We start from the raw sequence: 72,089 nt of genomic DNA on the forward strand, positions 1-72,089 counted from the left end.
GGCAAGAGTGGAACAAAACACTAGGCAAAAGGCCAAGTCTTCCACCCTTTACCAAGTATATAGATGCATTAATAATATAAGAGATATTGTGATATCCCAACCAAAATCCTGTCCACCATGGAGAAATCTTCAACTTCACCTGCAACTAGCAACGCTATAAGAGGGGCTGAGCAAAAGCGGTAACATAGCCAAGCAATGGTTTGCATAGGAAAGGTGTCAAAGGTTAGAGGTTCATGGCAATTTGGGATGGCTTGATAAACAGGTGATAGGTAGCGCAGCAAAGCGATAGGACGAAGCAACTAGCATAGCAAAGATAGTAGTGAGATCCAGGGTAGCGGTCATCTTGCCTGAAATCCCGCTAGGAAGAAGAACGAGTCCATGAAGAAGACGAGCGGGAGTAGTCGAACGAATCCTCACAATCGCAACATTACCGGAACTAAGAAGCAACACTGGAAAGAAACAAACACCATGGTAAACACACAAGCATAATTATGGCATGATGCACAATCGAGTATGATGCATGTCCGTTTTAAAGAGGCATGGCATGGCAAACTGCAACACACAATACTACAAATTAAATGGAGCTCAATATGCAACGAGTTGCATATTGACAAAACACCACATGCAATTATTTAGTTTGATCTCGGTTATGTACCCAACAATATTAAATGTTATTAGCATGGCAAGGGGGTGAAACATAATGAAACTACCTATCTAGGCAAGTTTAAATGAGGCCGGAAACAACAAACAATAATTCCGGAAAATCCCCATGTGCATATTTTAGATTCGGTACTGTTCTGCCCTAAACACAATTTTAATGTTGTTAAACAGCAACATAAAGTGCACCATGTTAATCTAGGCATTTTTCCACCCCATTTACATATAAAGTTTATTAAAATTGGAGCTACGGTTATTTAGTTATGAAATAAATCATTTTAGCATGGCAATTAAGCAAATTAATGCAAACAGCATTTTAAACATTCCAAACATGGATGAAAGTGGCATAATGTGAAACTAGATGAAATTCTAAGCATTTTACATATTAAAATCATTTTAATCCGATGCACGGTTCTAAAGTTATTAAATGCATGATGCTTAGGGGTTTTCTGCAATTCTGCCAATTCCTTGGAAAATAGGAAATTCACAGAACAGAAAAAAAACATAACGGGCCGAATCTGGAGGGCTGGGGGCCTCACCCATGGGCTCGGCCCAATCGGTGTAGGAGGCCTGGCAGGCCGGCTTGGTGGTGAGGCTGGGCTGCAGGGGCACGCTGGACCGAAGTCGAGGCCGGCCCAGGCGCGGGGCAGCTCACATCGGGCCTTGGCCCAGGTCGGTGTAGGAGGTGAGGCCGAAAGGGGCGCTGGGCCTGGGGGCGCGGTCAACGCGAGCGCTCCCCTCGCTCGCTCGATGGAGACGAGGCAGAGGCCGCGGCAGGGGACGACCGGAGTTGCGGGGACGGGGATCTCCAGCGCGGAGGTGAAGGACGGAGGGCGGAGATGGCGAGATCCGGCGGCGTCGAGCTCCATGGCGGCGAGGTCCCTGGGCGGCGGCGGCGGTCGCGGCATCCTGCGGGAAGAGAGAGGGACGGGGTCAGAGAGAGAGGAGGAAACCGGACGGGGGCGGCGCGCAGCTCACCGACGGTGGAGATCCGGCAGTGCTCCAGCGGCCTCGGGCTCGCGGGACGCAGGGCCGGCGACGCGCTCCTCATCCCATCGGGATCGAGCGGGAGGGGCGAGGCGAGCACCAGGTGCGCGGGCGCTGGCTGCAAGCGGGATGCGGGCTCGGGCGGGCCTCCCAGGGCCCGATCTGGGTCCTGGCGGCCTTGGCGGCGCTGACCGGTGGGGGGAGCGAGGCAGGGATGTGTGGCGCAAGGGGATTGGAGGGGAGTTGCGGTTGGCTGAGGTGGCGCCCTAGGAGTGGCTGGAAAGACATGGCGACGGCGGCGCCAAGTGGCGGAGGCGGGATGGGCCGGCACGGAAAACGAGGAGAAGGTGGGAGGTGGCGGCTGCGGGAGGTTAGGGGAGGCTAGGGGCTAGGGTTGCCCAATTTAGGAAGGAGGGGTGTTTATATAGGGGTAAGGCTAGGGTTAGGGGGGTTTGGAAGGGGTTTCAGACCCTCGGATCTCGATCTGGCGGCTCTAGACGCGAGGGGGGGGTATGTTGGATCTAGGGGGCTGTGTAGAATGCCTTGGGCTGAGAAGAGAGGGATGAAGTGCGGCCCGGCACGGTTTCCGGATACCGAAAACGTCCGACGTATATACCGACTATATCGCGGTTATATATTTAACGGTTGGGCAGTCAAACGAACTCCGAATGCGATGAAACTTGGCAGGCGCTCCGTCTACACTATAATAAGACCGCACAACAAGTTGCAACCCATTCCAAGAACATTTTTATGCCACTTATAAAATAATATTTCGGAGGTGCCGCGGGCGCGTGCGAGTGTGGTCGGGCTCAGAACGGACAACGGAGAGAACCAGCGGAACCCGAACGGATGCAAGTTTTTGAAAAACATGCAGATGAGTTGCAGATGAAGTGCAGATGATGACATGAGACGAGATGCATAACAAGAACAAAATGCAAAACAACAGACAAAAACCCAACCACGGAGGAAATAATAAATCACACAGCCGGAAATGGCAAGAGTCGGAGTTACGAATATGGAAAGTTGTATCCGGGGCGTTACAACACTCCACCACTACGAGAGGATCTCGTCCCGAGATCTAGGATGGCACTGGAGAGAAACGGAAGAGGAAGAGAAGAGGTAAAACTAAGTTGCTTCTTTGACGAATGAGTGAAACCACAAACCTTGAGAGGTTGAGGATTATGAAAGAAAGAAAACAACGAAGATGAACAAGATTGCAAACAATCTGTTAGAAAAAAGGAACAAGGAACATTACGAGAACGTGAAGGTTGCAAAGACATGAATCAAGAGTTTAATGGACAAGATAGAATTCGAATCCACTCCAGTTAAAACAAGATGCGAGAGGAAGAATTTGGGCAGCACTCCGGTTGAACAAGGAAGGAATATGATTTGAACTTGGCAAAATGAAAGCACTTGGATGAGACTCCGGTTAAAAGAGGAATGATAGACACAACACTCCGGTTAAGTGGATAAGCATGGAAAAGAACATGATCTTGACAAAACAAGATGATGAGTGAAAAGAGCAACATCACAATGCCTCCGGAAGAAAGAATAGAAGATAGATCATTGGAATAACAGAATGGAGGAGAAAATGCCAACTTCTGCCACAATTGAGCTTGGAAAGCATCCTTGCAAAGAAGATTACAATGGGGTTGTTGGAAAATCAACAACGAGAAGGGCAAGTTTGTAGTGGGCTTATGGAAAACATCTCAAGACTATGAGGTGACATTCTGCCACTAACGAAAACAATTGCTTGCTTGAGAACAACGAAGAGATGAAAAACCTCTTTCACAGAGAAGGATATGGAGAAAGCTTGGATCATTGATAAGCACCACAATAGCAACATCCCTTAGGGAAGGCTTTAGGTGAAATATGACACAAGATAACTCCAACGAAGAGATTAATGGATTTAAAATACCTCATGATCGAAGAGAAAAATGATGGTTTTTAACATATCTCATTCTTGACAACATGTGAATCATGAAACATGAACTCAAATTGTCAAGAATGACATAACACCACCTCAAGAGATAAGGTAGAAGGAATTGCACTTCGAAATGCAAAAGAAGAATACTTGAACTCCTCAAAACAAGACATGTGTTGAGCACCATGTTTATTTTTTTTGAGTATAGCTTGGCGGATCTTAGCTCCGAGAGAAATCTTGAAGAACAAAATGAGAATGAAAGAAATCCTTGATGAACCATCATGTAGAGCCTCCATGAAGAACTCCGGTAATAAAAGGATGATAAAAAGAAAGAGAAGTTGAAAACACAAGGTGAAGCCTTGCGATGATTTAGATGGAGCGTTGCGATGATATAATGCGGAAAACTTGGAACTCCGGAAAAGAAAAGATGAAACATCTCGAACCGGGAAATGTGACATGATGAACAACTCCGGAAAGAAGAAACTAGATTACTTGGATGAAACAATAATAAGAATTACGTTATGCCTATTCTTCACCAATTTAAATTGATGACAAGCAACGGATTTGGCACACTACTTATTCTCGTAGAAAGGATTAAGAGGGATATAGCGTAAACTTGAGAAGGTATTGATGGAACCACCGGTGGGATTTGTTAACAATGAATGAATTGATAAATTGATACGATAACGAAGAAAGTGAAATCTTGAACAAACCATCAAAAGAATTGAAAACGAACGAAGTAAAGGGGTGAATCACCGGTAAGAATTAGACAACGAATGAAGATACTTGAGGGAATTTGATACAAGAGAACGAAGAGATCATGAGCTGATTAGAGAATACTTGAGCAGTGTACCTGTAAGATTTGGATAACGAGAGCTGAAGGTTGAGAATGAGGAATTATGACATGATGGCCTTCGGAGGAAAGAAATGGAAACAACTCATGAAATGCTCCGGATGGGTGAAAAGAATTCTCACAATCAAAAACAATTATGAGAGGATGGCATCAAGCTAGAACCATGAATCTTGAAGAGAATGGAGCAAGATTTACGAGAAACTCTTCTTCAGTCTTCACATGTTGAGAATGATGATGAGAACCACCGATGAATTGTTGAGATACTCCGGAACAAAGAAGAATAGAAATGATGAACCAACGATGAAAATATTCTGAAAGCAATCTAGGATAAGGAATATGACTGATGAAAATTTATTCTTACGTCAAACTCTGAAAAGTATTTGGAATAGCTCCGGAATAATTAGAAGAGTCAGGTAAGATCCTGGGAAAAGACCTGTGGGTTAGGGCCCACTAAAAAGAAAACACCGTTGGAAATGATTTTAAAGAGAGATTGCACCGGTTGAATTAAATAGCTTGAAGGAGATAATGATCTCCAAATAGATTCAACGGATTAAGAATGGAAACACAAATCTTCTGAGATATCTTCAACACTCTGGAACACATGAATAGCAAGAGGTGAGTGATTGAGAGGTGCACCGGCATGAGAAAGCATTTGACACGAGGAAAGGAATATGATCAACACTGAAAGCTTGAATTGGATCCACCAGAGAAGAAACAACAATGAAGGATGATGAACTTAAAACTGTTGAGCATCTTCTTGGGAGATCACCGGATAAGAATATTGATTGAAAAGAGTGAAGAGACTTCACATCCATAAGATGGATACTTGATTAAGATATCTGAGTCCTTGAAGAAAAAGGGTGGGAGGGTGGGAAAACAAAGGCATCTTGGGGAAAATGGAACAAACACCGTTGAGAAAAATTAGAATTGATCTTGCGGATGTTGAAAATGATCGGCTCCACTTGAAGAGAAGCACACCGGTTGGAGAAGAATTAACATGACGATCTCGATGATCAAGAAGGATTAGTACTCACATAGCAATATGAGAACACCGTTTAGGAAAGGTATGGATTCAACATTTGACTTTGAAGCAACTCGAATACCACAAATAAAACAAAACAAAGGATTTGGCTTGCAGAATAAGCCGGAACAAACATATGATAGAGATTCCGTCCGAAGTTTTCGTGGTGGGGCCCACACGGGCTCGAGTGTACAGCACCATCATGTACAAGGCAGTGCACATGACATACGAAGTGTCCCCGAACCAGCATAGCCAAGGGTTCTTTAAGACACAACGAGACCACTGTAAAAACGACCGTGGAAAGGCGGACCACTAGACGTCGAACCCCAATCTCATATCATGCATCTGTCGAAAAGATATTCTAGGAGCTACTTGAATTCCCACCTATAAACTCCCGAAACTTTCTGGTTATGCAATCTGGTGTTGGGGATACAGGGGAAGCAATATATCTCACCCAAACTAACAATTCCTACATCCAGCTGTATCCATCCGTCAACACATAACCAAGAAAACTCCGGAAATCGTGTACCTCAACCTTCGAAAAGCATCCGTTATACGAGTTATGGCAATACTCCCGAACTCCCCAGTACTGGGTGACGTCAAGGTTATCTCACCAACAACTGCATAAAAGAGATTTTCGATGTCGGCAAAACTCAGGTATTCCAGAACTGCAACGATAAAATTGTGACGACAACACCTCGGAGCTCAACTCCCCGGGTCAAAGCCACATAATAGACAGGAGGCACCAAGAACAATGTTCTCGTCACAAAACCATCGGAACGATTCCAAGATACCCGCGTGATCCTAAAAAAATTTAGTGAAATTTGAGGAGAGGAAAGACAAAACATCTACGTCAGGAGACCTCACCAGAGCGACGAAGGGGCTGAGGAGTAAAAAGAATCCTACTCTCCGATATATATAATCCTAAGACTCAAAATAGTTTTCTTCTAGACTCAACAACGGCCAACAATCAAGGGGGCTCCTATGGTCGGTCGAGGCTCTGATACCAACTTGTCACGCCCAATATGCGACCCTATCCAAAAGGAACTCGAAGGTCCCACCAAGGATAGACCCGCATATTGAAACGCTTTTGCAAGGTGGATATCATTACATCAACATTACATAATAGATGGGGATACATACATAAGGCATACAATGCCACATGAATACAACATCACAATACATAAGAGCATCATCCGACTACGGATGAATCACAAACAGAAACTCAAACGACATCCACCCTGCTAGCCCAGGCTGCCGACCTGGAACCTATCCCCTGATCGAAAGAAGCAGAAGAAGAACTCAACGCAAGCAAGCATCGCTCTCGCGTCATGATCATCGCATAACCTGTACCTGCAATTGTTGTTGTAGTAATCTGTGAGCCACGAGGACTTAGCAATCCCATTACCATGGGTATCAAGACTAGCAAAGCTTAAAGGGAAAGGAAGGGGTAAAGTGGTGAGGCTGCAGCAACGGCTAAGCATGATATGGTGGCTAACATACGCAAATAAGAGCGAGAAGAGAGCAAGCGGAACGGTCGTCAACTAGTAATGACAAGAAGTGATCCTGAACTCCTACTTACGTCAAACATAACCCAGAAACCGTGTTCACTTCCCGGACTCCGCCGAGAAGAGACCATCACGGCTACACACGCGGTTGATGCGTTTTAATTCGGATCTGGTGTCAAGTTATCTACAATCGGACATTAACAAATTCCCATCTGCCTATAACTGCATGCACGACTTTCGAAAGATTATACCCTGCAGGGGTGTCCCAACTTAGCCCATGACAAGCTCTCGCGATCAACGAAGGAATATACCTTCTCCCAGGAAGACCCGATCAGACTCGGAATCCCGGTTTACAAGACATTTCGACAATGGTAAAACAAGACCAGCAAGACCGCCCGATGCGCCGACAATCCCGATAGGAGCTGCACATATCTCGTTCTCAGGGCAACACCGGATGAGACAGGCTACGAGTAAAACCAGACTTCGAGTTTCCCCGAGGTGGCCCCGCAGGCGTCTCGGTTCGGACCAACACTTAGACAAGCACCAGCCCGGGGGGGCTAAAATAAAGATGACCCTCGGGATGCGCGACTCCCAAGGGAAAAAGGGCTAGGTGAGGCAAATGGTAAAACCAAGGTTGGGCCTTGCTGGAGGAGTTTTATTCAAAGCGAACTGTCAAGGGGGTCCCATAAATCACCCGACCGCGTAAGGAACGCAAAATCCGGGAACATAACACCGGTATGACGGAAACTAGGGCGGCAAGAGTGGAACAAAACACCAGGCAAAAGGCCAAGTCTTCCACCCTTTACCAAGTATATAGATGCATTAATAATATAAGAGATATTGTGATATCCCAACCAAAATCCTGTCCACCATGGAGAAATCTTCAACTTCACCTGCAACTAGCAACGCTATAAGAGGGGCTGAGCAAAAGCGGTAACATAGCCAAGCAATGGTTTGCATAGGAAAGGTGTCAAAGGTTAGAGGTTCATGGCAATTTGGGATGGCTTGATAAACAGGTGATAGGTAGCGCAGCATAGCGATAGAACGAAGCAACTAGCATAGCAACGATAGTATTGAGATCCAGGGTAGCGGTCATCTTGCCTGAAATCCCGCTAGGAAGAAGAACGAGTCCATGAAGAAGACGAACGGGAGTAGTCGAACGAATCCTCACAATCGCAACATTACCGGAACTAAGAAGCAACACCGGAAAGAAACAAACAACATGGTAAACACACAAGCATAATCATGGCATGATGCACAATCAAGTATGATGCATGTCCGGTTTAAAGAGGCATGGCATGGCAAACTGCAACACACAATACTACAAATTAAATGGAGCTCAATATGCAACGAGTTGCATATTGACAAAACACCACATGCAATTATTTAGTTTGATCTCGGTTATGTACCCAACAATATTAAATGTTATTAGCATGGCAAGGGGGTGAAACATAATGAAACTACCTATCTAGGCAAGTTTAAATGAGGCCGGAAACAACAAACAATAATTCCGGAAAATCCCCATGTGCATATTTTAGATTCGGTACTGTTCTGCCCTAAACACAATTTTAATGTTGTTAAACAGCAACATAAAGTGCACCATGTTAATCTAGGCATTTTTCCACCCCATTTACATATAAAGTTTATTAAAATTGGAGCTACGGTTATTTAGTTATGAAATAAATCATTTTAGCATGGCAATTAAGCAAATTAATGCAAACAGCATTTTAAACATTCCAAACATGGATGAAAGTGGCATAATGTGAAACTAGATGAAATTCTAAGCATTTTACATATTAAAATCATTTTAATCCGATGCACGGTTCTAAAGTTATTAAATGCATGATGCTTAGGGGTTTTCTGCAATTCTGCCAATTCCTTGGAAAATAGGAAATTCACAGAACAGAAAAAAAACATAACAGGCCGAATCTGGAGGGCTGGGGGGCCTCACCCATGGGCTCGGCCCAGTCGGTGTAGGAGGCCTGGCAGGCCGGCTTGGTGGTGAGGCTGGGCTGCAGGGGCACGCTGGACCGAAGTCGAGGCCGGCCCAGGTGCGGGGCAGCTCACATCGGGCCTTGGCCCAGGTCGGTGTAGGAGGTGAGGCCGAAAGGGGCGCTGGGCCTGCGGGCGTGGTCAACGCGTGCGCTCCCCTCGCTCGCTCGATGCAGACGAGGCAGAGGCCGCGGCAGGGGACGACCGGAGTTGCGGGGACGGGGATCTCCGGCGCGGAGGTGAAGGACGGAGGGCGGAGACGGCGAGATCCGGCGGTGTCGAGCTCCATGACGGCGAGGTCCCTGGGCGGCGGCGGCGGCCGCGGCATCCTGCGGGAGAGAGAGAGGGACGGGGTCAGAGAGAGAGAGGAGGAAACCGGACGGGGGCGGCGCGCAGCTCACCGACGGCGGAGATCCGGCAGTGCTCCGGCGGCCTCGGGCTCGCGGGACGCAGGGCCGGTGACGCGCTCCTGATCCCATCGGGATCGAGCGGGAGGGGCGAGGCGAGCGCTGGCTGCGAGCGGGATGCGGGCTCGGGCGGGCCTCCCAGGGCCCGATCTGGGTCCTGGCGGCCTTGGCGGCGCTGACCGGTGGGGGAGCGAGGCAGGGACGTGTGGCGCGAGGGGATTGGAGGGGAGCTGCGGCTGGCTGAGGTGGCGCCCTAGGAGTGGCTGGAAAGACGTGGCGATCGGCGGCGCCAAGTGGCGGAGGCGGGATGGGCCGGCGCAGAAAACGAGAAGAAGGTGGGAGGTGGCGGCTGCAGGAGGTTAGGGGAGGCTAGGGGCTAGGGTTGCCCAATTTAGGAAGGAGGGGTGTTTATATAGGGGTAAGGCTAGGGTTAGGGGGGGTTTGGAGGGGTTTCGGACCCTCGGATCTCGATCTGGCGGCTCCAGACGCGAGGGGGGAGTATGTTGGACCTAGGGGGCTGTGTAGAATGCCTTGGGCTGAGAAGAGAGGGATGAAGTGCGGCCCGGCATGGTTTCCGGATACCGAAAACGTCTGACGTATATACCGACTATATCGCGGTTATATATTTAACGGTTGGGCAGTCAAACGAACTCCGAATGCGATGAAACTTGGCAGGCGCTCCGTCTACACTATAATAAGACCGCACAACAAGTTGCAACCCATTCCAAGAACATTTTTATGCCACTTATAAAATAATATTTCGGAGGTGCCGCGGGCGCGTGCGAGTGTGGTCGGGCTCAGAACGGACAACGGAGAGAACCAGCGGAACCCGAACGGATGCAAGTTTTTGAAAAACATGCAGATGAGTTGCAGATGAAGTGCAGATGATGACATGAGACGAGATGCATAACAAGAACAAAATGCAAAACAACAGACAAAAACCCAACCACGGAGGAAATAATAAATCACACAGCCGGAAATGGCAAGAGTCGGAGTTACGAATATGGAAAGTTGTATCCGGGGCGTTACACAGGCATGGCTTCTCTAGGCCACAGCCGAACTATGAGGCCCTTCATGGCCTGTTCGGCCACCTTGTGGAGCTCGACCAGCTGCTTCAGCTGGTCGCTCAGGGGCACCGGATGTTCAGCCTCAGCATACTGAGACCAGAACACCTTTTCCGTCGAGCTCCCCTCCTCAACTCGGTAGAATGCGGCAGCATCAGACACACTACAGGGGAGATCGGCGAACGCTCCTGGAGAGCTCCGGATTTGGGTAAGTAACAGATAATTTACTTTTATGTTCTTGCTTTACATAAAGAATGCCTTACCCGCTGCTATCTTCTTCATCGCCTCGATCTCCTGGAGGGCCTTCTGGGCTTCGGCCTTAGCGGTTTTGGCACTCTCAAGAGCCAAGGCGAGCTCGGACTCCCGATTCTTCGAGTCACGCTCCAAACTCTCGTGTTTTTCCACGAGAGCCTGGAGCTCTTGCCGCACCTCCGCCACCCGCGCCTCCTGCTTCTCTCACTTGGTGCGCTCCAGGGCCACACTGTTTTCGGCCTTGGAGACCGCCTCCTTCAGGGTTGCCACCTCGGCCGTGGCCCCTGCAACATTTATGTTGGTCCTATCATTATTTGCAACCAAGTATTTCTATATACATTTACATGCGGTACTACGTGCCCTATTTATCCTCGAGCTGCTTCTTGGCACGACCGAGCTCGCTCTCAGACCGCTCGAGGCTTTCCTTCAATGCATTGACCTCCGCAGTCAGTGCGGCAGAGGTCAGCAGCGCAGCCTGCATTCCCATATTGACATATTTTTATTAGACTCCTGCGTATATCTTTTTAGATCCTCAGCTCGGCTTTTCTTTCCGAACACCGAACTGAGCATCAGGGGCTACTATCTATGCGGTAACATTTTTTATGTGTTTTGAACACGTACCTCAAAGCCTGTTAACAGACTTGTATAGGCTTCTGTCAGCCCGCTCTTGGCGGACTGAACCTTCTGAATCACCGCACTCATAACAGTGTGGTGTTCTTCATCGATGGAGGCGCCGTTAAGCACCTCCAGCAAATTGTCCGGCGCCTCCGGATGGACGGGGGTCGCCGGTGTCGTAGGCTTGCCCTTCTTATGAAGGCGCCGCCTGTCGGACTCTGGAACTGTTGATGGTTCCGGAGCCGTGTCCGGCCCGGGGCCGGACTTAGATCCCCCTGGGGCTTTACTCCCTTTGGGCCTGGAGTCCGGGAGGTCGCCTTTAGGCGCCTCCAGGACCACCTCCTCCTGGTTCGGTCCCTTTTGGGACTCCACCTCGGCGTCGTCCGCAGGGAGCGGGGAGGAGGCCGTCGGAAGTGAAGCGCTATTCACATCCGACGAATTCAGGGAGCCGCTCGACGAATCACCGAGCTAAGCTCTGGGCGGACTGCATAATTAAATTCGGCGTCAGAAGCTATCGAATAATAGAGGAGCGCCATAAGTCATTCGGGTAGCCGGACACTTACGATTTTGCCAGGGGCTTGACCCTGGCTGGCCATTCCTCCCCGCCGTCTTTGGCATCGGAGGCGTAGTCCGGCAGAAGGGTCTTCCCCTTCTTGGACCCTCCGGCCTTTCTTTTCTTTCCTTCCCCTGTTGGAGGGGGAGAGGCTTCTTCTTATTCCTCCTCCTCCTCGTCTTCAGAGGCGGAGGGTGCGTGGGGGTTGTCGGGCGATGAATCCGACACCACCAGGCGCCGGGAGCTCTTTCGAGTCCCCGTGGCCTTCTTCTTGGCCTTCTTCTCCGACACCACGTGAGGTGCCGGAACCAGCAGCCCCGTCAATCGGGCGTCCGCTGGGTCTTCTGGTAGGGGAGCCGGACAGATAACCTGCCCCGACTTTTTCAGTCAGTCCTGTCAAAGGTAGGGGACTTTAGATCCCGCATAGAGTCAAACTATGAAAGACAAGAGTCCCGTAAAGGGTAGAATAGCTTACCTCATTGGCCTGGCGCCGCGAGCTGAATCCGCGATCCTCGGTAGCGGATGCGGGGGCCTCGGCACCCTTGAACAGCACCTTCCAGGCATCTTTGTACGTGGTGTCGAAGAGCCCGCTCAAGGTTGGGTGCTATGCCGGATCGAACTCCCACAATTTGAAGGCCCGTTGTTGGCATGGGAGGACCCGGCGGATAAGCATGACCTGGACTATGTTGACGAGCTTGAGGTTCTTGCTCACCAGCTTTTTGATGCAGGTTTGGAGTCCGGTCAGCTCTTCCGAATCTCCCCACGTTAGGCCCGTCTCTTTCCAGGAGGTGAGCCGTGTGGGAAAGCCAGACCGGAATTCGGGGGCCGCTTCCCATTTGGGGTCGCGCGGCTCGGTGATGTAGAACCACCCCGATTGCCATCCTTTGATGGTATCTACGAAGGCGCCCTCGAGCCATGTAACGTTGGCTATTTTTCCCACCATGGCGCCTCCGCACTCTGCTTGGCGGCCGCCCACGACTTTCTGCTTGACATTAAAAGTCTTCAGCCATAAGCCGAAGTGAGGCTGGATGCAGAGGAAGGCCTCGCACACGACGATGAACGCCGAGATGTTGAGGATAAAGTTCGGGGCCAGATCGTGGAAGTCCAGGCCGTAGTAGAACATGAGCCCCGAACGAACGGGTGAAGAGGAAAACCCAGTCCACGGAGGAAATGAGGGGGGAAAAACAACCCTCTCATGGGGCCTGGGGGTGGGGATGAGTTGCCCCGCATCTGGAAGCCGGTGCGCGATGTCGTCAGACAAGTATCCGGCCGTCCTCAACTTTTTGATTTGCTCCTCTGTGACGGAGGAGGCCACCCATCTACCTCCCGCTCCAGACATAATTGGAGAAGGTTGAGGTGGGAAGTGCGGGCTTGGGCGTTGGAGCTCGAGCGCGCAGGGACGGATAAGCAAAGGAGGAAGAAGGCGTAAATGGAAAGGGTAGATCCTTATCCCCTTATATGGGCGGCCGAAACTGCGAGCCCCCACCAGCCTAATAAAACTCGCTTATCTCCCAAGCGCCGCGGTTAATGGCGCGGTTGGGTTACCCACGCCCGTATTGATGAGAATCCCAGAATAAGGGGACACGATCTCTGCTTTGACAAGACGTGCCAAGGAAACTGCCTCACTAAACGCGCTGAGGTGGAACAGTAAAACGATTCGAATAAAAGCCTGGCCGTGGCGTGATGTCATGTTGTGGAATACGTCAGCAGATTAGATTGGTGCAAATATTATTCTCTCTACAGCGGTATGTGGAACTTATTTTTGCAGAGCCGGACACTATCCTTGTGTTCAACATCTTCTATGGAGTATTCGGAGGAGGAACCCTCCTTGCAATGCCGAAGACAACTTGCGTGCCGGACTCGTCGTCATTGAAGCCTGGTTCAGGGGCTACTGAGGGAGTCCTGGATTAGGGGGTGTCTGGATGGCCGGACTATGACCTTTGGTCGGACTCCCGGACTATGAAGATACAAGATTGAAGACCTCGTCCCGTGTCCGGATGGGACTTTCCTTGGCGTGGAAGGCAAGCTTGGCGATACGATATGAAGATCTCCTCCCAATGTAACCGACTCTGTGTAACCCTAGCCCTCTCCGGTGTCTATATAAACCGGAGAGTTTTAGTCCATAGGACGAACAACAATCATACCATAGGCTAGCTTCTAGGGTTTAGCCTCTCTGATCTCGTGGTAGATCAACTCTTGTAATACCCATATCATCAATATTAATCAAGCAGGAGTAGGGTTTTACCTCCACCGAGAGGGCCCGAACCTGGGTAAAAACATCGTGTCCCTTGTCTCCTGTTACCATCCGCCTAGACGCACAGTTCGGGACCCCCTACCCGAGATCCGTCGGTTTTGACACCGACACCCTTCTTTAAACTAGTGGTTTCACTAACCATCAACAATTGATGCTCCTTCTTGATTTCTACATTCGCGGTGTCGAACATTGCGAATATCTCAAGGATCATCATATCTATCCCTGATATGTTATAGTTCATCACGAAGCTCTAGCAGCTTGATGGCAATGACTTTGGAGAAACATCACTATCTCATCTGGAAGATTAACTCCCACTCGATTCAAGTGATTGTTGCACTCAGACAATCTGAGCACAAGCTCAACGATTGAGCTTTTCTCCCTTAGTTTGCAGGCTAAGAAAATCGTCGGAGGTCTTATACCTCTTGACGTGGGGACGAGCCTGAAATCCCAATTTCAGCTCTTGGAACATCTCATATGTTCTGCGCCATTTCAAAAATGTTTTCGGTGCCTCAATTCTAAACCATTTAACATTACTGAACTATCATGTAGTCATCAAAACGTGTATGTCAGATGTTCGCAACATCCACAGACGACGTTCGAGGTTCAGCACACCGAGCGGTGCATTAGGGACATAAGCCTTCCACGCAGCAATGAGGACAATCCTCAGTTTACGGACCCAGTCCGCATAATTGCTACTATCAACTTTCAACTAAATTTTCTCTAGGAACATATCTAAAACAGTAGAACTAAAGCGCGAGCTACGACATAATTTGCAAAAACCTTTTGACTATGTTCAGGATAATTAAGTTCATCTAATGAACTCCCACTAAGATAGACATCCCTCTAGTCTTCTAAGTGATACATGATCCGAGTCAACTAGGCCGTGTCCGATCATCACGTGAGACGGACTAGTCATCATCGGTGAACATCTTCATGTTGATCGTATCTACTATACGACTCATGTTCGACCTTTCGGTCTCTTGTGTTCCGAGGCCATGTCTGTACATGCTAGGCTCGTCAAGTCAACCTAAGTGTTTCGTGTGTGTAAATCTGGCTTACACCCGTTGTATGTGAACGTTAGAATCTATCACACCCGATCATCACGTGGTGCTTCGAAACAACGAACTTTCGCAACGGTGCACAGTTAGGGGGAACACCTTCTTGAAATTATTATGAGGGATCATCTTATTTACTACCGTCGTTGTAAGCAAATAAGATGCATAAACATGATAAACATCACATGCAATCAAAAAGTGACATGATATGGCCAATATCATTTTGCTCCTTCTGATCTCCATCTTCGGGGCTCCATGATCATCATCGTCACTGGCATGACACCGTGATCTCCATCATCATGATCTCCATCATCGTGTCTCCATGAAGTTGTCTCGCCAACTATTACTTCTACTACTATGGCTAACGGTTTAGCAATAAAGTAAAGTAATTACATGGCGTTATTCAGTGACACGCAGGTCATACAATAAATAAAGACAACTCCTATGGCTCCTGCCGGTTGTCATACTCATTGACATGCAAGTCGTGATTCCTATTACAAGAACATGATCAATATCTTACATCACATATCATTCATCACATTCTTTTGGCCATAACACATCACATAGCATACCCTGCAAAAACAAGTTAGACGTCCTCTAATTGTTGTTTGCATGTTTTACGTGGCTGCTATGGGTTTCTAGCAAGAACGTTTCTTACCTACGCAAATGCCACAACGTGATATGCCAATTGATATTTACCCTTCATAAGGACCCTTTTCATCGAATCCGATCCGACTAAAGTGGGAGAGACTGGCACCCGCTAGCCACCTTATGCAACAAGTGCATGTCAGTCGGTGGAACCTGTCTCACATAAGTGTACGTGTAAGGTCGGTCCGGGCCGCTTCATCCCACAATACCGTCGAAACAAGATTGGACTAGTAACGGTAAGCATATTGAACAAAATCAACGCCCACAACTACTTTGTGTTCTACTCGTGCAAAGAATCTACGCAATAGACCTAGCTCATGATGCCACTGTTGGGGAACGTAGCAAAAATTTAAATTTTTCCTACGAGTCACCAAGATCTATCTATGGAGAGACTAGCAACGAGGGGAAGGAGAGTGCATCTACATACCCTTGTAGATCGCTAAGCAGAAGCGTTCAAGTGAAGGGGTTGATGGAGTCGTACTCGTCGTGATCCAAATCACTGATGATCCTAGCGCCGAACGGACGGCACCTCCGCGTTCAACACACATACGGTTGGGAGAGACATCTCCTCCTTCTTGATCCAGCAAGGGAGGAGAGGTTGATGGAGATCCAGCAGCACGACGGCGTGGTGGTGGAAGTAGCGGGATCCCGGCAGGGCTTCGCCAAGCGCAAGCGGGGAGGAAAAGGTGTCATGGGAGAGAGGGAGGCGCCAGGGACTCAGGTGCGGCTGCCCTCCCTCCCCTCCACTATATATAGGGGCCTAGGGGGCACCGGCCCCTTGTAGATCCCATCTAGGGAGGGGGGCGGCGGCCCTAGGGGTTGATTAGCCTCCAAGACAGGTGGAGGCGCCCTCACCCCTTAGGGTTTCCAACCCTAGGCGCATGGGAGGCCCAAGGGGGGGCGCACCAGCCCACCAGGGGCTGGTTCCCACGCCCCCTCAGCCTATGGGGCCCTCCAGGATAGGTGGCCCCACCCGGTGGACCCCCGGGACCCTTCCGGTGGTCCCGGTACAATACCGATGACCCCCGAAACTTTCCCGGTGGCCGAAACTGGACTTCCTATATATAAATCTTTACCTCCGGACCACTCCGGAACTCCTCGTGATGTCTGGGATCTCATCCGGGACTCCGAACAACATTCAGTAATCACATACAAGTCTTCCTAATAACCCTAGCGTCACCGAACCTTAAGTGTGTAGACCCTACGGGTTCGGGAGACATGCAGACATGACCGAGACGGCTCTCCGGTCAATAACCAACAACGGGATTTGGATACCCATGTTGGCTCCCACATGCTCCTCGATGATCTCATCGGATGAACCACGATGTCGAGGATTTAATCAACCCCGTATATAATTCCCTTTGTCAAACGGTACGTTACTTGCCCGAGATTCGATCGTCGGTATGCCGATACCTTGTTCAATCTCGTTACCGGCAAGTCTCTTTACTCGTTTCGTAACACATCATCCCGTGATCAACCCCTTGGTCACATTGTGCATATTATGATGATGTCCTACCGAGTGGGTCCAGAGATACCTCTCCGTTACACGGAGTGACAAATCCCAGTCTCGATTCGTGCCAACCCAACAGACACTTTCGGAGATACCCGTAGTGCACCTTTATAGCCACCCAGTTACGTTGTGACGTTTGGTACACCCAAAGCAGTCCTATGGTATCCGGGAGTTGCACAATCTCATGGTCTAAGGAAATGATACTTGACATTAGAAAAGCTTTAGCATACGAACTACACGATCTTTGTGCTAGGCTTAGGATTGGGTCTTGTCCATCACATCATTCTCCTAATGATGTGATCCCGTTATCAACGACATCCAATGTCCATGGTCAGGAAACCGTAACCATCTATTGATCAACGAGCTAGTCAACTAGAGGCTTACTAGGGACATGGTGTTGTCTATATACCCACACATGTATCTGAGTTTCCTATCAATACAATTATAGCATGGATAATAAACGATGTCCACCGGCAATCTATCAGGGTTCAAGTCCTGATGCTCTTATTTGTCCTGAATTTATTTCAGTATTTTCCGGCAATGTGTGTTCGGTGGCAGGAGACATTCCGGTCGACTACGAGGTGCCTACAGTGACTTCGTAAAATCTCAAGATGATATGCCGGCTCAGTATCTGGAAGGTGCTCATAGGGGTAGGGTATGCGTGTGTGCGTTTATAAGGGTGAATGTATGCGCGTATATATGAGTGCTTGCGTCTATACTGTGTTAAAAAAATATAAATGTATTTTCATAAGGCATGTGCTACTTAATATATAATACATGGCATTTGACCTTTTCGCAAAAGATACAAAATTCTCTATACCATGTCTACAAATCAACACCGAGACATCAGACAGCTCAAGATGTTAACATAGACATAATAAAAACTCAGGCCTCATTTGGTTTGGAGAAATTTTGTAGGAATTTTACAGCAAAAGATTTCTATAGAAAAAAAATCCTTTAGAGTTATTTGGTTTGTAGGAGTAGAATCCTATTCCTATCAAGGAATTCTTTCTATCCTCAACAATTCATAGAAAAATAAACATTAGTCTAGACTTAATAAAAAAATCATTTTTTTAGGATATGAAAAAAAATCATATGATGTGAACCAAAGGACATCTCTTTTCCTATTCCTATTCATAGGATTTGAGATACATGGCATCTCATTAACGAAAAAGGCTTTCGCCCCGCTTTATATATAAAGCAACAACCCCCAAACAAACAATCCATACAACACAACATGACATCTGATTTTGTACAAGTTTCCTATTCCTATGATATTTCTACAATATGAAACAAAGGAGGCCTCGACAACTCAGAATTGACAAAACCGTATTAATCTGCTGTGAAAAATAGCCATGACAACGAGTGAAAGTAGGCAAAAGCTAGCTCAAAAATTTGGACATATTTCACCTCCATGACAACGCAGCCTGAAGCTATTAGAAAGTTGCTCTGAATTATGAACAGTGATAAATCACCTATACAATTCTTTACACGGAAAGAACGGTAATATATATCACATTTAACTTTAGGTCACTTGACGCAGCTCTATAACCAAATTAGGATACCGCTGGTATATAACGCTCCATAAGTACAGTAGATATGAATTTACATCAGACATAACCTTTCAAATTGCGCCCGTTTATTCGGCATGTCCCTCCTGTCAAACCTTGAGCCAGCCGCCTGGATACACCTCGGTTGTCTTTCCGTTGTCCACATTGTTCGCCCTCGAGTCGCTCTGAATTGATTTCTCAGAAAGTGAAGGCAAAATAGTTGTAAAGCTTATCCCCTTGCTCCTCCTGCAGCATTAATAGACGGTTTCAGAAGATCTTTTTTTTTTTGAAAAGGGGGTTTTGCCCCGGCCTCTGCATCAAAAAGATGCATACGGCTCTGGTTTCAGAAGATCTAGTAATGTCCTGCACGTCAGATTGCTGTATAATGCTCACAATGGTCCCATACCTGAGATGAGCTACTAAGAACACGGCGCCGATGAGCGTGATCCCTCCAGCAACTGACTTCAGCACCCCTTTCCCTGATTTGGGAGCATTGTTCCCGGTCCCCTGAGCATTGCTGTTGCTTTCAGTTGTTCCCGGTTCGTCAGATTTGCAAGCGTCCTGGGTTAGTGAAAGCAAGATAAATGTTATTGTTATATTGTGGTAGTCCAGACAAAAAGAAATAACAATAAGAGTAGCATCCAAAATGCTTGGCATTTTATCAGGAAATACCATGTGATCCTTAGTGCTGAATTCATGTTTCAGCTCTTGGCTTGCGCTGTCATCTTTTTCTGGATGGTCAGTGAATATTTTCCCATTTCCCTGAACAGAATCATGTGAAGGTTCGACGTGTCCATCATGAATCCTTTCGGACACTTTGACAGGAGGACCGTCCAAATCATTCTTGCAACTGTCGGAAGCTAAATAACTGTTTATGGAGTCTGATTCTTCTGAACTTAGTGAACATTTATTTGTTCTAGTTGTTGAACACCGATCTGTTGGTGAGAGTAGGTTCTCATGAAAAGGAGTCGAATTCCTAGTATCAGCATCCATAACACCAGCTTCAAGTGATCCCGCTGATTCGGCTAGCGACTTCTCCTCGGGCATTTCATGCCCACTGTCTCCATAGCCTTCTCTTTCTTCCTTGGGGGCATCGCCCAACTGCAAAAGCTCGGAAAGTTTGTCGTCATCAAGAGAATCCTGAGGCCCTAGCACAAAGAGACTGCTCTCTGCTTCATCAGAGTCATAATGTCGGTCGCTTTGTTCATCATTCTGTCCTTCAAATATGCTCTGTGGAAAATAGGGATTGAAAGGAATAATATTGATCAGTCGGCAAGAACATGCAAAGAAAACTGAAACCATTGTTACAAAGAGTTTGCCAGCTAATGCACTACTTTAGAAATGGCACGCGGACTGTGCCCACTCGAACAAGATGAACTGCATTGTGGCTGCTCCAGACTTCTGCGGATGCCTCCAACAATATAGTTGGGCATGGCTATTGTGTGGGTTACAACATCAAAATCAGGCACCTGTCACCAGGGAGCAGAAACACTTGTTTTAGAACTACAGTGTTTATTGGTCAATGAAAATTTGACCGAAAGGTTTTTATTTTGCAGAAAGAGAGGCATTGTTGAAATAGGTTGGATTCAAATCTAGGACTTACGTTCAGCTGCATCATGCCAGCCTTTTTAGACAGTGAGCGTATGCACATACACACTTTCCGAACATTTCTTTTCTCGACCACATCAGAAGGGGTAAACAAATCAATTCCAGCTAATCCAAGGGTTTGGCATACCTGGAAAATAAAATAAAATGATAAACCTGCCCTTTCGAAAGAAAATAAATATCAAGCCAGTAAAGTGAAAATTAATGCACTTATAAACTGAAAATAAAGATGACGACTTGACTGAACTGCTACGAGTAACATTAAATTATCAATACCTTTAGAAACGAGTCTACTTTTGGATATGGAGTATATTTCCCGTTAGTTTTACCAAAAGATGGCCTCTCATAAATATATACTTTTGATTGCTTGAGTTGTTCTTTGTTCTTTCTGAGTAGCCTCTTCCATATCACTTTGGAAACTTGAAATCTGTCGGCATAACAAACAGAATTAAGATATCAAAAAAAAATTATGAAAAGCTAAGGAAATAAAAATGTGTCAGAACATGTGACTACTTTGATTAATATTGCCCATATAAATTAAGGTAAAGGATTGGGAAGTGTTAAGCATTATTTTTCTGAACAGTTGGCTCATAATGTAGACATAAGCCCACACTTGTAAAGAACCAAAGTTGCCTATTAGGCATTATTAGCTAAAGCATATCATTCACTGCAACCCAAGATTTCTTAGTTGCACATTACATAACTGGAAATTCATACAAAAAACCTACTCCCTTTATAAAGAAATATAGCTCTTATATTTCTTTAGAGAGGGAGTACAAAGTAATACCAGGTAGTAGGATTGCACGCTAGAGAAGTAGAAAGTGATGATGAATGGATCTTACAGCAATTCCCCGTCACCTAGGAGGTCTGCTACCAAAATGTCTTCATCAAACCTGACATGGAGAACTTCGCCAAGCCAGATTTTTGTTTGTTTCTGAAACAAACACATAAATAAAAAGGGAAGCCAAAAAATCAAAAAAGGCGTCAACACAAAGGCAAAATAATTATATATAGTATATATAAGCACAATAGAAGATATTCCGATGTACAGAAGCAGGATAGCGACAGAAAAAAAAGGTGGTTAGTGCAGAGGTATATGTATAACCAACAAGAAAAGTATTTCCAGTACAGGATATATAACAGAATTAAAAGATGTGCTGGTAAGCATGTGCACACAAGCCCATAAGGATATATAAAAGAACAGAATGAAAGAACTTTTTATTTTGCGAAAACAGAATGAAGAACTGCACTGCACTCTATACTACTCCTTCCATTCCTAAATACAAGTCTTTTTAGAGATTTCAATATGGACTACATACGGAGCAAAATAAGTGAATCTACACTCTAAAGTATGCCTGTAACTCTGTATACATCCGTATGTAGTTCATATTGAAATCTCTGAAAAGACTTGTATTTAGAAACGGAGGGAGTATTTCTTATATGATATACAGCCTAAGTATTGGTAGTTACTAAGAATGTTTGCGGATGAGTGTAGGATGCATACTTTAGGTGTACATTTTGAAATTTTCTGTTGTATATACAGCGCAATACGATTGACACTCATAGGAGAAGAAGTTAGCTAGTACGGTACAGTTTTATCCAATGTTGACACATAATTGTATGAAGAAAAAAAAAAGTTCAACAGAATGCACAGCGCAACCTCGTGTTTATGAGACACAAATTTGATGTACAAAATGCACACATCAACGTCTTGACAAATTTCTGTAGTAAATCGGACGTCCCATTGCAGTGGTTGGCAAGCACCGCATCCATCCATCCATCTCTTTCGAGTGCACGGATACGATCGACACTTCGGCGTTGATTATCTTGGCAAAACAGCTCGAACATGCGCATCGTCTCCACGCCGTCGAATCAGAGCATCCTATCCTGAACACCACTCGCGATACAGATCGCCAGGCCAGACCGTCCACGCACGTAGAACGCGCCGGGGCCATCGTCGGCGACAAATTAGGGAGCAAAGCCGGCCAGAAGAAACCCAGCGCGCGACGCCGGCCGGCCTGCCGGCACGCGCTCCGGCTCTGCCACGCCGGGAACCTGGCGCTGCGGGTGCGCCGGGAGAGAGTGCACTACTGTTCCATTGACCCTCGGCTCCCCGACGGTCGAACCAGGCGGCGAGTGGATAAAAATCGTAGTAGTACTTGGCGAAGGTGGGTTTGGACTGGCCGACTGACCTGCAAGAAGGCGTCGTCGAGCTGGCGGAAGGCGACGCCTTGTCCACGCGCACCACCCCCGCCCCCGTCCCCGGCGCCGCCGGCTCCCCCTGCTGCTGCTGCTGCTGAGGCCCCCTCCTCATGGCGATGGTGATGGTGATGGTGCTGGTGCTGGTGCGGCGCGTCCCTCGAGAAGAGATCCTCTCGGCCTGGCTGCCGCTACTTGCTTGCTTGAGCGGCGGTGGAGCGCGCGGCGATGCGGGCGGGTGCGGGGGGTGACCGCGTGTCGCGCGCTGCGCCGGAATAAGCGCGGCCGCTACGAGGCCCCCGCGCGTAAATCACTCTACTGTACTACTGCTGCTCGCCTTTTCTATTGCAATCCCGTGATGCGCGCGCCTATCGCTGGGATTTCGCTCGGCTTGCCGTGCGTGCGGCGGCCAGCCAGAGCCAGGTGTGTGTGCATGCAACGTGCACGCACACTTCCGAGACAAGGGGGGCTGGCGTGCTCCATCCAGGCCGGGCCGGGTATGGGTTTTACGGTGCGGGCGGTGCTGCGTGCCGGGTCGCCGTCTGGCTCATCACGAGTTCACGACTTACACGAGCAGGCGGGACAAAACCGGGAGACGGAGGAGACGGCGACGGGGCTGGCGCCGTGGGCGCCCAGTCCGCCATCCGTATCGTATGGCCACGGACCGTGGCTGCTGCGAGTAGCACACTCCAGAGTCCAGACTCCAGAGTACAGACTGGTAGACGACATACGAGCACGGTGTCCTGTGATGCAGGAGACGAGTCCTCTGGGAGAAGAGGTTGCTTATCCATCTCGACCACGTACGGCCGCAGATAGTCTGGCTGTCAAAGGTCCCGAGTACGCGCGGAGCCGCGGACACAGCCGAAATCCAGTGGTGGCATGAGCCTTCGCCATTGGGATTAGTATTTTTTTTTCCCGTGTTACTACTACTTCGTGTCGTACGGCAAATGCAATTAGCATTTCACCCAAAGTTTACTCCACCAAAATATTCAACGAACAGGGTAAAGCACACTCTACATACGGAAGGATTTAACCGATATAGTACTGTCGGCTGTTTAGTCAAACCGCAATTATTTAGCGACCGACCACCATGTGCAAGTTAATCATAGTAAATCCAACGGGACCTCAATCACATTCCAGTTTTCAGGGCAGGTAATACAGTTAGCATCCCATTTGATGATCCAGTCAGCAAACAGAATGCTAAGGGCATGTACAATGGTTCTATCTTAGCAATGCCACGTAGGATAAATGATGAGGTGGAGGAGAGAGAAATCATAAGAGAAGGCTTGTCTTCTCTTAATTAAGAGAAGGCAAGAGATGATCTGTTAGCACAATATGTCTCACCATATTTTTAGGAATAACTAGTTATTGAAGATAAGGTTAAGAGATGACCCATTGTAGACATGTTTTTTTGCCATCTCTAAATTACATGCAAGATTTAAGATAAGACTACCTTATCGACCATTGTACATGCCCTAAGATCAATGCCAGTTACTCCCTTTCCACCGTACAGTACAGCGAATAATCACCAAACAAAATTACGGAAAATAAGCGATAACACCACAAAAAATGCAAAATTTCCACTCACTAGAAGAAAAGAATACCGCTATACCATGCGATAGTAATGCTCCGGTTGATTTAGGAGCAACAAGCAGCCATGGGGTAAAGAATAATAGCCAGTGGTCAAACATTTACAAAGCAGCAGGACACCCTAGCAGCACTGCAGTTCCAACTCTCTCCTCCACTAAGTTGTACAACAAAATCTATCGAAAACTTTGCCTATGAAAAAAATGCACAAACAATCGAACAAACATGGTCAGTGCTCAACCTCACCCATCATCCTATTTGACTGCACATGCTCAACTACGTCCTCCTAAAGTACTGCCCCCCATGGTGGAGATCATGAAGATCTGCAAAAACGATAGGCTATATGATAAAATGGAACAATGGTGTGCAGAACTGGCATTGACTAAGTATAAATGAGAAAGCTAACATCTAGGATGCTTGTACACAATACGTTTGGCATAAGTAGACAGCTTACCAAATCAGGAGATGAGCCGTGGACCGTGGTGGCACAAACAGAGAAACCACACTATCAATACTAGGGCCTATTGATCGGAGGAGACAAAGAATCAAAAGAAGCTCGAAGTGGCCGGTTAACAAATGGGTGCGCCAAAAGTTGTGATGCGGAAGGTCGCTCGTCTGGATCGACTCGTACACATTGGCGTATGAAATCTTGAGCTTCTGCTGACAAGTGGCTGGGAATGGGTGGTTGTTCTCCTTTGCCAATCATAAAGAAAGCATTTGTCTACAAGTAGCAAAGAAGCATTAGTTGGGAGCCGACAATCAACACCAAGTAGGTTAAATGTCAACGAGTTATCCAGATTATCATTCGGAGAGAAGTACACTCCATAGAAATAATCACACGCACGCTTTTTGGAACCCAAATCATCAGACACAAATAACGTGCTATTTTCACCGTAATAAAAAATAGAAAAAAAAGAACACATAATTTTGAAGGCACAGGGTTATCATTGTTATATGTACCAAATATAAAAATTAGAATAGCTATATCTGATAAATGATTCAGGCTTGGAAGGGGGGAAGGTGATGATTTCCCCATGTTCTGCCTCAGCAAGTGCATGGACAGCTCCCAAATCCCTAAATATCAATTAACTTAAAGAAAAAGGACAAGATCTGCTGGCATCCTACCGCATCTTTATTAGAAAGTCAAATAGCGAATCAGAGTTTTTCTGCAACTTAATTATAACATTTTTCACACCCAAAAGTTCAATGCCCTAGACAACAAAGGTCTCATGCATAATAAAGTTAACGATGCAACATACTTAATTTTCTGTGTGGCAAGTCAATACCAGAGAACTAAAACATGTGAAGTTGAAAATATGACATACCCACTCGACATTGGGATATGGTATTTGGCGGGTTAGCATTTCCAACACAGTGCAGCCCAAGCTCCACATATCAGCTGCAGGCCCATATGTTTTTCTAGGATTAACAACCTGAAAGTGGGAAGGTGCATTTAGAACTTGGGCGCTTATTAAAAGATACCACAAGATTATTCCTGAAATATCGCCAAATAACATAAAAGTTGAATAGTTTGAACCTGATCAGCATGGGCTAAAGTATGACTATTACCTCAGGTGCCATCCAATAAACACTTCCTTTGCATGATCTCAGCATATTAATTTTAGACATCTGAAATTAAGAGAAAATACCACATAAGACAATTTGCCATTTGAAGACGCGCAAATAATCTCGTAGAAGAAACAAGGCTCACCTCCTTTGCCAACCCAAAATCTGCAAGTTTTACCGATCCATTTGCATGAACCAATATATTGGCGCATTTGATATCTCTGAGTATAAAGAACTGTCTCAATTAATCAAAAGTATTTGTATGAACTGGCATCAATTTTATGGTAATTTAGGATTAGACCCTCTAAACACAGGTAATTCTATGATTTGACATTTCACCCTCTTTATTATTTTCCCTTGATGTTTTTGCTTCTTTTCCACCCGTTTGATATATCAACTTTGCCCTCTATAGCTATATGCCAACGCCTACCATTTTACTTACAACACAAGAGCCTTTTCAGAAAGAAAAAAAACAGGTGTTGTGCCTTGGAGTTCTCAGCGAGCACATTGAGGGGATCTATTAATTTGCTAGTAGTATGAAGGTCCAGAGATAGCTCATTTATTGATCTGATCTTTGCTGAATAGGGTTAGGCAATTGTGGTGCACATGTGCGTGCGTATGCGCCTGCAGGCTTCAGATGCTTCGATATGTATGGTGAAAGGCACTTGTGTAGTTTTTAAAAACAATAAAGAACTTCATTTATGTAGAGGGCAAAATTGGTATTTCAAGTGAGTTAAAGATGCACAAAATGAAGGGAAAATAAATAAAGTGATCAAAATGCCAAATCATAGAATTACGGGTGTTTAAAACAGCAAATTCTCCTAAATGTTAAAGTGGTGTATTCTCAGTATATCCATCAAAAATGACATGTCCAATGCAAAACAGAAAGAGACAAAATGGGATGAAAAATAGAAATCAAGCAGTGCCTGTATTTGACCAAGCAAGCCAGCGGCGCCTTTTCCAGGGTACCAGTCAGAGGGTCAAGTGTTTACTTGCTCTGATGTAGAGAATCCAAAATGATGACGGTGAACGAATTAGTTGCTCTGTTTCTAACAGGCTGTACCTCATTGATCATTGTTGTGTATTGTTGGCTTCACAATCCCAAACTACAGTACAGATGATACGCATACAAACCATGTAATGCACTGATTTTTTAAATAAATTATTAAAAAAATATTCTCCTCGCATCTCACCCTCCCACTTGACCCAAAATGAACAAAAAGAAGGTAGAGCAAAAGAGCTTTATTTGCTTATGATCCAAAAGAACCTACTTAACCTCCAGTAGTCTATGGTGGATGCCACCTTAAGAAGATGGAGCAGGTACTAGCTTTTGGAAAGCAAACTTGCTCCCTATGTGCTATTCACATAATAAGTGCATGACCCATGAGAGCAAAAACTCATTATTCAATACTAGAAAAGTGGTTGAAAGGATGAAATTTATTGGCTCATGAGCACTGATTATTTTCAAGATAAATCATAAGAGAAGCAGCATTATACCTGTGGACCACATTCCTCTCATGGAGATAAACCAATCCATTGAGAATCTGCCTTGTGTACGCAGAGACTTGTGAGTCTCGCAGTTTATACTTTTGATAGAGGGATGAAAGAGAACCTTGTGTAACAAGCTCAATAAAAATGTAGAGTTTTGATTCTTCCTGCATTTACATTTTGAACATCATTATACACAAATAAAACAAATTTTATATGTGACATAAGGATTGCTTAAAGAAAAAAAAATCCAGAATCGTAATGCATATAACCTAGTAACATCAAAAGGAGTGTGGAATACCTTGTCAGTTCCATAATACTGGACTATGTTTTCATGTTCAAACTGACTAAGGAGAGCGATTTCCTAAGAAACAAAAAACAAACATAAAATCAGGCAATGAAATATATAGCTTTAGAAGATATCAGAGCATGTGAAATGTGCATAGACAATAGTTGATATCATAACTGAGACAAATCAATAGCAACAGCGAACCTGTTCAAGTGAAAGAATAGATTGCTGTGCATTGCTTCCTTGGTCAAGCAACGATACTTCCTTAACAGCAAAGAACGCACCTTCACTGCAGAAATATTCAATAACAGAGAGCAAAATATATTAAATGCTTACCAAATGGTACAGCTGAAACAAGTACACTTGCTCACTCCTAAAGAATAGGTATCAAACATTAAGTCCTTCCAATATTTTCATGAATAGAGAAGTGTCTACTGTGCAGGGATAATCAGAAGGCATGTTTTGTAACGCTCAGCTGATTGATAATGTTGTTTTGCATTTTAGTAGCTGAACAAAAGTCAAGAGTTGGGTATCAATCAATCTCAGTCAGTAAAGGGTCAAATCACCGTATCCTTTGCTTTTGTATATACAATATGCCATATTATTTTTCTTCCAGAAACAAACTGATTCCCTCAAGCCCATCTTAGTTCTTCCTAGATCAGCCAAACAGTAGAAGATAAAGCAATCAGTAATCACTCTACTAGATCCCCTCTGCAGATTACTGTGAGCTTTATGACATATGAATAATCATGGTCAGAACATGTACAGAAGCATGCCGTGAGCAATCAACATTTGTTGTACCAGACATGTTACTACGGCAGACAGCAGTAACACATCCAGACTGCAGTGGTCTGCTGCCTCGCCTGGCTGCGCTAAATTACAGAAATGGCTTGATTGGACAAATCCCTGTTCCTACCCCCAGAATATAGCAAGGTGTGTATACTAAATAATAAGGTTTGAAGGGCCAAGGTTAAATCTATTCCGTATTATATTCTCAATATACCATGTTCATGTGTGTGTGTGTGTGTGTGTGTGTGTTACGAAATTGAGCGACCAGTGCATATCAGATCTTTTCTGAGCACCTCCACCCCAAAGCCCAAACCAACTACTACACGCATGCTTACCCAAATAAATGTTTGATAATCTACCTGTAGAATGATATAGTTCTCCCCGCAAAAAAGAATGATATAGTTCTGCGTACTTGTAAACTCTAGCACATACTAAATGATCTGATGCTGCCCTGTTATAGTGATGGTACAATGGGGCTGTTTGGACTAACTAAGCTTATCTGTAGACAAACTAATCATAACACAAGGCGAATAAACAGGTTTACTTCCAGGTTATGCCTAAATTAGACAGAAGAGCCCAGTACCTCCTTGGACCATTCAGAATTTAAAACATATAAGGTGCATGAACAATAAAATGCCAATAATAACATTGCTACTTACTCACTGATCCCTTCGTACACCATCCCGAATGAGCCACTTCCCAGAAGTGCACCACGCATCCATGACTTGATGTTCCGCTTGAACTTGCCATTCGGCGAGATGACGAACACGGCCTCTGTATTCGTGCTAGATGCATCATCATCATTTGTTGTCGACAATGAGGATGTCCCGGTGAACCCTTCAAAGGTCTCCCCTACCCTCCAGCCTTTAAGCTCCCCCTCAAGCCCCGTCAATCCTTCATCGTTCTCCTCAGGATTATCCTCCTCTGTGTCTGACATGTGAGATGTTTCAGCATGTCCATAGGCCATTCTCAGTTCACTATTCTCCTCCGTGGGAGCGAACGAGTTCACAATGTCCCAGGCCGACCCGCTCATGATCTCAGCCACAGACGACTGCCTCGCCGGTGGCGGCGCGAGTCCCGTGATCGGCGGAGGCGGGGAGAGCACTGGCGGCCGGACGCCCCGGATCCCGACCTCCCCGCCGCCCCTTCTCGGCGAGGGAAGTGACAAGGCCGCGACGGGCGCCGCAACAGCAACCGCACGGGTAGCTTTGGGGGATTCCTCCGGCGGCGCGATGATGGGTTCGTCCACCGAGTCAGTGGCAGTGGCGGTGGAAGCGGAGGAGGAGTGGATGGACTCCTCGGGAATGGGGTCGGGGAAGGAGTGAGGCGCGGGCCACGGGACCTCGGGGGCGGAGACGGTGCGGACGACGGGGGCGGGCTCCTCCCCGGGAGGAGCCGACGAGTCCGGGTCCGGGCGGGGGCGGGCGAGGAGGTCGGAGCTGGAGCGCGCCTTGCGGGCCTCCCAGGCGGCGACGGGGATGGCGAAGTCCTCGGGCCCCGACAGCCCCAGGCTGCGGCAGAGCTCGTCGACCTCCCCCTCCGCGCTGCCGTTGATGCGGAAGTCCGCGCGGCCGCCCCTGGCCGCGAGGTCGAGCGAGCGCGTCGGCCGGGCCCCCGGCGAGCGCTCCGACGACGAGGTCGACCACGAGGCGGACACGGACGTCGCCGCCGCGCCCACCTCGTAGTCGATGTGCTTCGCCGCGTTGCGCCGCTCCAGCCGCGGGCTGCGTCCGCGGCTCCCGCTCCCGCTCCCACTCCCGCTGCCGTGGCCGCTCCCGTGCCCGCTCCCGCCGCCGCTGCGGCGGCTGCTGCCGGAGTCCATGGCGGCGGCGGCGGCGTCCCCGCCGCGGCGGCCGGAGGAGGAGGCGGGTGAGGACTGCTTGCTACGGGCCCACGAGAACATCTGGATCCATACGCCGGGCCGAGGCTGGCTGCGCGGCGCCGGATTTGGGGATTGGGGGGCTCCCGTCGCCGTCGGCCTCGGCGGCTTGCGGCTGCTTGCGGGGGAGGAGAGGTGGCGTGCGCGCTCGCTGGCGCGCGGTGGGTAAATAATTTTCCGACGCGGGCGGTCCCGCGGTTTCAATGCCAGGTGGGCCTGCGCCGTCGCGGGGCCCGCTGGCAGTCGCGTCGGGGTCGGGCCTTGCGTGGTCTCGTTGGGGAAGGGGACGTCGGGGTGGCTGGACGCGGGTTGACTGCGACGACCGGCGGTGGATTGGCCCGCGGTTACAAGGACGGACGGACGGGGTCGATGCGCGTGGGCCCCGCCCGTCAGCGGGGGACGCGAGCGGTGAAAATGGCTGCTGTTTGCGTGGACGTGAGGCCAGTGGTAGTGGACTAGTGGTAATAAAGCGTGTGAAAGCGCGCCGTCGCCGGTCCGTCCACCGGCTGTCAACGGCGCAGCCGCGCAGGCAGGCAACAGAATTCGAGGGCGTCTGGGTCGGGTATCTGGGGACTGTTAGCACATGGCGCAGTGATAACAGTAGGCAAGTGGTGGCCATTGTAGTACAAGTTGTAATGCAACCCAAAACAAAAGGCGAGTGTCAATGGACGTTGCCACTTTGCTTGCCAGTGGAAAAATTGTGCTGCTTGCCTGCTTTCACTCGCCTTTTACAGTCTCGGAAATGTTGATTGCTGGACGGAGAAACGGTGTGGGATCATGTGTGTCTGGAACAAGAATGTTGCGCCGTTCGGGTGGATTGGTCTGGCTGCCGTTCCCTCGATTGATTGGCAGCTTTGGCGCTGGCCTCCGGCGTGGGACAGATCGGCCGAGCTTTTGTTAACTTTCTCCGGCGGTGCCCGGCCGTGTCTACGTGGGCGTGTGGCTCATGTGCTTCCAGCTCGACGGCGACGTGGGCGCGCGCGTTCACACCCGTGGAAGTGGAAGCGACGAGTGTGGATGACGCTCTTGGCGCGATGGTCACGGGCGTGCTGCGTGCATACGTACGTCTCGGTGCTGCTTTTTTTTTTCCTTTCTTTTTTCCAAACGGTCGGTTTATTCTGTTCACGTGACGCTGCTGGCGGCTAAAGCAGCATGGTGCCACCACGTGGCGAGTTATTCGTTCTTGTGTGTTTTTTTTTTAGAAATTTTTTTTTTGAGAATTTTTTTTTAAGAATTTTTTCATTCATATCACGAATCAGTACAAAGTAGTTGACCCTTACAAGCACACTGAACACAAACACAAAGGACCATGAACACCTAGAGTACCCTAAAGACAACCATAACACAAGAAGATCTCCGGAGCTCTGTGTCATCATCCCTGAATCTTGAGAGAAGACCCCTGTAGCAGAAGGATCTGCAACCAGTCGCAAACAGGTCATCATCTTCGACCACGGTACAATTGCCGCCACGCTGCTTCCTCCTTTCTTGACACCAGCGATGAGAGGGCATGGATATCAATGCAACACACCTGCAACAGTTGTCGCCATCTTTGGCTTCGAGTACCGTGAAAAGTGTCCCTTCCGAAAGGAAGAGAACTCGAATCATCCGACCGGTCTAGCACCACGGCCGGGCCATCCGCCCGGGCAAAGTAGGATCTCCCACCAACATCAGCGCATAGGAAGAAGAAGAACAACAGCAGCAAATCATACCAACAAGCAAGAAGAAAGGTCTTCGTCTCGCTGCATCCATCGCCCATCTGAGGACCCAAACGGCCAATGCCGATGGACCTCCAGCCACCATAGCCCGCGACCTCGACGATATCCGGGGATCCCAACCCCGCTGGCTCCTAGACGCAGGCAAAAGCCTCGCCTGACCGCGAACGGAGCCCGCTGAAACTTATTCCGACGCGATACCAGCGCAACGGCCTCGGCAACGTCTCCCTCAACCCTAACCCTACCACACACACCCACCTAGCGAACAGATCCGAGGTTCCCCCTCCCACTCGCCGCCGGAGCGGCCGACGGAGAGAGAGGGAACCGACGGCGTCACCGGCGGCGCGCAAGGGAAACCTGGTCGCCTCCTTGATCGCCTCGTGCGATCCTATAATCGTGGGATTACGTTACTCTCTTGTTGGTTGCCCTATTCGTTCTTGTATGTTGCACTATGCAAGTCGTCCTAGTACGTGGTGTACCATAGGAGATTGCCGCGAAAGCAACCCATAGGAGGCTCCTCCTCCTACGGTCCTACAAGAGAGGGCGTCGCAAGGATCACAATGAACTCGGAAGAATCCATTCGTGAAAAAAACTCACAAGAATCTGTGGGGCACCAAATGCACCCTAATGCACCTCCATAATAATTGGGGTATCACATAGGAAAAGAAGATGTCACACAAGGGCATACCATTGCTCGACCCGTTACACCTCCTCAATTTCGTGTCCAACGACAAACTACTCAAAAGGAGTTGTCAAAGAAAGATAATAACATTTAGAGGGACGCGATGAATGTGTGCGTCACAATGATGTAGAGGCTGGAGGTTTTAACCACCTTTTCAAAAAGCAAATTGAAAGGACCCGAGATTTTGAGGCTTTCTCCATGGAGGCCCCAACCAACCTTTGGTACAATGACCATGATGAGAATATTTGTAGCGTGGCAAGCAATCAAGATATAGAATTCTAGACACCTGGAGAGATGGATCCGGGAACTAATGCCAAGGGGGCACGCCACACGTTTGTCTTGTCCATCCTGAATGACGATGATGGAATGGAATATTCCATAGGATGTTTGTGGCAGGCACATCCAGAGCACTGCACGTGGAGAAGAGAGTTGTGAATTCCCCTATGAGAGCTCTCGGGTCGGACTAAACGTCTAGCACGAAATGGATGGACTCTTCATCCTCCACCTCATGTCAGGCTTCCTCCTATATAAGGTGTTTAATTGATATGATTGGATCACCCGTAAAACTTGGGTTATGTTTGTGTCAGCTTTAGGAACCGGTTCCAACTCCGAGAAAACTGGATCTGAACAAACAACTATTTCAAATCAGCTTCAGTGGCAAAACTCCAATCCAGTTCGGGCCATTTCCAGTATAATTTTCTAAAGTTCTTCCTAGTGTACTTCAGTGACAAAATTGATTCTGCAAATCAGATTTGCTAGTGAAGCAAATCCATAGCTGATTAGAAGCCCGTTGAAGCTGAAAAAAACAAGGCCTTGGGATCCCTCCCATGTGGAGCACTAGAGGGCGAGTACCCTTGGAGGCGCTTGTCTTAATAAGATGAAGCCACATGCCACCCTTGTTGCGAAGGATCTTCCAAACCTATTTCATCACGAGCACATTCATTTTGCGGGAAGCCATGAACTCACTCCACCTTGGTCCCTAGGCCTGCAAATGTGCTCTCGTTTGACCATTTGATATTTTCCTCTCCGCATGGTCACCTTGGGGCGGAAGGTACAACCATATCAGGCTGGTCACAATGGGCAAGAACATAAGATAGTAACTTACACACTTTCCTAGACTATGTTACTACCTCCATAGTGGGTAGGAACATCTATGTAGTGTCATGCAACGATGTATTTATTAGGTTATAGACTCATTGTTTCTTGGAGTGTGTGATGTTCCGGTAACTTAGCTAGTTCCCACAAGCACCTCTCTCTTCATTAAATACGTGCCACATAAGCAAAGTTGTATTGAAGTGTGTGATGTTATTCCTAAGTTCCTCCCCACTGTGACCAGCCTCAGGAACATGGGAGACTAGGGAGATTGCAGTTTTCACCTGGAAATTAGCACAATCCAATCACCATTATCGTATCTCTTTCTTCCTCCACAAGAAAAGCTTAGACCGTCCGATCTATATCTGACGGATAGAAAACATTGCAATTTTGTAAAAAGATATCCGCACTTCTCTCCACATTTGTAGATAAGGACTTTCCTCGTTCACCCTTATTTCCCACAACCTCATTGTTGAGCAATTAAAAAGGAAGTCTCTGGAACAATCTGGCATGGTGGCCGCTGTCGACGTCGTCCATCCCCATGCCTCCGCTCAGTCCGACCACCAATCATCACCACACCACACTCCTCCTCACCTTATCTCTCCTCTTTCTCGAGATATCATTAATTTCTACGCATGGGATTACTCCCGCATGGGTCAATCACAACAGGTGTTTTATAACAAAATGTGTCCTGATGTTCTGTGCAATGCACGGGCATCTTGCTAGTTGGGTTCAATGTCTTAATAGAAATAATATCTCTCACGTTCTATCCTCGTCCCGATGGTGCGTCTAGCATCGTCGGAGGGCGTGTGGAGGTGTGTTCTATCGAATCTCGCGGGATTCGATCGGTGCTGGTCTCCGGTGGATTTGTTTGCATCCGGTCTTCGTTCGTCTTCGTTTGGGTGTTTACACGTTTGATCCTTCTGATTTACGGCTTTCTTCATCGGCGGTGGTTGTTACTCTGGTGCGCTGGTCCTATGGGACCTTAGCATGACGACTTCCCGACTGTCTACTACTAAGGGTTGCTCGGCTTCGGTAAGGGAGGGGCGATAACGGCCGCACGCCTTTGGCTCACTTCAGTGATTGCAGTTGTCACTAGGTGGTGCACGGACATAGTTGTAATTTTTATTATCTCTGTTGTTATTTGTACTGCCATGAGAGTCTAGAGAGGCAAGATTTGATGAGCAAGTCTAGCAGGCAGCAGCCGGTATTTTGTGATGGCTGACTTTGGGTAGTAGTTATGGCTGTCCTTTCTGCTTAGATGTTAGACAAGGAAGAAATTAAACTGCCTGTCAAAAATAAGGGAAGACATTAAACTGAGTCGGGCCCACCCACCAAAGACCGTTGAAAAAAAAAAACCAGCTAGGTGCCTCTTGGCTGTGACGAGAGAGACTGAGAGCGACCGAGCCGAACTGCTCGATCCCGCTAATGTGGCCTCGCCGCGCCGGCCACCAATCTCAGCCACAAACCGTGTGCCTGCGGTCTCGCGTGATCGCCCCCCCCCCCCCCCCCCCCCCCCCCTATATTTACCCTCCTCCCACGCACGACCATACGACGATACGACGACACGGTCCAGTCTTCGGACGCATGCCGATGCCGACGCAGACGTCCATGGATGCCGCCAGGACGGTCGTGGTGACCGCCTACCAGGAGCTGCCGCGCCGCCGTTCCGGCAGCCACGGCGCGTCCTCGTCCAGGACGCGCTCGGCCTCGGGGGGCTACAACAACCGCCGGGCGATGCTGCTCGCGTACGCGCAGCACCTGCGGCGGCGCGGCGGGCAGAGGTCGTCGTGTTCGGGGCCGCCGCGCGTGCTGGAGTGGGGCGAGTGGAAGCGGGCGGACGATCCCGGCGCCGGCGCCGGCAACGACGACAAGGTACGGATCGGCAAAACATTTCTTATTTCGTTGGATCATGCACGGCGTGCATCTAATTAACGCGTGCTCGATCAGCAGGTGGTGGCGGGGCGGAGGAGGGGTTGCTGCGCCAGGCTCCGGCTGTGGGCACGGATTTGGATCAGGACGTTTTTCCGGCGCGTCAGGAGGATCAGGGAGAACGCCTCGTGCAGGAAAGCGGACTGAACGGGTTGGTCATGTACGGCAATTCGACGATACGAGGAGGATGAGTTGGTTGTTCATCGGCGAATTAGCGCCTGCATGCATCTGCATGTGTCCCGGAATAGAACTCGTACGTGCATCTCCACGTGAACAACATGTGCACTTGACATAACAAAAAGGCAGATTGGTAGGGTAGGCCAGTGTTTGCGTAACATTCTAAAATTTAGACATGAGTTTTTTTTTACGAGGAAACTTCCAATCTATTCATCTTCAATCATGGCAGTACAACGAACATCAGAAATAATAAAAATTACACCCAGATCCGTAGACCACCTATCGACGACTACAAGCACTGAAGCGAGCCGAAGGCGCGCCGCCATCATCGCCCCTTCCTCATCGGAGTCGGACACAACTTGTTGTAGTAGACAGTCGGAAAGTCGTCGTGCTAAGGCCCCATAGAACCATCGCACCAGAACAGCAACCGTCGCTGATGAAGAATAACGTAGATCGAAAAAATCCAACCTGAAGACACACGAACATAGACGAACAATAACCGGATCCGAGTAAATCCACCGAGGATAGATCCGCCGGAGACACACCTCCACACGCCCACCAACGATGCTAAACGCACCACCGGAACGGGGGCTAGGCGGGGAGACATTTATTCCATATTCAGGGAGACGCCGCCGTCTCGTCTTCCTGAGCAGGACACAAACCCTAACAACTCGAAGGAACGACTAACAACGAAGCCCTACCGCCGGCCCTTGCCCAGATCCACCGCGCCCCCATGGCCCTAAGGCCACGGGAGACGAGACGGACCTGCGGCGGCGCCGGCGAGAGGCACCAACCCTAGCTTTGTTTTGGATGAGGAGGAGGCGGCGGCTGACGTAACACGCGTTAAAATTTAGACATGAGTTGAAGGTGCTTGCTCATGAATTTCTATGGTACTTCTGTCTCTCTTGAAAGAGCCGTACACGGATCTGGAAGACTCCTGAGCTAGGACCTTCCAAATTAAGAAGGATAGAGACGTCTCATCTCCAGTGCTCCGCCGGCAAGGTCAGTGGATCTCCATTGTCTCTGGTGGCTGCGGAGTGACCACGGGGACCATTGATCTTGATGTTGGATGCGAGGTTGGTTTTGGTGGTGTAGCAACCGTCGCGGACAATAGGCTCTAATGCTAGCCGTTTGATCCATGATCCAACGACCCATAATACCCCATTCATGGCGTCATCCGAGGTGTGGGAGCGCATGCTATTACCCCTTGGTTGGTGGTGTAGGGTCTGCTTTTTATGCCACTACGATGCACGCAGTGATGCCTCACGTATCCACCCATGGCTAGCCATAGTTTGCCTATGGTGGAGCTGAACATCGAAGAGGAAGACAACCCAACTAAGGGCATCTCTAGCCCTTCCCTCTCCCAAAAGCCCCTCCAACCCTTTACTCCTTAAATTTGAGGAGTTAAAAAAGTGTGCACCTAGCCCTTCCCCTGAAACTTAACTTCCTAAATAAATCTTTGCTAATTCTTCCATCCATTTGCATAGATACTCCATTTCAACTTGATATTCCCACGATAAGTTAATTTTAAACTCGATAATTCCAATGAACACATTTCAAGGACACTTAAAATTCAAAGACACTATAGGTCGAAATGAAGTAATGGTCCAAATAAAACATGATAAAAGTACAAGAATCAAGTGTTTTGAAGTTGTCACAAGTGCTCAATGTGATCATCTTGGAGTTGGTGATGAGCTTCTCGATCTCATGATGCGATGCTAGAAATATTTGTATCATGTTTGCTTGATGTTGTGGCTAGACATGTTCCCCATTGTAGAGGCACCAAAATTTCTTCGGTTGTCCTCTCTCATACTCGATGATCACGTGGTGCATGACAATACATGTTGTCTTGATCTACCATAGTACCAATGGGTTCCAATACTCAATAGGTCCACACACAATCACAAACCATTCTTAAGCACACTGAAAACTCTCTCAACATCCTTCCCGGAGGGTTCTTGGCACTTTGCAAAGTGAGCTATGTGGTTGCCTACTGTAGGTGAATTGTCTTCACAAATTTGACCCATGGAGTACAGATGCTACCAGCAAGGTAGTAGCCATGTTGTACTAGCGTCCATTGACAACATAGTTACAAGGTGGAGCTTGGCAATTAGCCGACAACAAGCAGGGTCAGCTCTATATTTCGGAAGACCCTAGGGAGAACTCGATGACATGGGCCCCTAAGTCCTAAGGCTACATACAAAGAATTAGAAATTTGTACACCAGAACCCTAATCATATATACTGAAATTGGGGATAGATCATGGATAATATGTATGTGAAGATGGCTGTACTCATGGTCGCGGTTTCGCTGATGTCATTGCCGGGCATGAGCAAGGGGGCCGGCGGCACGCTGGGTGAGGGAGTCCTGGATTAGGGGGTATCCGGACAGCCGGACTATATAATTTGGCCGGACTATTGGACCGTGAAGATACAAGACTCAAGACTTCGTCCCGTGTCCGGATGGGACTCTCCTTTGCATGGAAGACAAGCTTGGCGATTCGGATAATGGATTTTCTTCTTTTGTAACCGACTCTGTGTAAACCCTAGCCCCCTCCTGTGTCTATATAAACCGGAGGGTTTAGTCCTTAGAGGGACAATCATAATCATCATAGGCTAGCTTCTAGGGTTTAGCCTCTACGATCTCGTGGTAGATCAACTCTTGTAATACTCATATCATCAAGCAGGAAGTAGGGTTTTACCTCCATCAAGAGGGCCCGAACCTGGGTAAAACATCGTGTCCCTTGCCTCTTGTTATCATTAGCCTTAGATGCACAGATCGGGACCCCCTACCCGAGATCCGCCGGTTTTGACACCAACATTGGTGCTTTCATTGAGAGTTCCTCTGTGTCGTCGCTGTAGGGCTTGATGGCTCCTTCAATCATCAACAACAACATGGTCCAAGATGAGACTTTTCTCCCCGGACAGATCTTCGTGTTCGGTGGCTTCGCACTGCGGGCCAATTCGCTTGGCCATCTGGAGCAGATCGACATCTACGCCCCTGGCCATCAGGCCAGGTTCGGAAACTTGAACTACACGGCCGATATCCGCGGAGACTTGATCTTCGATGGATTCGGGCCTATGCCAGGAGCGCTGAGCAGTCACGACGAGCACGGTTTAGACCTGCTGTCGGACAATACTCAGGATATCGCGCCTGCAGGAGCCCCGGACCTGAATCCGGGGCAGATCGCGTCGTCCGAGTACGGGTGGATGGACCCCGCCCCGGAGGCCGCGCACTTATCAGTGATAGAGCCGAACACAAACTTCATCCCCAAGGAAGCTTGTGTCTCTGAACCCCTGGACTTGTGTCCGGTTGTAGGTCCCAGACCGCGTGCCCCCAAGCCCGCCGATTCTGGCTGGGCTCCGGTAATGGAGTTCGCCATTGCGGATATCTTCCAGCACTCGCCCTTTGGCGACATGCTGAACTCATTAAAGTCTCTCTCTTTGTCAGGAGACTCTTGGCCGAACTATGTCCGGCTTGAGTGGAAAGCAGGCGACGAGGGAATTCGTTGCCCACCCACCACCCACTTCATCGCCACGGTCGATGATTTGACCGACGTGCTTGACTTTGACTCTGAAGACATCGACGGTGCGGACGACGATGTAGAAGAAGAACAGGAACCACCGCCCACGGGGCGGTGGACAACTACCTCCTCATATGATATATATATATGGTGGACACTCCGAAAGAAACCAATGGCGATGAGGCAATGGAGGACAACCCCTCAAGGAAGAAAGCAAAGCATGGGCGTCGTCGGCGCCGCTCCAAGCCCTACCACATCAATACCGGCACAAGAGACGAAAACAATCCGGATGTGTCGAAGATGAATACAACCCCGATCAGCCTGCCTTCGAGCAGGCCGAACAGGAGGACGGGCAGGTCAGCACAGACGAACAGGTGACGGACGGATATCCGGAGGAGGACAACTACATGCCCCCCTCCGAAGACGAGATTAGCCTCGGCGACGACGAGTTCGGCGTGCCCGAGGACCCCGTGGAGCAGGAGCGCTTCAAGTGCCAGCTTATGGCCACTGCGAGGAGCCTAAAAAAGAAGCAACATCAGCTCCAAGCTGATCAAGACCTGCTCACAGACAGATGGACTGAAGTCCTGGCAGCCGAGGAATATGGACTCGAGCGCCACACGGCTGACCGGCCACCTCGTGGCCGGGATAAAACGGCGTATCAGCCCGAATACCAGCCCGCACCCCCACGCCAACACACTACGGCCCGGGGCAATAGGCAGGACCTGCAAGATATACTGGAAAACAAGGCAGGACAACCAAGATCGATCTACAGATCGCGGAGGCGCGCCCCAACACAACGATTATCGTTACGCCGGATATACTATCGACAAGTCCGGCGGGCCGAATACAGCCGACCGGACTCAGTCGAACTGTGTAGCCACATAGCCCGGCATAGAGGCGCCGCACACCCCCTCTGCTTCACAGACGAAGTGATGGATCATGAATTCCTAGAAGGGTTTAAACCCGTAAACATTGAATCATACGATGGCACAACAGACCCCGCAGTATGGATCGAAGATTTCCTTCTCCACATTCACATGGCCCGTGATGACGATCTACACGCTATCAAGTATCTTCCCCTTAAGCTCAAAGGACCGGCCCGACACTAGCTAAACAGCCTGCCGGCAAATTCCATTGGCAGTTGGGAAAACCTGGAGGACGCGTTTCTCGACAACTTCTAGAGCATGTACGTGCGACCACCGGATGCCGATGACTTGAGCCACATTACCCAACAGCCCGGAGAGTTAGCCAGGAAATTCTGGACTCGGTTCCTAACCAAAAAGAACCAAATAGTCGACTGTCCGGACACCGAAGCCCTGGCGGCCTTCAAGCATAATATCCATGACGAGTGGCTCGCCCGACACCTCGGCCAGGAAAAACCAAAGTCCATGGCGGCCCTCACGACACTCATGACCCGCTTTTGCGCGGGCGAGGACAGCTGGTTGGCTCGCAGTAGCACCGCGCTAATAAATTCCGGCACCTCAGATGTCTGCGACAATAACGGCAAGCCACGATGCAACAGACATAAGCGACGGAACAACGGCGACAACGCTGAAGACACGGCAGTCAACGCCGGATTCAGTGGCTCGAAATCCGGTCAGTGGAAAAAGGCATTCAAAAGAAACAATCAGGGACCGTCCAGTCTGGACCGCATACTTGATCGCTCGTGCCAAATTCATGGCACCCCGGATAAGCCAACAAACCACACTATCAGAGACTGCTGGGTGTTCAAACAGGTCGGTAAAATAAACGCCGAAAACAAGGACAAGGGGCTGCACAACGACGATGACGAGGAGCCCCGTCGTCCGAACACGGGGGGACAGAAGAAATTTCCTTCCCAGGTGAAAACAATCAACATAATCTATGCCACCCACATTCCCAAACGGGAACGGAAGCGAGCACTACGGGACGTCTATGCGATGGAGCCAGTCGCCCCAAAATTCAACCCATGGTCAGCCTGTCCGATCACCTTTGATCGTAGGGATCACCCTACCAGCATCCGTCACGACGGTTCAGCCGCATTTGTACTAGACCCAATCATCGACGGATTTCACCTCACGCGAGTCCTTATGGATGGCGGCAGCAGCCTGAACCTGCTCTATCAGGACAAAGTGCGCAAAATGGGCATTGACCCTTCGAGGATCAAGCCCACCAAAACCACCTTCAAAGATGTAATCCCAAGAGTAGAGGCCCGTTGCACGGGCTCCATAACACTGGAAGTGGTCTTCGGATCTCCGGATAACTTCCGAAGCAAGGAGTTAATCTTCGACATTGTCCCTTTCCGTAGTGGTTATCATGCACTGCTTGGACGAACCGCATCCGCTCGATTCAATGCGGTACCACACTATGCATACCTCAATCTCAAGATGCCAGGACCTCGTGGGGTCATAACAGTCAACGGAAACATGGACCGCTCTCTTCGTACAGAAGAGCATACTGCAGCCCTCGTGGCAGAAATACAAAGCAGCCTTCTCTGGCAAACCACCAATCCGGCGACACCAACCCCGAACACCATCAAGCGAGTCTGGAGTACCCTGCAACAGGATCGCCAGGCACGCCAAGAGCGCGACTAGCAGTCCGGCCTCCGCTCCAGCCCCATCAAGGCAGGATTTGTTGGGGAACGTAGCAGAAATTCAAAATTTTCTACGCATCACCAAGATCAATCTATGGAGATACTAGCAACGAGAGAGAGGGGAGTGCATCTTCATACCCTTGAAGATCGCGATGCGGAAGCGTTACAAGAACGTGGTCGGTGGAGTCGTTCACGAAGCGATTCAGATTGCGGCCGAATCCGATCTAAGCATCGAAGAACGGTGCCTCCGCGTTCAACACACGTGCAGCCCGGTGACGTCTCCCGTGCCTTGATCCAGCAAGGAGAGAGGGAGAGGTTGGGGAAGACTCCGTCCAGTAGCAGCACAACGGCATGGTGGTGATGGAGGAGCATGGCACTACAGCAGGGCTTCGCCAAGCACTACAAGAGACGAGGAGGAAGAGGGGTAGGGCTGCGCCAGGAGAGAGGAAAACTCATGTGCTTGGCAGCCCCAAAAAACCCACTATATATAGGGGAAGGGGAGAGGGGGCGGCCCCCTCCAGATCCCATCTAGAGGGGAGGGGCGGCGGCCAGGAGGGATGGCTTGCCCCCCAAGCCAGGTGGAGGCGCCCCCCTCCCCTAGGGTTTTCAACCCTAGGCGCCTTGGGCCCTTGGGGAGGGGCGCACCAGCCCACTAGGGGCTGGTTCCCTCCCATGTTCAGCCCATCAAGCCCCCCGGGGCAGGTGGCCCCACCCGGTGGACCTCCGGACACCTTTCGGTGGTCCCGATACAATACCGATAACCCCCGAAACTATTCCGGTGACTGAAACTGGACTTCCCATATATAAATCTTTACCTCCGGACCATTCTGGAACTCCTCGTGACGTCCGGATCTCATCCGGGACTCTGGACAACATTCGGTAACCACATACAAACTTCCTTTATAACCCTACCGTCATCGAACCTTAAGTGTGTAGACCCTATGGGTTCGGGAATCATGCAGACATGACCGAGACAGCTATCTGGCCAATAACCAACAGCGGGATCTGGATACCCATGTTGGCTCCCACATGTTCCACGATGATCTCATCGGATGAACCACGATGTCAAGGATTCAAGCAATCCCGTATGCAATTCCTTTGTCAACCGGTATGTTACTTGCCCGAGATTCAATCGTCGGTATCCCAATACCTCGTTCAATCTCATTACCGGCAAGTCACTTTACTCGTTCCGTAATGCATGATCTCGTGACTAACTACTTAGTCACATTGAGCTCATTATGATGATGCATTATCGAGTGGGCCCAGAGATACCTCTCCGTCATACGGAGTGGCAAATCCCAGTCTCGATTCGTGCCAACCCAACAGACACTTTCGGAGATACCTGTAGTGCACCTTTATAGCCATCCAGTTACGTTGTGACGTTTGGTACACGCAAAGCACTCCTACGGTATCCGGGAGTTACACAATCTCATGGCCTAAGGAAATGATACTTGACATTAGAAAAGCTTTAGCAAACGAACTACACGATCTTGTGCCATGCTTAGGATTGGGTCTTGTCCATCACATCATTCTCCTAATGATGTGATCCCGTTATCAATGACATCCAATGTCCATGGTCAGGAAACGATAACCATCTATTGATCAACGAGCTAGTCAACTAGAGGCTCACTAGGGACATGTTGTGGTCTATGTATTCACACATGTATTACGATTTCCAGTTAATACAATTATAGCATGAACAATAGACAATTATCATGAACAAGAAAATATAATAATAACCATTTTATTATTGCCTCTAGGGCATATTTCCAACAGTCTCCCACTTGCACTAGAGTCAATAATCTAGTTCACATCACTATGTGATTGTAATGAATCCAACACCCATTGGGTTTGATCATATCTCGCTTGTGAGAGAGGTTATTAGTCAACGGGTCTGAATCTTTCAGATCCGTGTGTGCTTTAAAAATCTCTATGTCATCTCCTAGATGCAGCTACCATGTGCTATTTGGAACTAATCCAAATAACTACTCTACTATACGAATCCGGTCTACTACTCAGAGTCATCGAGATTAGTGTCAAAGTTTGCATCGGCGTAACCCTTTACGATGAACTCTTTTACCACCTCCATAACGAGAAAATTCCTTAGTCCACTAGCTACTAAGGATAACCTTGACCGCTGTCCTGTGATCCATTCCTGGATCACACTTGTACCCCTTGACTGACTCATGGCAAGGCACACTTTAGGTGCGGTACACAACATAGCATACTGTAGAGCCTACATCTAAAGCATAGGGGACGACCTTCGTCCTTTCTCTCTTTTCTTCCATGGTCAGGTCTTGAGTCTTACTCAATACTCACACCTTATAACACACGCAAGAACTCCTTCTTTGTCGATCTATTTTGAACTCCTTCAAAATCTTGTCACGGTGTGTATTCATTTGAAAGTACTATTAAGCGATTTTGATCTATCCTTATAGATCTTGATGCTCAATGTTCAAGTAGCTTAATCCAGGTTTTCCATTGAAAAACACTTTTCAAATAACCCTATATGCTTTCCAGAAACTCTGCATCATTTCTGATCAACAATATGTCAACAACATATACTCATCAGAAATTCTATAGTGCTCCCACTCACTTCTTTGAAAATACAAGTTTCTCATAAACTTTGTATAAACCCAAAATCTTTTATTATCTCATCAAAGCGTATATTCCAACTTCGAGATGCTTACTCTAGTCCTTAGAAGGATTGCTGGAGCTTTGCATACCTTTTAGCATATTTTAGGATTGTCAAAACCTTCTGGTGTATCACATACAACCTTTCCTCAAGAAAATCATCGAGGAAACAATGTTTTGACATCCTATCTGCAATATTTCATAAATAATGCAGTAACTGCTAATATAATTCCAACAGACTCTTAGCATCGCTACGAGTGAGAAAGTCTCATCGTAGTCAACTCCTTGAACTTGTCGGAAAACATCTTAACGACAAGTCGAGCTTTCTTAATGGTGACACTTACCATCATTGTCCGTCTTCCTTTTAAAATCCATATGTACTCAACAGCTTTACGACCATCGAGTAGTTCTTCCAAAGTCTACACTTTGTTTTATACATGGATCCTCTCTCGGATTTTATGGCCTCGAGCCATTTGTCGGAATCCGGGCCCACCATCGCTTCTTCACAGCTTGTAGGTTCATTGTTGTCTAGCAACATGACCTCCAAGACAGGATTACTGTACCACTCCGAAGCAGTACGCGTCCTTGTCGACCTACAAGGTTTGGTAGTGACTTGATCCAAAGTTTCATGATCACTATCATCAGCTTGCACTTCAACTGGTGTAGGCGCCACAAGAACAACTTCCTGTGCCCTGCTACAGATTAGTTGAAGTGATGGTTCAATAACCTCATCAAGTCTCCACCATCCTCCCACTCAATTCTTTCAAGAGAAACTTTTCCTCGAGAAAGGACCCATTTCTAGAAAAAATCACTTTTGCTTCCGGATCTGAAATAGGAGGTATACCCAACTGTTTTGGGTGCCCTATGAAGATGCATTTATCCGCTTTGGGTTCGAGCTTATCAACCTGAAACTTTTTCACATAAGCGTTGCAGCCCCAAACTTTTAAGAAACGACAACTTAGGTTTCTCCAAACCATAGTTCATATGGTGTCGTCTCAACGGAATTGCGTGGTACCCTGTTTAAAGTGAATGCGGTTGTCTCTATTGCCTAACCTATAAACGATAGTGGTAATTTGATAAGAGACATCATGGTATGCACCATATCCAATAGGGTGCAGTTATGATGTTCGGACACACCATCACACTATGGTGTTCCAGGCGGTATTAATTGTGAAACAATTTCCACAATGTCTTAATTGTGTGCCAAACTTGTAACTCAGATATTCATCTCTATGATCATATCATAGACATTTTATCCTCTTGTCACGACGATCTTCAACTTCACTCTAAAATTACTTGAACCTTTCAATAATTCAGATTTGTGTTTCATCAAGTCAATATACTCAGAATCTACTCAAATCATCTATGAAGTAAGAACATAACGATATCCATTGTGTGCCTCAGCACTCATTAGACTGCACACATCAAAATGTATTACTTCCAACAAGTTGCTTTCTTGTTCCATCTCACTGAAACCGAGGCTTTTCAGTCATCTTGCCCATGTGGTATGATTTGCATGTCTCAAGTGATTCAAAATCAAGTGAGTCCAAATGATCCATCTTCATGGAGTTTCTTCATGCGTATACACCAATAGACATGGTTCGCATGTCTCAATCTTTTCAAAAACGAGTGAGTCCAAAGATCCATCAACATGGAGTTTCTTCATGCATTTTATACCAATACGACTCAAATGGCAGTGCCACAAGTATGTGGTACTATCATCACTATCTTATATCTTTTGGCAGGAACATGTGTATCACTACGATCGAGATTCAATAAACCATTCATTTTAGGTGCAAGACCATTGAAGGTATTATTCAAATAAACAGAGCAACTATCATTCTCCTTAAATGAATGACCGTATTGCGATAGACATAATCCAATCATGTCTATGCTCAACGTAAACACCAAATAACAATTATTTAGGTTTAACACCAATCTCGATGGTAGAGGGAGTATGCGATGCTTGATCACATCAAGCTTGGAAACACTTCCAACACATATCGTCATCTCACCTTTAGCTAGTCTCCGTTTATTCCGTAGCTTTTATTCGAGTTACCAACACTTAGCAACCGAACCAGTATCTAATACCCTGGTGCTACTATGAGTACTAGTAAAGTACACATTAATATAATGTATATCCAATATACTTCTATCGACCTTGCCAGCCTTCTCATCTACCAAGTATCTAGGGTAGTCCTGCTTCAGTGACAATTCCCCTCATTACAGAAGCACTTAGTCTCGGGTTTGGTTTCAACCTTGGGTTTCTTCACTAGAGCAGCAACTGATTTGTTATTTAATGAAGTATCCCTTCTTGCCCTTGCCCTTCTTGAAACTAGTGGTTTCACTAACCATCAACAATTGATGCTCCTTCTTGATTTCTACTTTCGCGGCGTTAAACATCACGAATATTTCAAGGATCATCATATGTATCCCTGATATGTTATAGTTCATCATGAAGCTCTAGCAGCTTGGTGGCAATGACTTTGGAGAAACATCACTATCTCATGTGGAAGATTAACTCCCACTTGATTCAAGTGATTGTTGTACTCAGACAATCTGAGCACAAGCTCAACGATTGAGCTTTTCTCCCTTAGTTTGCAGGCTAAGAAACTCGTCGAAGGTCTTATACCTCTTGACGTGAGCACGAGCCTAAAATCCCAATTTCAGCCCTCGAAACATCTCATATGTTCCGCGATGTTTTGAAATCGTCTTCGGTGCCTCAATTCTAAACCGTTTAACATTACTGAACTATCACGTAGTTATCAAAACGTGTATGTCAGATGTTCGCAACATCCACAGACGATGTTTGAGGTTCAGCACACTGAGCGGTGCATTAAGGACATAAGCCTTCTACGCAGCAATGAGGACAATCCTTAGTTTACGGACCCAGTCCGCATAATTGCTACTATTAACTTTCAACTAAATTTTCTCTAGGAACATATCTAAAATTGTAGAACTAAAGCGCGAGCTACGACATAATTTGCAAAAACCTTTTGACTATGTTCAGGATAATTAAGTTCAACTTATGAACTCCCACTCAGATAGACATCCCTCTAGTCATCTAAGTGATACATGATCCGAGTCAACTAGGCTGTGTCCGATCATCACGTGAGACGGACTAATCATCATCGGTGAACATCTTCATGTTGATCGTATCCACTATACGACTCATGTTCGACCTTTCGGTCTCTTGTGTTCCGAGGCCATGTCTGTACATGCTAGGCTCGTCAAGTCAACCTAAGTGTTTTGCGTGTGTAAATCTGGCCTACACCCGTTGTATGTGAACGTTAGAATCTATCACACCCTATCATCATGTGGTGCTTCGAAACAACGAACTTTCGCAACGGTGCACAGTTAGGGGGAACACTTTCTTGAAATTATTATTATGAGGGATGATCTTATTTACTACCGTCGTTCTAAGCAAATAAGATGCATAAACATGATAAACATCACATGCAATCAAATAGTGACATGATATGGCCAATATCATTTTGCTCCTTTTGATCTCCATCTTCGGGGCTCCATGATCATCATCGTCACCGGCATGACACCATGATTTCCATCATCGTGTCTCCATGAAGTTGTCTTGCCAACTATTACTTCTGCTACTATGGCTAACGGTTTAGCAATGAAGTAAAGTAATTACATGGCGTTATTCAGTGACACGCAGGTCATAAAATAAATAAAGACAACTCCTATGGCTCCTGCCGGTTGTCATACTCATCGACATGAAAGTCGTGATTCCTGTTACAAGAATATGATCAATCTCATACATCACATATATTTCATTCATCACATCCTTCTTGGCCATATCACATCACACAGCATATGCTGCAAAAACAAGTTAGACGTCCTCTAATTGTTGTTGCAAGTTTTTACGTGGCTGCTATAGGTTTATAGCAAAAATGTTTCTTACCTACGCCAAAACCACAACGTGATATGCAAATTGCTATTTACCCTTCATAAGGACCCTTTTCATCGAATCCGATCCGACTAAAGTGGGAGAGACTGGCACCCGCTAACCACCTTATACAACAAGTGCATGTCAGTCGGTGGAACCGGTCTCACGTAAGTGTACGTGTAAGGTCGGTCCGGGCCGCTTCATCCCACAATACCGTCGAAACAAGATAGGACTAGTAATGGTAAGCATATTGAAAAAATCAACGCCCACAACTACTTGTGTTCTACTCGTGCATAGAATCTACGCAATAGACCTAGCTCATGATGCCACTGTTGGGGAATGTAGCAGAAATTCAAAATTTTCTACGCATCACCAAGATCAATCTATGGAGATACTAGCAACGAGAGAAAGGGGAGTGCATCTTCATACCCTTGAAGATCGCGATGCGGAAGCGTTACAAGAATGCGGTCGGTGGAGTCGTTCACAAAGCGATTCAGATCGTGACCGAATCCGATCTAAGCACCCAAGAACGGCGCCTCCGCGTTCAACACACGTGCAGCCCGGTGACGTCTCCCGTGCCTTGATCCAACAAGGAGAGAGGGAGAGGTTGGGGAAGACTCCGTCCAGCAGCAGCACAACGACGTGGTGGTGATGGAGGAGCGTGGCACTCCAGTAGGGCTTCGCCAAGCACTGTGAGAGACGAGGAGGGAGAGGGGTAGGGCTGCGCCAGGAGAGAGGAAAACTCATGTGCTTGGCAGCCCCAAAACCCCCACTATATATAGGGGAAGGGGAGAGGGGGCCGGCGCCCTCCAGATCCCATCTAGAGGGGAGGGGCGGCGGCCAGGAGGGATGGCTTGCCCCCCAAGCCAGGTGGAGGCGCCCCCCTCCCCTAGGGTTTTCAACCCTAGGCGCCTTGGGCCCTTGGGGAGCGGCGCACCAGCCCACTAGGGGCTGGTTCCCTCCCATGTTCAGCCCATCAATCCCCCCGGGGCAGGTGGCCCCACCCGGTGGACCTCCGGACACCTTTCGGTGGTCCCGGTACAATACCGATAACCCCCGAAACTATTCCGGTGACTAAAACTGGACTTCCCATATATAAATCTTTACCTCCGGACCATTCTGGAACTCCTCGTGACGTCCGGGATCTCATCCGGGACTCCGAACAACATTTGGTAACCACATAGAAACTTCCTTTATAACCCTAGCGTCATCGAACCTTAAGTGTGTAGACCCTACGGGTTCGGGAATCATGCAGACATGACCGAGACAACTCTCTGGCCAATAACCAACAACGGGATCTGGATACCCATGTTGGCTCCCACATGTTCCACGATGTCAAGGATTCAAGCAATCCCGTATGCAATTCCTTTGTCAATCGGTATGTTACTTGCCCGAGATTCAATCGTCGGTATCCCAATACCTCGTTCAATCTCGTTACCGGCAAGTCACTTTACTCGTTCCGTAATGCATGATCCCGTGACTAACTACTTAGTCACATTGAGCTCATTATGATGATGCATTACCGAGTGATCCCAGAGATACCTCTTCGTCATACGGAATGACAAATCCCAGTCTCGATTCGTGCCAACCCAACAGACACTTTCGGAGATACCTGTAGTGCACCTTTATAGCCACCCAGTTACGTAGTGACGTTTGGTACACCCAAAGCAATCCTATGGTATCTGGGAGTTACACAGTCTCATGGTCTAAGGAAATGATAGTTGACATTAGAAAAGTTTTAGCAAACGAACTACAAGATCTTGTGCTATGCTTAGGATTGGGTCTTGTCCATCACATCATTCTCCTAATGATGTGATCCCGTTATCAATGACATCCAATGTCCATGATCAGAAAATCATAACCATCTATTGATCAATGAGTTAGTCAACTAGAGGCTCACTAATGACATGTTGTGGTCTATGTATTCACACATGTATTACGGTTTCCAGTGGTTTCCAGTTAATACAATTATAGCATGAACAATAGACAATTATCATGAACAAAGAAATATAATAATAACCATTTTATTATTGCCTCTAGGGCATATTTCCAACAGGATTCGTGCCGCGCGTACACGAGGCCCGCCCAGGTGGAATCTGTTTACGATCGTTATACCTGTTTTATATACCTACACGAGGCCCGCCCTTGGATAGGACATGTAAAATAGTCCTATTTACTTCTGTCTAACGCATTCATTGTAAACATACGCTCAGACGTACTATTTATCAATGGGAGATAATATATAGCGTCAGCTTATTATTGCTATTTGCACATTTTTTCCTATAAATGTTTATTTAATATTTCACCCGTACACCTTGGTACGTTCAGTTTGCCAGGGGCTTCTTATGGCGCCCCATAATACGGTAAGATATGTCCGAACACTTTTCAATAGTGCGGCACCCCGAATTTATAGCATTATATGCATTAGCTCCGAATCATGGCTTGGGTCAATAGTTGGGTTTGCCCGGCTCCCTTGTTTTGGTACCTTATGTTCCGTTATATCGGCTAAGGTAGCGTAGGGAGAACTACTACGACTGTGTCCCGGTTCTTCCGGATGAGCACCTCAGTAGAGAAAGCCGAAAACTGACGGGCATGATGCGGCGAGAGCTGGTCGCTGTTTGAGAGGTCTTAAAATCCTTAAAGATTTTTTCCTCTTTAGGCGAGGAATCGGCCTCATCCGATTTAGGCGTATATAGCGCCCCAATTCGGCTTTCCGAATTCTAGGGCTTCGCTGAAATTTAAAATTGTAGACTTCTATGGCTAAGTGAAAGTTATAAAGCCGCACAGTCCGATTGCTTTGTTCGCTGTGCCAAACACCTCCTTCAGGGACCAAAAATTTGGATAAAGAGTGTCTGGGTTTTTTTCCACGAACACCCCAGTACTAGTTATGTGCGGGCGGAAGCCGACGAGTGGCCTACTTTCAGAATTTTATAAACAGCCGGACAGAAGGTAATATTTTAAATAAAAAAAGCGTTATATAGTGCAAATAAGTTCGTCTTTATATTACAAAAACGACAGAAGTACATTTACTCAAAGATCGTGTCCTTGGTACATTCATCGGCCACGAGACGAGCGTCTTTCATAACGCCATCATAATATTTTTCAGGACAGCGATGCGCCTTGCCCTCCGGTGGTCCATCCTTCACCAGCTTCTCCGCATCCAGCTTGCCCCAATGCACCTTCGCACGGGCAAAGGCTCGGCGGGCATCCTCAAAGGAAACGGATCGCTTGATCACTTCAAGCCACGGACAGGCAGTTACCATCCGCTTTATCAGGCCGAAGTAGCTGGCAGGCAGGGGCTCACCAGGCCACATCCGGACTATGAAATCTTTCATAGCCACTTCGGCCGCCCTGTGGAGTTCAACCAATTGCTTCAATTGGTCACTCAGAAGCATCGGGTGTTCAACTCTAGCATACTGGGACCGGAACAGCTTCTCCGTTGAGCTCCCCTCCTCAGCACGGTAGAACTCCGCGGCATCTGATATGCTGCATGACAGATCTGTGAATGCCCCTGGAGAGCTCCGAATTCGGGTAAGTAAAAGAAACGTCTCCTCCACATGCTTGCTTTGCATAAAGAATGTCTTACCCGCCGCTATCTTCTTGGCCGCCTGGATTTCCTGCTGGGCCTTTTTGGCTTCGGCCTTGGCGTCTTTCATGCTCAACAGGGCCTTCGCAAGTTCAGACTCCTTTGTCTTGAAGTCACGCTCCAAGGACTCGAACTTCTTGCCGAGCTCCTGGAGCTCTTATTGTACCTCGCCCACCCTAGCATTTTGCTTTTCACGCTCAATGCGCTCCATGGCCGCCTTGTTTTCAGCCTCGGATAGTGCTTTCTTCAGGGACGCCACTTCGGTCGTGGCCCCTATTGCACAATCATGACGCTTTTTCGTTAGCATCCCAAATTTTGTCTATTCTTTATGATATGTGAACGAAGTATCACTTACCTTTGTTCTCTTTGAGCCGCCTCTTCATGAGGCTGAGCTCTCCTTGGGCCTGCTCGAGGTCCCGTTGAAGTTCGATGACCTCCGCTGTGCGGGCAGCAGCGGCAAGCAGCACCGCCTGCTTATTCACATAGATACCTACTATTAGACTCCTGCGGATTTTAATTGACCCTCCGTTTGGCTTTCCTTTCCGAACACCAAACAGAGTATCAGGGGCTACTGTCTATCGGGTGATAATTTCCCAAACTTTTAATTACTTACCTCAAAGCCTGTTAGGAGGCTGGTACAGGCTTCGGTCAATCCGCTTTTGGTGGACCGAACCCTCTGAATCACCACACTCATAAGAGTACGGTGCTCTTCATCCATGGAAGCGCCGTGAAGCGCTTCCAGCAGACTATCCGACGCCTCCGGCGTAACGGAAGTTATCGGCATGGACGGCTCGCCCTCCTTGGCGAGGGGCAGCCTGCCCGAATCCGGAACCTTTGGGGGTTCCGGTATAGTGTCCGGCTTGGAACCTGGCTCGCTGCGGCTCCCGTTGGCACAATCCGCGGGGATCTTACGCCCCGTGTGCCCGGCGTCTGGAATTTCGCCTTGGGGCGTCTCCAGAGTCGCCTCCCCTGCTCTGGGAGCCTCTGGGACAACACCTCCGTGTCATCTGCAGGCCAAGGGGAAGTGGCCGTTGGGAGCGAGTTCATCGCCGAATCGCTCAAGGACCCATCCGAAGAGGATACCTCAGGATGGACCCTGGCCGGACTGAATATACGTGTTCGGTGTTATAACAGACTATGAAGTGAAGTCGCACTAAAGTACAACAGAGTGTGGATACTTACAATCTTAGTAGGGGATTCCCCCTGGGCAGCCACTCCTCCTCGCTGTAGGCGGCCGTGGTGGAGTAATCCGGAAGGGACGCCTTGATACGTCCATTTTGCATCATGCTTTTATATCAATATTTATTGCATTATGGGCTGTTATTACACATTATATCTCAATACTTATGGCTATTCTCTCTTATTTTACAAGGTTTACCATGAAGAGGGGGAATGCCGGCAGCTGGAATTCTGGCTGGAAAAGGAGCAAACGTTGGAAACCTATTCCGCACTGCTCCAAAAATCCTGAAACTCCACGAAACCTGTTTTTGGAATTAATAAGAATTATTGAGCGAAAGAAATACATCAGGGGGCCCACACTTTGGCCAGGAGAGTGGGGGGCGTGCCCCCCCTACTGGGCGTGCCCCCTGTCTCCTGGACCCCCTGGTGGGCCCCTGATGTCCATCTTCTGCTATATTAGAGCTTTTACCCTGGAAAAAATCGTGGGCAAGCTTACGGGACGAAACTCCGGCGCCACGAGGCGGAACCTTGGCGGAACCAGTCTAGGACTCCAGCGGAGCTGTTCTGCCGGGGACACTTCCTTCCGGGAGGGGGAAATCATCACCAACGTCATCACCAACGATCCTCTCATCGGGAGGGGGTCAATCTCCATCAACATCTTCACCAGCACCATCTCCTCTCAAAACCCTAGTTCATCTCCTGTATCCAATCTTGTATCAAAACCACAAATTGGTACCTGTGGGTTGCTAGTAGTGTTGATTACTCCTTGTAGTTGATGCTAATTGGTTTACATGGTGGAAGATCATATGTTCAGATCCTTAATGCATATTATTACCCCTCTGATTATGAACATGAATATGCTTTGTGAGTAGTTACATTTGTTCCTGAGTACATGGGTGAAGTCTTGCTATTAGTAGTCATGTGAATTTGGTATTCGTTCGATATTTTTATGAGATGTATGTTGTCTTTTCCTCTAGTGGTGTTATGTGAACGTCGACTACATGACACTTCACCATTATTTGGGCCTAGAGGAAGGCATTGGGAAGTAATAAGTAGATGATGGGTTGCTAGAGTGACAGAAGCTTAAACCCTAGTTTATGCGTTGCTTCGTTAGGGGCTGATTTGGATCCATATGTTTAATGTGTGGTTAGGTTTACCTTAATACTTCTTTTGTAGTTGCGGACGCTTGCAATAGGGGTTAATCATAAGTGGGATGCTTGTCCAAGTAAGGGCAGTACCCAAGCACCGGTCACCCACATATCAAATTATCAAAGTACCGAACGCAAATCATATGAACGTGATGAAAACTAGCTTGACAATAATTCCCATGTGTCCTCGGGAGCTCCTTTCTCATTATTAGAAATTGTCCAGGCTTATCCTTTGCTACATAAAGGATTGGGCCACCTTGCTGCACTTTACTTACTTTATTTACTTGTTACTCGTTACTATTTATCTTATCACAAAACTATCTATCACCTACAATTTCAGTGCTTGCAGAGAAAACCTTACCGAAAACCGCTTATCTTTTCCTTCTGCTCCTCGTTGTGTTCAACACTCTTACTTATTGAAAGGACTACGATTGATCCCCTACACTTGTGGGTCATCATACCTTTCCCTTCTTGGGTGTCCTAGCCTCCCCCTCTGGGGCGGCTTTCCTTTTCTTCTCCTCCCCAGTGCGGGGAGGCGGAATTTCCTCGTGTCTCCCCCGCCTCCGCGAGAGGAATCTGCCTTGTCGTCTTTGGACGACGAGTTTATGACGGCCTTGCGCCGAGGACCCTTCCTGGTCCCTTGGGTCGCCCTCTTAGGCCCTTCGGCCTCCTCGGGTGGGGCGGCCCCTCCCTTTTCCTCCTCCCCTTTGGGGGAGGAGTGTGCCTCGTTGTCTTTGGACGAGGCGTCCGGTACGACCTTACGCCGGAGACCCTTCCTGGTCCCCGGGGCCTTCTTTTCGGCCTTCTTTTCCTGCGCCTTGTAGGGCGCCGGGACTAGCATCTCCGTCAGGAGAGCATCTGCTGGACCTTCTGGCAGTGGAGCCAGACAGTCAATCCGCTCTGCCGTCACCACATGCTCCTGATTAAATACACACGATGACTTAAGATCCTCCCATGAGTACGATGGGAAAAAACTACATCTGGTGATCGTTAGAAAACTCACCGGACGGGGGAGCCGCGTGGTGTGAAGTCCGCGGTCCTCGGATGTGGGAGGAGGTATTTCGGAGGCCTTGAATAGAGCCTTCCATGCGTCCTTGTGTGTCGTGCCGTAGAGCTCTCGAAGTGTCTGGTGTTCGGCCGGGACAAACTCCCACAGATTAAATGCCCGTCTTTGGCAAGGAAGAATCCGGTGGACAAGCATGACCTGGACTATGTTGACAAGCTTGATTTTCTTGTCCATCATATTCTTGATGCAGTTCTGAAGTCCGGTCAGCTCCGCAGGCTCACCCCAGACCAGGCCCTTCTTTTCCCAAGAGGTGAGCCGCATGGGAATTCCGGATCGGAATTCGGGGGCCACCACCCATTTGGCGTCGCGTGGCTCGGTGATGTAGAACCACCACTATTGCCACCCTTTCACGGTCTCCTTGAAGGAGCCGTCGAGCCAGGTAACATTGGGCATCCTGCCCACCATGGCACCTCCGCACTCCGCTTGCTGGCCGCTCACGATCTTCGGCTTCACGCAGAAGATTCGTAGCCACAAGCCGAAGTGGGGCTTGATGTGGAGGAAGGCCTAGCACACGACGATAAACGCCAAGACGTTGAGGACGAAATTTGGGGCTAGATCATGGAAGTCTAGCCATAGTAAAACATGATCCCGCGGACAAAGGGATGAAGTGGAAATCCTAGTCCACGAACGAAGTGGGCGAGGAACACGACCCTCTCGTGGGGTCCCGGAGTCGGAATGATCTGCCTTGCGTCCGGCAGCCGGTGCGCGATATCTGTGGCCAAGTATTTGGCTGCCCAGAGCTTCGTGATATGCTCCTCCTTGACGGTGGAGGCCACCCACTTGCCTCCTGCTCCGGACATGTTTGGCTGTGTGGCGGAGGTGTGAGCTAGGGCGCTGGAGCTCGAGGGGGCAAGAATGGATAAGCGAAGGAGGAAGAAGGCGTGGGTGAAAATGGGGAATCCTTATCCCTTTATAGAGGCGACGAGAACGATGCGCCTCCCCACTTGCTCGTTGAGGATTGCTTATTTCCCAAGTGCCACGATTGATGGCGCGGTTGGGTTACCCATACCCATATTGATGGGAATCCCGTGATAAGGGGACATGATCTCTGCTTCGACAAGACGTGCCGAGGAAACCGCCTCGCAATTTGCGTTGTGGCTGGTTGTGGGAAAACAGTTCGAATAATGACTCAACCATAGTGTCATGTCACGTTGTCTAAAGTTGTCAGCAGATTACATTTGTGGGATATCATCCTCTCTACGGTGGTATGTGAAGATCATCTTGCAGACCTGAACATGATTTAAGCGTTCGATAATTACTTTGGAGTATTCGGAGATGGAACCCGCCTTGCAATGCCGAAGACAAAACTGCGCGCCGGACTCATCGTCATTGAAGCCTGGTTCAGGGGCTACTGAGGGAGTCCTGGATTAGGGGGTATCCGGACAGCCGGACTATATACTTTGGCCGGACTGTTGGACCATGAAGATACAAGACTCAAGACTTCGTCCCATGTCCGGATGGGACTCTCCTTTGCGTGGAAGACAAGCTTGGCGATCCGGGTAATGGATTTCCTTCTTTTGTAACCGACTCTGTGTAAACCCTAGCCCCCTCCGGTATCTATATAAGCCGGAGGGTTTAGTCCTTAGAGGGACAATCATAATCATCGTAGGCTAGCTTCTAGGGTTTAGCCTCTACGATCTCGTGGTAGACCAACTCTTGTAATACTCATATCATCAATATCAATCAAGCAAGAAGTAGGGTTTTACCTCCATCAAGAGGGCCCGAACCTGGGTAAAACATCGTGTCCCTTGCCTCCTGTTACCATTAGCCTTAGACGCACAGATCAGGACCCCCTATCCGAGATTCGCCGGTTTTGACACCAACACTGGGCGCACAATGCTACACCAGGGGCAAGCCAGCAAGGCTCCCGCACAGCGCAGCGGTGATATGATCCGCATCCCAAACAAGGGAAAGTTTAAACCAAAAGCTGAGTAGTTAAACAATGTGTAAATTCCACATAGAACGACCTTCTAGTTCATACCTTAGTGGAAAGAGTAGTCGAACTTGACGTTAAAGTATTGTGAAGTTTCACTGACTAGCACCCGTGATAATATCTTAATGGCGCCGAACTTGATGGCCACCGCCTCCTGCTACGTCTCCAACGTATCTATAATTTTTGATTGTTCCATATGCTATTATATTACCCCTTTTGGATGTTTATGGGCTTTATTTTACACATCTATACCATTTTTGGGACTAACCTACTAATCGGAGGCCCAGCCCGTATTGCTGTTTTTTTGCCTATTTTAATATTTCGAAGAAAAGGAATATCAAACGGAATCCAAACGGAATGAAACCTTCGGGAGCGTGATTTTTGGAACGAACGTGATCTGGAGAACTTGGAGTGCAAGTCAAGAAGCTTGCGAGGCGGCCAGGAGACAGGAGGGTGCACCCACCCCCTCTGGGCGCCCCTATCTCCTGGGCCCCACATGCAGCCACCGACGTACTTCCTCCTCCTATATATACCTGCGTACCCCGAAACCATCCAGGGAGTCAACGAAACACAATTTCCACCATCGTAACCTTCTGTATCCGTGAGATCCCATCTTGGAGCCTTCGACGACGCTCCGCCGGAGGGGGAATCGACCATGGAGGGCTTCTACATCAACACCATAGCCCCTCCGATGAGTTGTGAGTAGTTTACCACAGACCTTCGGGTCCATAGTTATTAGCTAGACGGCTTCTTCTCTCTTTTTGGATCTCAATACAATGTTCCCCCCCTCTCTTGTGGAGATCTATTCGATGTAAACTCTTTTTGTGGTGTGTTTGTCGAGATCCGATGAATTGTGGTTTTATGATCAAGTTTATCTATGAGAAATATTTGAATCTCCTCTGAATTCTTTTATGTATGATTGAGTTATCTTTGCAAGTCTCTTCGAATTATCAGTTTGGTTTGTCCTACTAGATTGATCTTTCTTGCCATGGGAGAAGTGCTTAGCTTTGGGTTCAATCTTGCGGTGTCCTTTCCCAGTGACAGCAGGGGCAGCAAGGCACATATTGTATTGTTGCCATTGAGGATAAAAAGATGGGGTTTATACCATATTGCTTGAGTTTATCCCTCTACATCATGTCATCTTTCTTAATGCATTACTCTGTTCTTTATGAACTTAATACTCTAGATGCAGGCAGGAGTCGATCAATGTGTGGAGTAATAGTAGTAGATGCAGGCAGGAGTCGGTCTACTTGTCGCGGATGTGATGCCTATATACATGATCATGCCTAGATAATCTCATAATTATTCGCTTTTCTATCAATTGCTCGACAGTAATTTGTTCACCCACCGTAATACTTATGCTATCTTGAGAGAAGCCACTAGTGAAACCTATGGCCCCCGGGTCTATCTTTTATCATATAAGCTTTCAATCTAGTTTTATTTGCATCTTTACTTTTTGCATCTATATTATAAAATACCAAAAATATATTTATCTTATCATATTATCTCTATTAGATCTCACTTTTGCAAGTGGCCGTGAAGGGATTGACAACCCCTTTATTGCGTTGGTTGCGAGTTCTTTGTTTGTTTGTGTAGGTGTATGGGACTTTTGAGGAGCCTCCTAATGGATTGATACCTTGGTTCTCAAAAACTGAGGGAAATACTTACACTACTATTGCTGCATCACCCTTTCCTCTTCAAGGAAAACCAACGCAAGCTCAAGACGTAGCAAGAAGGATTTCTGGCGCCGTTGCTGGGGAGGTCTTCGCTCAAGTCAAGACATACCAAGTACCCATCACAAACTCTTCTCCCTCGCATTTACATTATTGCCTCTCGTTTTCCTCTCCCCCACTTCATCCTTGCCGTTTTATTTGCCCTCCCTTTCCCAATCTCTCTCTCTTTTCCACTTGCCTTTTTCTGTTTGCTCGTGTGTTAGATCGTTTACCTTGTCGTTATGACTAGTCCTCCTATCCTTATTATTACCCCCGAACATGAAATTCTCAATTTTAAGCAAAGGGAGGGAGAAAATTTAAAAGATGCTTGGCATAGAATTTGCAATGCTCAAAATAGATCTACTAGGAAGCTTTCTACTTCCGTTATTCTTCACAATTTTTATGTGGGCATTACCCCTTGGAATAGATGTGTTCTTGATACCGTTGCCGGAGGGGATTTGTTGAGTAGCCATACATTTGATGCTTATAATGCTATGTTAGATTTGTTTGGCCCACCACCTCTTTTGGTTAATGGAACTATTTTAACTTTAGAACACGTTATGCAACGACTTGAGATTATTGAAAATAAAATTGCCACTTTTGAGTTGATTGAAAATTTGGATAAAAAGATTCATAATCACATTACCCAATATGCATCTAGGGTTGGAGTTACTTTGAAAAATCTTAAGGAGAAAGAACCAATAGTTAATGAAAAAATAGATCTAGATTCTGCAAGAATCGGTAAACTTGAGGATATCATTACCAACTTAGGTTCCACGTTTTCCTCCATGAAAAACACTCCAAAACCCCCTACCAAAACTGCCCAGTTTATTTATGTTCCTAAAAATAAGGGTGAATCTTCTAGTAAGGGAGATGCGGATCTCAAATCCATAAGTGTTCATCCCAATTGTCTCTCTATCGTTAAGGAACCTTTTGCTACAAATGAATTTCTTGAATTTTTGCCTAAAGGTTTAATCATTGCTAAAAAGGGAGAAATCCTAAAGATTATAAGTGCTCTATTGAGGAATTGAGTGCCAAATATGGCACTACTTAGATCTATCTTCGCTTTTATGCCTAGCTAGGGGCGTTAAACGATAGCGCTAGTTGGGAGGCAACCCAATTTTATTTGTGTTTTTTGTTTTTGTTACTGTTTAGTAATAAATTTTGCATCTACCTTCTATTTAGATGTGTTTTTATCTTTTAATTAGTGTTTGTGCCAAGTAGAACCTATAGGATAACCTATGATGATAGTTAATTTGATTTTGCTGAAAAACAGAAACTTGCGCACACGAAATTAGTTTTGTTAAATCACAAAAACATGCTTTTCCGTTGATTCTTTTTGCTGATAATCAATAGATAAATTGTCCAGGACTTACTATTTTGGTAGGATTTTTAAAGTTCCATAAATTTGCATTAGTTACAGATTGACAGATTCTGTTTTCCGTGTGTTGTTTGCTTATTTTGATGCATCTATGGCTAGTAAAATAGTTTATAAACCATAGAGAAGTTGTAATACAGTAGGTTTAACACCAAAATAAATAAGGAATGAGTTCATTACAGTACCTTATGTGGTGGTTTTGTTTTCTTTCACTAACGGAGCTTATAAGATTTCCTGTTGAGTTTTGTGTTGTGAAGTTTTCAAGTTTTGGGTAAAGCTTTGATGGACTATGGAATAAGGAGTGGAAAGAGCCTAAGCTTGGGGATTCCCAAGGCACCCCAAGATATTCAAGAATAGCCAAAAGCCTAAGCTTGGGGATGCCCCGGGAAGGCATCCCCTCTTTCGTCTTCGTTCATTGGTAACTTTACTTGAAGCTATATTTTTATTCACCACATGATATGTGTTTTGCTTGGAGCGTCGTGTATTATATTAGTCTTTGCTTATTAGTTTACCACAATCATCCTTGCTGTACACACCTTTTTGGAGAAGCCCACTTGATTAGAATTTGCTAGAATACTCTATGTGCTTCACTTATACCTTTTGAGTTTGATAGTTTTTGCTCTAGTGCTTCACTTATATATTTTAGAGCACGGCGGTGGCTTAATTTTGAAAAAATTGCTAGTCTCTCATGCTTCACTTATATTATTTTGAGAGTCTTTTAGAACAGCATGGTATTTGCTATGGTTACAAATTTGTTCCTAGAATGATGAGCATCCAAGTTGGGTATAATAAAAACTCTCATAGGAAGTGAATTGGATGCCATGATCAATTTGATGCCTGATAATTGTTTTGAGATATAAAGGTAGTAATGTTAGGGTCATGCTAGTGGGTAATTATGAAATTGAGAAATACTTGTGTTGAAGTTAGCAAGTCCCGTAGCATGAACGTATGGTAAAAGTTGTGTGACAAATTTGTTGCATGAGGTGCTCTTTTAATTGCCTCCTTATGAGTGGAGGTCGGGATCGCGCGATGGTTAACTCCTACCAACCCTTCCCCTAGGAGCATGCGTAGTAGTACTTTGCTTCAAGGGCAAGTAGAATTTTGCAATAAGTATATGAGTTCTTTATGACTAATGTGAGTCCATGGATATACGCACACTCATCCTTTCACTTTGCTAGCCTCTATTATACCGCGCAACTTTCGCCAGTATCATGCACCCACTATTTACCTTCCTCAAAATAGCCACCATACCTACCTATTATGGCATTTCTATAGCCATTCCGAGATATATTGCCATGCAACTTTCCACCGTTCTGTTTATTATAACACACTTCATCATTGTCATATTGCTCTTTGCATGATCATGTAGTTGACATTGTATTTGTGGCAAGGCCACCTTCATAATTTTCATACATGTCGCTCTTGATTCATTGCATATCCCGGTACACCGCCGGAGGCATTTATATAGAGTCATATCTTGTTCTAGCTTTGAGTTGTAATTCTTGAGTTGTAAATCCATAGAAGTGTGATGATCTTCATTATTAGAGCATTGTCTCAGTGAGGAAAGGATGATGAAGACTATGATTCCCCCACAAGTCGGAATGAGACTTCGGACTTTACAAAAAGAAAAAAAGGAGAAAGGCAAAAAAAAGTCCAAAGAAAAAAAAAGAAAAAAAGAAGAAAAAAAGGAAAAAGAAAAGAAAAAAAATAAAATGAGAGAAAAAGGGAGAAGGGACAATACTACTATCTCTTTTTCCACACTTGTGCTTCAAAGTAGAACCATGATCTTCATGATAGAGAGTCTCCTATGTTGTCACTTTCATATACTAAGTGGGAATTTTTCATTATAGAACTTGGCTTGTATATTCCAATGATGGGCTTCCTCAAAATGCCCTAGGTCTTCGTGAGCAAGCGAGTTGGATGCACACCCACTTAGTTTCTTTTGTTGAGCTTTCATATATTTATAGCTCTAGTGCATCCGTTGCATGGCAATCCCTACTCACTCACATTGATATCTATTGATGGGCATCTCCATAGCCCATTGATACGCCTAGTTGATGTGAGACTATCTTCTCCCTCCTTTTGTCCTCACAACCACCACCCTATACCACCATAGTGCTATGTCCATGGCTTGCGCTCATGTATTGCGTAAGAGTTGAAAAAGCTTAAGCGCGTTAAAAAGTATGAACCAATTGCTTGGCTGAAACCGGGGTTGCGCATGATGGGAGTATTTTGTGTAATGAAAATGAAGCATGGCCTAACTATATGATTTTGTAGGGATAAGCTTTCTTTGGCTATTCTATTTTGATAGGACATGATTATTTGTTAGTATGCTTCGAAGCATTATTTTTTTTATGTTTTATAAGCTTTTATCTTGAATCAATTGGAGCTGAACGTTCATGCCACAATAAAGAAGATTACATTGAGAATTATGCTAGGTAGCATTCCACATCAAAAATTCTGTTTTTATCATTTACCTACTCGAGGACGAGCAGGAATTAAGCTTGGGAATGCTTGATACGTCTCCAACGTATCTATAATTTTTGATTGTTCCATGCTATTATATTACCCCTTTTGGATGTTTATGGGCTTTATTTTACACATTTATATCATTTTTGGGACTAACCTACTAACCGGAGGCCCAACCCGTATTGCTGTTTTTTTGCCTATTTCAGTATTTCGAAGAAAAGGAATATCAAACGGAGTCCAAACGGAATGAAACCTTCGGGAGCGTGATTTTTGGAATGAACGTGATCCGAAGAACTTGGAGTGCAAGTCAAGAAACTTGTGAGGCGGCCAGGAGACAGGAGGGCGTGCCCACCCCCTCTGGGCGCGCCCCCTATCTCCTGGGCCCCACAGGCGGCCACTGACGCACTTCTTCCTCCTATATATACCTACGTACCCCGAAAACATCTAGGGAGCCAAGAAAACACAATTTCCACCATCGTAACCTTCTGTATCCGCGAGATCCCATCTTGGAGCCTTCGTCGGTGCTCCGTCGGAGGGGGAATCGACCACGGAGGGCTTCTACATCAACACCATAGCCCCTCTGATGAGTTGTGAGTAGTTTACCACAGACCTTCGGGTCCATAGTTATTAGCTAGATGGCTTCTTCTCTCCTTTTGGATCTCAATACAATGTTCTCCCCCTCTCTTGTGGAGATCTATTCGATGTAAACTCTTTTTGCGGTCTGTTTGTCGAGATCCGATGAATTGTGGGTTTATGATCAAGTTTATCTATGAGAAATATTTGAATCTCCTCTGAATTCTTTTATGTATGATTGAGTTATCTTTGCAAGTCTCTTCAAATTATCAGTTTGGTTTGGCCTACTAGATTGATCTTTCTTGCCATGGGAGAAGTGCTTAGCTTTGGGTTCAATCTTGCGGTGTCCTTTCCCAGTGACAGCAGGGGCAGCAAGGCACATATTGTATTGCTGCCATCGAGGATAAAAAGATGGGGTTTATATCATATTGCTTGAGTTTATCCCTCTACATCATGTCATCATTCTTAATGCGTTACTCTGTTCTTTATGAACTTAATACTCTAGATGCAGGCAGGAGTCGGTCGATGTGTGGAGTAATAGTAGTAGATGCAGGCAGGAGTCGGTCTACTTGTCGCGGACGTGATGCCTATATACATGATCATGCCTAGATAATCTCATAATTATTCGCTTTTCTATCAATTGCTCGACAGTAATTTGTTCACCCACCGTAATACTTATGCTATCTTGAGAGAAGCCACTAGTGAAACCTATGGCCCCCGGGTCTATCTTTTATCATATAAGCTTTCCATCTACTTTTATTTGCATCTTTACTTTTTGCATCTATATTATAAAATACCAAAAATATATTTATCTTATCATATTATCTCTATTAGATCTCACTTTCGCAAGTGGCCGTGAAGGGATTGACAACCCCTTTATTGCGTTGGTTGCGAGTTCTTTGTTTGTTTGTGTAGGTGCATGAGACTTTTGAGGAGTCTCCTACTAGATTGATACCTTGGTTCTCAAAAACTGAGGGAAATACTTACGCTACTATTGCTGCATCACCCTTTCCTCTTCAAGGAAAACCAACGCAAGCTCAAGAGGTAGCACCTCCTACGGTCCATCTGCCGTGCACGGGCAGGGCTGCGAGTTGAGCACTGCTGCCGAGAAATAGGCCCCAACCCCATACCTTAGTCCATGTCGATCCGTGATCTTCCCCTTGAATGCCATGTTGTCATCTGTGAAAATCTTAGCCTCCTTCGATTACCACATGAAGTTCCTGCATGGCTTGTCGAACGCCAGATCCAGTAGGTACAATGCGCATTGCCGCCTCGTGAGGTGTGGCGGCGTACTTCAAAGAGGCATCACACGGGAGGTTAGTGATCGGATAGGCGCGTGCCACAAACGCAACACACACATCTCCAAGGGTGCGCTGGGCCGGTGCCGTTAACCGCCGACAAGGACAGGGCAAGTAAGAGGAGTGGGTGATGACGCCGGTTGGGTCATACAGGTTAATTATTTCTTAATGTCCATCATGCTCTTAATTATAAAGTGGTACAAACTGATCTTGACCGTTGATGTATTTATGTGGGTATACCGAAGTAGAAGTGAAAAACTATATGAAAGGATCTCTAGAGATGTAACAAGATAATTCCACTTGAATGAATTAGAAAAGATTCTTTGACTGACATATTCGCCAAGTAACAATACTGAGCTGCCCCTTGTTTGATGTTCTCGTAGAAACTTTTCGACTTTAGTCTCTCTTTTTCTCCCATAAATTTTCTGTTTTATTCTTGCCACGGGGGAAATCACAGTCGAGGGCAGTTGCCAAAACGCTTGGAGATTCCTGTGAAAAGGGATTCTTCTTTTTGTTTGTGTGGGAAAACACTTGTATTACTCATAACTCAGGATTACAACTATGTTTACATAGAGATTTGAAATTTTCTGCATTACCCTATCCAAACAGCAGTATTGCCCTGAGTAAAACATTTTAACATCGGACATATTTGAATAATGCAACTTCATCGCCCACGAAAATTCCAAAGTGCATAAAGGCGCCCTAGACTGTGATGAAATCTGTGCGCTTAATTCAGCCACCAAGTGAAGAACCATGTGCTTGCAGAGGAGCAGTAGCACCGGTCACTATGCGCGAAGGCTGAATTGCTCACCTTGAGTATGAATAGAAGTGGCCGTAACCAGGTTTACGTATTAAACTAACTGACATTTTTCTGATGCCGCTCATTCCGAATGCAGTGGAGTGTGTGCGTGTCTTGCCGCCTCATCGAAGAAAGTTTAGCGATAGGAAGTAAATAAGAGGGTTGCGTAGTGAGGTGAGTTAATCATGGCATGGACAAGCTCGCTTCATCGCTTTGCTAGCACTTGATGCTCGACATCCTACTTGAATTCCACACCCAGACTGACCCAGCAAAAAACAGGGAGCAAATGAAAACAGAGGTGGGATGCTGAGACAATGAACTCTAGGACAACTGGTATACTAATATACCTTATATTTTAAAATGAAGAGAGTATATATGGACATGAGTTTGAGTTGGTACGTCCCCAGAAAGAAAAACAAAGGAGTTTGAGTTGGCACGTGAAAAGAAGTAATTTTACAAGCAGTAGTTACCGACGTTGCAAACAATACCAGGCTATGTATATCACTCCCAGCAAAAAAAAGGACTTCGTACCACTAGAGAGTAGCGAATGTTTACAGTGTGTTCATACATGTATGATAATAGATCTGATTCGAACTTGAGCCAAGTTTAAAGTCTAATGATTCTTCCACCTACTAACCTACTACACCACAATGTATTGGTGTTCATTTGTTAGGATCACTTCAGCTCCACAAAAGAAAATGGTAAAGTGTGATCCAGATGCTATTTACTTCTAGGATGGCATTGTTGCCGGCTCGAAACATATTTTTGGAACACTTCACGAGAGTACATAATTTCATAGTCCCTAGTTGTGGGGTTTTCATATTTTTTTTGAGCATTTAACAAAAAACTACCACAATTGGGGTTTCGATCCCACAGAACTACCACTTCAAAACGCCAAAAACTACTACAAGTTGAACCTTTATTTTTTGGTAAAAACTACAACTTTTGGATAGTGGCTGGTTTAGACGATTTAAACACGTTTATGAGAGGCGGGACCCACTTGTTAGGCTGCTGTGGTGGGAAAGTCAACTCTGTTTATTTTGACTATTATATTTATGGTAATTACAGGTTGAACCCACATGTCAGCATCAACCTTCTTCTTCCTCCTTTTTAAGCCTTGATCTATAGAGCAACCATTCAATGGTAATTTTCATTTATATAAATAATGTGTTACAAAGGAGGGAGAAAAATAAAGAAAAGTAAAGTCGTAAAACAAAGGAAAAAAACATTACAATGCCAGCTCTAGGTATAGCAACGTCTGGTAGATGAGCAACTATCCAATCTTGAAGACAAGTAGCATGCTTGTCCTTAATTCCGTGTCTGGGTATGCCGAGGTCCTACTTGAGAGTTGAGATAGTGTCTCCAAGACTGAATAGTATGATTGACATGTTTGAAACTTCTTATATTTCTAGCAGGAATGATTGTTCCCAACAGCTTAATGCGAAATTACAATCCCAATGCAAGTGCATGAGTGTTTCTTCAGTGTTCCATATAAATAACTTGTCACAGCCATTGCCCTATTTTTCATGGGTTTTGTGTTGCATTGTAGCTAGCTAGCGTGAGAGCCCACTTGCAGGGTCAAGAGGGACATCTTTATCAGATGTGTATCCATAAGACTTGACATCAATGAAGTGAAATCTGAAATTGTCCCACCTTCCTTCTTTGAAACACACTTAAAGTTCATCTTCTTACTGTCATTCTTCTCTCATCACAAGATCCATCTCTTGATGCACATCCCTCCAACGAGGGTTAAATAGTGTGCAGAATAAGGGTCTTCCGACCCGACTGTATTAGAGTGACACTATGTCACCATCAACAAGCCGTTGTGGTTTTCTTCGATAGCACGACAAGTTGATTTTCTTAGTAACATAGGTCGTTTTATTTTGGATAAATTTTTAAGGTGAGACAGGAGACACCTCCATGAGCAATGATGTTGTTGCTATGTTCGCTCACCAAGTCATCTATTCTAGATAGCATTTTCCTTGTTTGTTCTTATCAAGATTCACATATATCCATATTAACCCTGTCGAAATTCATATCCAACACGAGAGACAAATTTAAGCCAAAAGTTGAGTAGTCGAAAAATGTGTAACTTCCACCTAGAACGACACTCTAGTGCATAATTCCATGGAAATAGTAGCCAAGTACTCTCTCCGTGCTAGAAAAGAAAGCGTATAAATTTTGTGTTAAGCCAAACAATGCAAAGTTTGACCAAGTTTATATTAAAAAAAGTACCATTGTAGAGAAGCCACAAAATTTTCCCGGTTTGGATCTTTCACAATCAAAACATTAGTGTACTATGGCTAACATTCACCCTAGTGTGACTCCTTTTAATCACAGGTCGGATGTGACTTATAAAAGCACAAGTTCATTTCTATGTTAGATGCACAAGTTTATTTCTATGTTTGATGCACAATCAAAACATTTGGAAGTGATTCTAACCAAAGATAATTTGGCAAAGCGAAGATGGATGGGTAGTTATCGATGTTGCTTCTGTGAGCAGGATGAAACGATACAACACCTCTTTCTCGATTGTCCTCTCGCCAAGCTTCTATGGTGTGCGATTCATATATCTTTTAATGTCAGCCCTCTAACTAGTATTAACACATTATTCGGGATGTGGTAAATGGAGTGGAGCCAAATACCGCGAGACATATTTGGATAGGACTATGCGCACTACTTTGGGCTATATGGAACTACAGAAATGATATGATCTTTAACAGACAACATTTTATCAATTTTTTGCATGTTATTTACAGAGTCACTGCTTGGATCCGTACGTGGTCGTTACTCTCTCATGTGGAATCCATGGAGATTTTGGTTATCGGGTCAACCGGTGGGAGACAGTAGCATGGGTTATCTACAACCGGTTTGGATGGCGGTGCAATAATAGGCTAGGTGTTTAGTCATCTTATCCTGTTTTTTGCCGGTTGTGGCAATTTTTACCTTCATTTTATTTGTGCCCTTTTATGAGCTGGTACTGAATCGCAGACTTTATTTTTACATTGTTGCTTAATAAATGGTTGCATGCATTATTTTGATGCGGAGGACAGGGGCTTTCCCCCTTTTCAAAAAAATGGGTCATACAGTTTCAATAGGGTTATACCTGACCTAATTATTTCTTAATCGCCATCATGCCATTAATTATGAAGGGGTTACAATCCAATCTCAATCGTTGATGTATTTAGAAGGGTGTATCAGCAGAAGTGAAAAACTATATGGAAGCATATATAGAGATGTAACAACATAATTCCACCTGAATGAATTAGAAAAGATTCTTTGACCAGCATATTCTCCAAGTAACAATATTGAGCTGCCCCTTGTTTGATGTTCTCGCAGAAACTTTTCTTTGTGACTTTAATCTCTCTTTTTTCCATAAATTTGTTGTTTTGCTTTTGCCGCGGCGAAAATCACAGTCGAGGATAGTTGTCGAAACGCTTGGGGATTCCTGTGAAAAGGGATTCTTTTTTTTGTTTGTGCAGAAAAACAATATTACTCATAACTCAGGGTTACAACCATGTTTACACAAAGATTCAAAATGTTCTGGACATCCATGTCCAAACAGCAGTATGGCTGTGAGGTCTACCAAGACAACTGTATGGCCTTGAGTACAACATTTTAACATCAGACGGATTGGAATAATGCAATTTCATCGCCCACAAAAATTCCAAAGCCTGCATAGAGGCGCACTAGGCTGTAATGAAATATGTGCACTTAATTCAGCCACCAAGCGAAGAACCATGTGCACGTCATGTGCATGCAGAAGAGAAGTAGTGGCACCGGTCACTATGCACGAAGACTGAATTGCTCACCTCGAGTAGGAATAGAAGTGGCCGTAACCAGGTCTACGTATCAAACTGATTGACATTTTTCTAATGCCGCTCATTCCGAATGCGGTGGACTGTGTGCGTCATCAAAGAAAAGTTAGCGACAAGGAAGGAAGAAAACATGAGGGGTACATTGTGAGGTGAGTTAATCATGCCATGGACAAGCTCGCGTCATCGCTTTTTCTAGTGCTTGATGCTCGGCCTCCTACTTCAATTCCGCACACAGACTGACTCAACAAAGAACAGCAAGCAAGTGAAAACAGAGGTGGTACACCGAGACAATGAACTCTGGGACAAAGGGTATACTAATATATCTTATATTTCGAAATGGAGAGAGTATATATGAACATGAGTTGAGTTGGTACGTCCCAGTAAAGAAACACAAAGGAGTTCGAGTTGGCATGTGAAAAGAAGTAATCGTACAAGCCGTAGTGACCCACGTTGTGAACACGTGACAAGACTATGTGTATCACTCTCAATGAAAACAAAAAGGACTTCGTACCACTAGAGAGTAGTGAATGTATTCAATGTGTCCATAACTCCATACATGTACTTATAATAATATACCTAATACGAACTTGAGCTAAGTATTAAAATTCTTTCACCTACTGACCTACACTACACCATAGTATATTGGCTTTCATTTGTTAGCATCACTTCAGCTCCATAAAAGAAAATGGTAAAGTGTGATCCAGCTGTTGTTTACTGCTAGGGTGGCATCGTTGCTGGTTCGAAACATATTTTTGGATCACTTCATGAGAGTACATAATTTCATAGTCCCTAATTGTGGGGTTGTCATATTTTTTTGAGCACTTAACAAAAAACTGCACAATTGGGGTTTCGATCCCAAAGATTTGCCACTTCAAAACACCAACAAAAAACTATGAGATGAACCTTTATTTTTTGCTAAAAACTACCACTTTTGGATAGTGGACGGTTTAGATGATTTAAACATGTTTATGACAGGTGTGACCCACTTGTCGGGGATGATGTGGTGGCAAAGTCAACTCCATTTATTTTGAGTATTATATTTACCATTATTATTGGTTGGACCCATGTGTCAGCATCAACCTTCTTCTTCCTCCTCCTTTTTTAAGCCTTAATCTGAAGAAGAATCGTTCAATGGTAACTTCAATTTATATAAATAATATGTTACAAAGGAGGAAGAAAAATAATGCAAAATAAAGTTCTAAAACAAAGGAAAAAAACTCATCCAAGGCCAGCTCTATGTATCATAGCAACGTATGGTAGATGAGCAGCTATCCAATCTTGAAGACAAGTAGCATGCTTGTCCTTAATTCCGTGTCTGAGTATGGTGAGGTCCTACTTGAAAGTTGGGATAGTGTCTCCAAGACTGAATAGTATGATCGACATGTTTGAAATTTCTTACATTTCTGGCAGGAATGATTGTTCCCAATAGCTTAATGCAAAATTACAATCCCAATGGAAGTGCATGAGTGTTTCTTCAGTGTTCCATATGAATGTCTTGTCATTGCTATTGCCCTATTTTTCTTCGGTGTTGTGTTGCATTGCAACTAGCTGGTGAGAGAGCCCACTTGCAGGCTCTAGAGGGGCATCTTCATAAGCTGTGTATCCATAAGACTTGACACCAATGAAGTGAAATCTGAAATTGCCTCGCCTTCCTACTTCTAAACACACCTAGTGTTCATCTTTCTTACTGTCATTCTTCTCTCATCACAAGATACATCTCTTGATGTGCATCCCTCCAACAAGGGTTAAATGGTGTGTAGAATAAGGGTCTTTTGCCTCCATTGTATTCGAGTGACACTATCTCACCATCGACAAGCCGTTGTGTTTTTCTTCGATATCACGAAAACTTTATTTTCTTAGTATCATAGGTCATTTTATTTTGGATGAATTTCCAAGGTGAGATAGGAGACACCTCCATAAGCAATGATGCCGTTGTTATGTTCACTCACCAAGCCATCTATTCTAGATAACACTTTCCTTGTTTATTCTTATCAAGATTCACATATATCCATATCAACCCCGTCAAAATTCGTATCCAACACGGGAGAAAAATTTAAGCCAAAAGTTGAGTAGCCGAAAAATGTGTAACTTCCACCTAGAACGACATTCTAGTGCATGTTTTTGTGGAAATAGTAGCCGAGTACTCCCTCTGTGCTTGAAAAGAAAGCATATAAATTTTGGGTTAAGCCAAACAATGCAAAGTTTGACTAAGTTTATAAAAAATATTAACTATGTACCGAATTAATCATGTTTTAAACCGTTTGACTTTAGATAAAATTTATACTTCATTTTTTAAGGACGGAGAAAGTACCATTGTAGAGAAGCCACAAAATTTTCCCGGTTTGGTTCTTTCACAGTCAAAACATTAGTGTACTATGGCTAACATCCACCCGAGTGTAACTCCTTTTAATCACAGGTCGGCCATGACTTATAAAAGCACAAGTTTATTTCTATGTTTGATGCATTTACTTAGAGAAGCATCTCGTTCTCAAAAAGTTATATGGAAGTATCTTTAGAGAAGTAACAACATAATTCTACTCGAATTAGCAAATATTCTTGGACCGCCATATCCGCCAAGCAACAATATTAAGCTGCCCCTTGTTTCTTGTTCTCAGAGAACTTTTCTTAATGACTTCAGTCTCTACTTTTC

The 72,089-nt window shown here is 46.4% G+C and overlaps 1 protein-coding gene and 1 pseudogene across 2 annotated transcripts; one reads left to right on the forward strand and one right to left on the reverse strand.

Annotated features, from left to right (window-relative positions):
* Window positions 1-18,728: 18,728 nt before the first annotated feature.
* Window positions 18,729-30,408, reverse strand: LOC123089925 (mitogen-activated protein kinase kinase kinase 1b-like; annotated as a pseudogene). The gene is made up of 17 exons (XR_006442413.1): window positions 29,033-30,408; window positions 27,789-27,873; window positions 27,597-27,659; window positions 27,305-27,462; window positions 25,953-26,028; window positions 25,811-25,870; window positions 25,567-25,674; window positions 24,757-24,962; window positions 23,244-23,327; window positions 22,648-22,965; window positions 21,298-21,389; window positions 20,732-20,882; window positions 20,454-20,585; window positions 20,185-20,319; window positions 19,523-20,080; window positions 19,257-19,411; window positions 18,729-19,096 (listed from the first exon to the last, which is right to left on the reverse strand). The product of XR_006442413.1 is annotated as a mitogen-activated protein kinase kinase kinase 1b-like (transcript).
* A 4,897-nt stretch (window positions 30,409-35,305) lies between these two features.
* LOC123094328 (uncharacterized) lies at window positions 35,306-36,037 on the forward strand. Its single transcript, XM_044516360.1, has 2 exons — window positions 35,306-35,613; window positions 35,692-36,037. Exons 1-2 carry the CDS (start codon window positions 35,326-35,328, stop codon window positions 35,815-35,817), a joined length of 414 nt encoding a protein of 137 aa, XP_044372295.1. The 5' UTR covers window positions 35,306-35,325; the 3' UTR covers window positions 35,818-36,037.
* Window positions 36,038-72,089: the final 36,052 nt, after the last annotated feature.

This window comes from Triticum aestivum, chromosome 4B (genome assembly GCF_018294505.1).
Source record: "Triticum aestivum cultivar Chinese Spring chromosome 4B, IWGSC CS RefSeq v2.1, whole genome shotgun sequence".
NCBI classification, from domain to species: domain Eukaryota; kingdom Viridiplantae; phylum Streptophyta; class Magnoliopsida; order Poales; family Poaceae; genus Triticum; species Triticum aestivum.

Excerpts from the sequence above, each read along its gene's own strand:
- LOC123094328 (XM_044516360.1), top strand. The coding sequence starts at position 35,326 with ATGCCGATGCCGACGCAGACGTCCATGGATGCCGCCAGGACGGTCGTG. Across the intron at positions 35,614-35,691 it reads GCGCCGGCAACGACGACAAG|GTGGTGGCGGGGCGGAGGAG; the intron begins GTACGGATCGGC and ends CTCGATCAGCAG.